This window comes from Gossypium raimondii, chromosome 13, assembly GCF_025698545.1.
Source record: "Gossypium raimondii isolate GPD5lz chromosome 13, ASM2569854v1, whole genome shotgun sequence".
NCBI lineage: Eukaryota > Viridiplantae > Streptophyta > Magnoliopsida > Malvales > Malvaceae > Gossypium > Gossypium raimondii.
The window spans coordinates 50,402,490-50,461,113 of record NC_068577.1 but is presented as its reverse complement, the minus strand read 5'-3'; the positions used below and the strand labels follow the sequence as shown (position 1 = coordinate 50,461,113).

Genomic DNA, 58,624 nt, shown 5'->3' with positions numbered 1-58,624 from the left:
CTTTTTCTTTTTGTTATTTTTGTGTGTTTATTTACTTTCAAGACTCCTTTGTAAGTTTTATGTTGTTTTAAGTTTGATTGTCCACGTTTGTTATTTTTAATGTTATGATTTTAGTGGAATATGATTTTTAGAATGTGATTATCGAGAAAGTTACTTTACAACGCCGATATATATGTATTGATTAAAATCTCAAGAAAGTTATTTTACAACGTTTGGTATATATATATTGATTAAAATCCTAGGAAAATTATATTGTCGCGTTTAGTTCACTAAGAATTTTCCTAAGAATGTAATGATAATTTACAAATTTAACCTATTAAATAAAAGATAACATTCATTTTTATAATAAATTTTATTCTTAACAAATATTTGGATTAAATATTTAATAATAAATATGTTGGACAAAACACGTTAGCGAACAAAATATATAAATATAAATAAACAAATATTTATATATAATAAAATAAATTGAATAATTTGTATTGAAATTATCGGATATGAAAAACTAATAAATAACATAACAAAAACCAAAAATCAAAAAGAACAAACGAGTTTTACTAGATGTTGAGACCTGTTTTACACAGTTTCCTTAAAACAGATTCAGCTGCTCTTACGATATTTGGAGAAACGTTGGTCGAATGTCTCTTAGGATACAACAACACGATGATCAAAGCAGTAGCACCTCTGCAGTGATCAACGAACAAACGTTGCTTTTTTCTATCACTGAAACATTGGAAAATATGGAGAGGAAAAGAGAAGAATTTTGGAGAGAAAAATAATCTCGGTGTGAGAGAGTGAGATTGATCTAATTTTTTTTGAAGAAGTCTTAGCCTTTTATAGGCATTGAAAGCGGAGGAATTTTGAAGATATTCATGTATATGAAGATAAAATCTGCATTAAAGGGGCAATTAAATCAATTTGATTAGAATCAAATAAAATCAAGATATATGTCCTTTTAAATTAGATTTTGTATTTGCTGAGAAAAAAATAAATTTCACAATTTTGACATTTTGCATCACCCATGTCATGCGGATGCGCCCCAACCCCAATGGGTTTGGACCTACACTCTCACTACACACAAGACAATGTTCCAAGCTTAGTCATTCAATCATTTTTCAAGTGGGTTCTCATATATATATACACATCTCACACTTGGTCTTTAACCAATGTGGGATCTAAGTTTTTCTTTTCCTCAACAAATATTCATAAGTAGCTTACCTTAAACATCAATTTCTCATTTATTACTCAACCATTTTGAGCATATGATATACCGTTGTAAAGGTCTTATGGAGTAGAATATGAAACCATAATTCTATGATTCAGCTCTCTACCTTTACCAATTGAGAATATGCCTCAAATTTCCCATAAATTATAATTTTTCCAACAAAATATTAATTGATAATTTTTAGATTATTTTTTAAATTTATAATTTTAATTGAAAGTAAAATTGTTTTAATTTCTTTGCATATATTTTTAAATATAATAACACATATATAAAATTAAGTGTATATAAAATTTTGTTTGGAATAAATTAAAAATACTTGAAATCACGATTTGTTTTAGTTAAATGCTAACTTATAGGAATATAAAAAAGTTGATTCTAAGTATTGCTCGAGTAAAACTACAAATAATTAAATCATATGAATGAAAAACAATAGGTGATCTAAGTCCCAATTCCTACATAGCTTAAATTGAACAAGTTCGACCATATTATATGAAAATAATAAGTACATCATGCAAAATGTTATGATCAAACAAGTTTGAGGTAAACCTAAACCTTAATTTTTTTCTTATTGCTCGTAAATATTCATAAATACTATAATAAAATTAAATTTTAATTAATATATGGAAAAGAGAGAAAACAATAGAAAATAAAAATAATATGTAAACGGTATATTATGTAGATGATTAAATATGCATATACAAATAAAATCATGGAAAAAAAAACTTTCTCGCTGAAGAATCCATTGAATTAATAGAGAAAAACAAGTAGTAGGAATGAGGCAATAGCTTCTTTTTTTTTTACGTTTATTAATAGACTAATACCCTAAACCAATATAAAATAGGGTTAATTTTGTCTTAATATTTTTTTAACTTTCCAATCTATATGGGAAAGTAACTTTTCCACCTTTTATCATAGGAATCACATTGCCATGTTCATGAGAAAGTGTTGCTACATTAAGTTGCTTGTTTGCTAAAATACAAAATTGTAATGGAAGTGCTTGACTACAGTTGTCACTATAGCTTGGGACTGCAAAAAAAATTGTGCAAACAAAACTAAATAATATCAAGGATTTGTTTATGTACCTTTGAACCTAAATACTTGAACACCCACTTCCAAATCCCCCCCCCCTTGAGAACTTGGGCAGTAAACACCCAACAATGTTTACAATATAGTTTGCACCTTAATAAACAAATTAAAGTGATCTCGTACAAAACAAGCCTTGAAGCATCTATCAATTACGGCTTGCTAACATAGAATCTAAGTTAATACTAAATAACTCCTTGAAAATAGCTATTACATCATAAACATTCAAAACAAAATCAATCAAAGATATGCTCTCTAAAAAGCAACAACACAATCTCGATCGAATCTCCACATTATAAGGATTGAACTGATTCACTCGAACTCGATCCAATCTTCGAAAGCCAATGATTAGTTTCCATAAATGGACCATAGTATCTTCAATATAACAACACATTAATAGGTGTAAAGATTTTCTTCATTAAATTATCAATCCTGATAAGGCAAGTAATTAAACTGCTTCAGTGGTAACCTGTAGTGGGCACTGCCAAGTGCCTTTTAGCTAAAATTTTCACATCTTGCCTCAACAAAAAGTAATTCCCAAGTGAAAGTTAGATTCCAAGGAATGTAAATAAAATTTGGCACACCAAACGTTGGAATCACTTTCCAATTGATTAATTCCCAAGAAAGTGATCACTTTCCGTCATATGAATCGCTGCCTTAATGCATTGGTAAGGGATATTAAATTTTCGCATATGTTTAAATACTAGTGTATCTTTCTCATATTTATGGTATATTAATAGCCTAATGCATAAATTAGATAACACTAGTTTGCTTTTATTTGTACGATGTATAGATTGATCGTGCACATTATTTATTAAAGGGTTAAATATGAAATTTGTACTTGAATTTGTCTACTTTTCCGAGATTGGTACTTATAGTTTTTATTTTTGTCTTAAATTGATACCCAAACTTTTTTTCTGTCCACTATATTGGTACCTGAGACTAACGATGTTAATTTTTTGCTGATGTGGCATCGCTGGCCAATTGTACACTGCCACGTGACATCCTCTTATACCTAATTTTTCTTTTATTTTTTTATTTTCCTTCATCTTCCTTTTTCTTTTCTTTTCTTTTCTTATTTTCCTTCTTTTTCTGGGCTACTTCTACATTTCTTCATCTGTCAGCGAGTGGGTACATGACTGACTTTCCACTTTCAACTAAGCTTCTACAAAGTTCATAAAGTGTTAATATTATTATCAAATCAGGATGCTTACATACATCAAGTTCATAATGTTCCAACTCATATGGGAGACTTTCTTTCTCTTGTTGAGAAAAATCTTCTGGATAGAACTTGTTTACAAGAATGGAAATTTTATCAATATCAAATAACTTGAAAAACTCCTTAGGATTTAAAGTTGTAGTAAGAGTGAGAAGTTCGACAACATGTTCGTTAAATCTGCTCTTCAATTCTTGCAACTGAGTATTTATTGTAGCAAAAAATAAATTCACTCGATAATGATGCTCCACTATAACATCTTCCTTCTTGTTGTGACTACGACCCAAAATGTATTGAGCATTCATATCTAGAAAATCCAACTCCCAAGTTTCAAAAAAAGATATCACATTTTTCAACAATTCATTCCATCCACCATCTCTCAACTTTTGAATTAAATCTTTCATTGTCAAAACTAAACTCATGGCATTTAATATATCTTGAGAACAACGTTGCAAAGCTTGACAAAGATTATCAGTAACCCTTAAACCTTCCTTCATCATATGGAAAATAAAAATAAACTCAAAAGATCTCAATCTATTATATGCACTATGAGCATCTCCTCGCTGAGAATAGTTAAAAGCGGTATTTTTTAGATTTTCAAGAACCGTGCTAGTAGCATTGTACATCTTCAATAAACTAGTAACTTAATTTAAATGGGAACTCCATTGAGTCTCACCAGGACATTGTAAAGTGCCAATCTAATTCATTCCTCTTCCAGTTGCTAACTCATTGATGGATACCAAACGAGTTATTTTAGCTACTTGGGCTTTTTATAATTCATTGTGCCATTTGGAAGAAGAAGAAGCAATATTAACAATATCATACAAGTCTTTAAAAAATTGATGCACTTCAACCACTTCTCTAATTGCTGCAACCAATGCTAACTAAAGACGATGAGCAAAACAGTAAACATAATAAACATATCGGCAATCATTCAAAATCAAAGCTTGTAAGCCGTTAAATTCCCCACGCATATTGCTTGCTCCATCATAGCCTTGACCTCAAATATTCTTTATGTCAAAACTATTTTGCAGGAGAACATTAAAAATCACATTCTTCAAAGTCAATGATACAATATCTTTAACATGGACTATATAAAAAAACCGTTCTTTTACCTGTCCTTGTTTATCAATAAATCTCAAAATAATTGCCATTTGCTTCTTCTTTTTTACTCGTCTCTCGCTTCATCTACAATAATGTTGAACTTTTTGCTACCAATTTCTTCACGAATTACATTACGAACTCTACTGGCATAAATTTGTAATATCTCTTTTTATATTGTCGAAGAAGTATAATTAGCATTTTGTGGAGCACTTTTCAAAACATCTTCAACTTTTTCATCATAATATGCTAATAGTGATAACAATTCAAGAAAGTTCCCACGATTTTTTGATCTCGAGCTTTCATCATGACCTTTAAAAGCACACCCTTGAAATGACAACCATTGAACAACATCTATACTAGTTTTCATACGTAGACGATTAGTTGCAATTTGTTGTGTTGTTTGTCTATCAAGTGATATTTCAATATGTTGAATGTGATTTGTCGAAACCATTTTTTTTGAAAAGAACAAAAATTTAGTTATCGACTTATTAAAAATGAAAATTGGAGTCGCCACCGATCCTTTATTGAGGTGTGATATGTACACCTTAAAACGATTTTGGTCTATGAGATTTGAGAAAATAAGTTTGGGAGTCGGTTACGCACGAGCAAGGGTTAGCACCCTCGTAACGCCCAAAATTGGTACCGAATCGATTGTTAATGTCTTAATGTCGAAATTTTGTAAAGATTTTAAAATACGATCCTTTGAAAAGAAAATTTGAGTAAAATGAATAGGACGATGAGACTCACTTATTTCAAAGAAATAAATCGTCACACTCAGTATGTTAGAGTGCACGTTTTAAATCCTCAAAATTAAATTTATCTCTTGGCTTTTAGAACCTATTCATTTTGAGAAGGATTTCCAATTATTTGGGTCAAATGAGAAAATCAAAACCCAGTAAGTTAGGGTTCAATTTCACAAGATTCCTAAATATCGAATATTGCCTTTATTTTTATTCATTATTTAGAAAAATTCTCGTCTCGAGAAAACAACATGTCATATTCAATGCGTTAGGGCACCAAGTATCGAATTATTGAGATTGAGCTTTTTATTTTGGATTTTCTATATTCAAATTGAAAAGGGGTATTCGGTTATTTAAATTCAACAACGAGAATTGAAGCCCAGTAAGTTAGGGCACAATTCTCTCGAGAATTTTGGATATCGAGTATTTTGAAGGCTTATGTGCAAAACGATTTCGATGTTTTTCCAAACAAATGTAATGCGATTGAATGGTAGTGCATAATTCAAAATGACAATTCGTAAATTACGATACATGCTAGTGAACGATAAATCATCAAATAATATGAACAAGCAATGGATAAATTTAAACAAGAATGGCAACAATAATCTCGGTCATACAACATTCAAAAATTAAATGAATTATCAATCTATTTTAAGAGATAAACAAATAACAAGGAAGAAAGAATAATACATATTGATTTTAAAATATATATGTGAAATGAAAGGTTTAATATAAAGAATAATATACATATAATGATGCATATAGAGGTGAAATACATAAAATATAATAAAATAGGGTTTCAAAATATAAATTATATATACGTATATATACGATAAAAATGGTCTAATATAAATTGTATATCTATATATATATATAATAGTATTGCACAAAATATTATAAATCTTTAAAACACAAAGGCATATAAATGGGTTAAAAAGTATTATAAAATAAGATCACAAAATACATACATATATATATATCATATTAGATTAACATAGAAAATATATAAAATGATACATGATAAAAGCATTACAAAATAATACATAATAAAATAAAATAATATAAAATAAAAGTAAATAAATAGATATAAACTAATATGATAATAATACCTATACTAATAATAGTAATAATAACAATAATAATAATAATAATAGTATTATAAATTAAAAGAAGACAAGGACAATTTCAAAAATAAAACAAAATCTCAGGGACGACTTTGAAATAAGTGCGAAGACAACCAAATCGAGAACCATTGCACATCAGAGGGAGCATTACTGCAATTTAGACGCACAAAACCAGGCCTTCAAACCCAATCAATGAAAACGACACCGTTCAAACATATATCTAATTGGAATTGGAACCAAATATGAGGTAATAATTAAAAAATCAAAGAAAAACTGAATTGAAACGAAAAGGAATGCGAAAGGGGTCATTGCGCAAATAGACCATCGAGTAAAAATGCGCGGATCATTCCTTCGAGTCGGGTCACCACGCAAATCTAAGCTTATTACGATGCCGTTTTGAGGCCATCAAATCGGCATCAAACGATGTCATTCATTACCCTGCTTATAATCCAAAAATAACCCTAACAGTAGCTATAGTTTTTTAGCAAAACCTAACCCAGCAAAAGCTCTCTGCGCCGCTATGTGAATCGTCCGTTCAAGGACTCTCCGAACCTAGCCCACACTCTGATGACGACGGAGAGAGAAAGGATCCGGCCGCAAGGTAACTTCTCTGCCTTCTAATCTCTGTTTTTATTCTTTTATTCAAAATGAATCAAACAAACACAGAAAAGAAAACGAAAAAAGAAAAGGGAAAAAGAAAACAGAAGAAGCAAAAGAACGATCCAAAATCACCTTTAGAATTCTCTTTCTCTGAATCTTTTTTTTTCTTAAACTGTGTATGCGTAACCTTTACAAATTCTGAAAAAATGGCTTTATAGCCGAAAGTAAAAAATGAAAAATTACAAAAGATGTATTTTTTTCTTCTTTTCTTTTTTCTTTTTTGCTGCCGATTTTTGCCCCCTTTTTGTTTGTTTGTCCTCTGTTGCTTTGTGTGTTGCAGGTGTACGGCCGTACGGTGAAGTGGCGCGGTGCAACGCGTGAAGGCGTGGTACGTGGAGGTGGCGCACGTGCAAGGGCAGAGGCTGGGTCCTGGTTGCTGCGGCGCTGGGAGTCGAATGTTGCTAGGGTTTCAGTTTCGGTTAGGCTAGGTATTGGGCCTCCGTAGTTGGGCTAGGGTTAGGTTAGTGGGTCTTAGTGGGTTTGTGTTTAGCTATTTTGGGCTGTAGTTGGGTTAATAATTGGGTTGTGATATTGGGGCTTAGTAGGTCTGATGTATTTTGAGTTAGTAATATGGACTGATGGACTTTTAATAATTTTGTTTTTATTAATGTTTTTTTATTTATTTATTTCTGATTTGGGTCGGGCAAATTTGGGTTATTACATGATTCATTAAATCTACATAAGCTCGTTGTGCATTGTTATGCAGTGAATTTAGATCTTTTCCCATATGTGTCAAAAAAGCACAATTGCATCCATCGTATACCTTTTTCCAATTACTAAAGCTATTATGAGTAAATGCAGTTGATCCAAAATGACTAGTTGGATTACTATTAAAAAGAAAACAAGACAAACAAAATACTGCATCTTTTGAAGGTGAATATTCTAACAAGGAAAATTGTTTAAACCATGATGGTTGAAAATAATGAGGATGCTTTTTTGAATTGGAAGCAGGATATTTTGAAAGAATAGGTTGATATGGTCCAGTCTTAATATAAGCTCTTTGAATTTCATCACGCATATTAACCGGATACTCATATATTTGCTTACGTAACTCAGCTTCACGTTCTAAGTTAGACAAATCAAGTGCCTCATCTTCAACTCTAGGAATTTTAGAAGGATGAGCATCAGAGTTTAAAGGAGCAAACAATGAAGGTGGTACCTCAATTTTTTACACTTCTGAAGGTGATTGTGTTGTCTCTATATTTTTCTTTTTTAAAAATGAATCAATTATTTTCGACTTCATAACTACAATATCTTAAAAGATAAAATAAAATTAATAATTATAAAATAAAATTAAACTATAAACTTTAAAACATAATAAAAACAATAGTAAAACGTAAAAGATTAAAGAAAACTTAGAATATGAACTTGATGCGCGTTTAAAGACAAACATGTCAAGAGTTGTTAATAGCAATAGGAAAGAGACTTCTTTTTACTAGTTAACAAATTGAATTTTAACCTAAATTCACATTTAATGTTATATTAAAAAGTGAACAACTATTATCTAAAAAAGAAAGTTGTAATATATTATATAAATATTTAAAGTTAAAAAGTTAAAATATATGATATGGAAAAAAAATTAAAAAAAAAGATAAAGATTCTTTTTAATGTTCAAAGTTGGAAGGGGAGCCAAACAACAATTTAAAAGGGGGGCAAACTTTTCAAAATTTAATAGGTTAAATAAGAAATAATCATTTTTATAATTTTAAGGGGGGGTCTTGCCAGCCCCCTCCAAATTTCCTAATGTTCATACATCTTTCTTAGATACAAAAGTTCAACTTCATACATCTTTTAATCTCATGCAATACATACACCCTTCATAAAAATTAAGGAAACCATGCTGATAATTAACAACAAGAAGATCGAAGGAAGAGAGGAAATCATTAATGTAACATCTCGATTTTGGGCCTAGTCGAAATAGTGGTTTCGGGACCACAAATTTTATGTGATAAAATTTATTTTTATTATATTTTTATTTTTTATGATTTCACAAAATGATTTAGTGAAAATTTCGTTCGAAAATTTCGACGTTTGGGCCTCAATTTAGTAAAAAGGACTAAATTGTAAAAAGTGCAAAAGTTGAGTTCTACATGTTAGAGGTGTCCAGTTGTTATGAAAATTTAAATTGGAGGTATTTCTATGGTAATTAGACCATTGGTTAAGTTGGTAGACAAAAATGGACATGAGATAAGTGAAATAGGAAATTTTTAAGTTAGGCGCAATTTGGTAATTTAGTAATAAAAAGAATTAAAAAGGGAAAAAGATGGCAAAATGTGCTCATCTTCTCCATGGTGAACGAAAATAGCAAGGGGGAAGCCATAGTTAGGGTTTTCAAGCTTTCAATCTCCATAGTAAGTGATTTCAAGCCCCGTTTTTAATGTTCTTTACGTTTTTAAAGTCCCGGTAACTTGATTTAGCTTATTCTAACAATAATTTAAGCTAGGATTCATATTTGGAAAAATACCCATAGGTGAAATGTGTTTATTTTGATGTTTTATGATAGAATATGAAGCTAGAAATTATGTTAAACAACTTTTGCTAGTCGATTTTAAGTGAAAACGAGTAAATTGACATAATTGGTAAAATACCTAATGTTCATAAGTTAATGTTAGAGTAAGAATTTGATGTGGTCATAGAAGGGAAAAATGTTCAGCATGTTATAAAACATAATAATAAGAGATGAAGTTTAATTTCCGAGCTTTGGGGTAAAAGTGTAATTATGTAAAAGTTTAGGGGCAAAAACGTACTTTTTCAAAGTTCGAGTCAAGGACTGTTTTGATGAATGTGAGTATTAAATAAACTAAATTTGCTATTATAGATCAAGAAGAAAGAAATTCAGAGTTAAACCGAGGAAAGAAAAATATTGAAGACTAAATTGCTAGATTTGATCGTATTTTATACTGAGGTAAGTTTACGGTAAATAAATGCAATATTTCAATAATTATTATTAATGATTCTATTTTCCAGCAATTATGTATTTATTTCATGAAATTATTTAATATTGACTCAAGTATGAGATGACAGAGAATCAGTGCTAAAAAGTCCCGTTGAAACATTAGGAATGTATTGGATACAAATGTCATGACATTTGGGTAAAGAGATCCCATGTAAGACCATGTCTAGGACATGGCATTGGTATTATTAAGATTATGAGAGGTCCCATATAAGACCATGTTTGGGACATGGCGTTGGCACTGAGATGAGAGGTCCCCCGTAAGACCATATCTTGGACATGGCATGGGCACCGATATGAGAACTCCCATGTAAGACCATATCTGGGATATGGCATTGGCAGTAAAGGAAACATCTCATGTAAGACTATGTCTGGGACATAGATTTGGCATGTTATTATTAGATAGGAGACCCGAGTATCCTTAGTATTCCAAGTGGTTCAACGGGCTAGTAAATAGACTATGTTACATAAAAGTTCAGGTAAAAGCATAATAGAGAAGTTAATGTGAGTTAGAAAGATTAAGAGTATCTCAGTTTTCAGATGAGAAAAGAAATTTCAGCGAGGAAGAAGTAAGTTATAATCATGAGTTGTTTAAGCAAGCAAGTAAGCAAGTAAGGGAGTAAGTAAAGAAGAAAGTAAAGATCATGAGACTTGATGATAATTTATGAATACAATTATTTGTGACAAATGTTGTCATTTATTTACCTGTAAACTTACTAAGCTTTATGCTTACTTCCTTTATTTTCCTTCTTTCTTTTATAGTATCGCCAAATCAGTTCAGGGATCACAAGGACGTCGGAGTTCGTCTCACACTATCTACAGATATCTCGGTATTATGTGATTTTGAAATGTGTAAAGTTATGGCATGTATATGGACTTAGTCATTTTGAATGTGTTCATATGATATGGCTAATGATTTGCTATTGAAATGGCTAATTAAAAAACAAGTTTGGTATTATGGATGTTTAAATGTTGGTTAATACCAAGAAATTATAAAAGAGTAAAAATTTGCAATGATACTGTTTTTGGACAGTAATAGTGATGTGATTTTGAAAAATCACCAAAATTAATAGGAGAGGAATTAGAGAGTTAATGAGATATATAATTAAAGCTTATTGAGTCTATTTTCATATGAAAGAAACATTGCATGCAAAGGAATTTTATATTGTGATATATTTGAATTTAGTGAGACAGGGTCAGAATGGTTTCTGAAGTCCCCTGTTTTGACTTTAGAAAATCATTAAAAATTGTACAGAAAGAATTAGGAGTTATAATTTATATTTCTTGATTTCTTAGTGAGTCTATTTTCAGTAGAAACAAGTGGAAGTACCATATGAAGTCTGTATAATGAGATATTTAATTTTTAGTGACAAGAGGTCAGGACAGTCAAACAGTAAAACAGGGGATAATTTAACTAATAAACTGTACTAATTGACCAAGCCAAAAATTCTGAAAATTTTATGGTATGAAGATATATGAGTCTAGTTTTGGGGAAAATTTACAGATCTAAATTTTTAGTTTTTTAACTCGATTTATAATTAATTTAGTGACTACTGCGCAAGTGGACAGTTTTATTGTGAATAGTGAAATAAATTATTTTGATTTGTTTAAGTAATCGAAAAATTTTTAATGTTCCCGATTTGGACCCGAACCGTTTCATTGCATGTTTTAGGGTCTCGAGGATCTTTTTTAGGGACATATTGAATGAACGTGAGAGAATTAATTTTAAAGGTGAAATTTTTTATGCTTCGAAATAGTAAGTTAAGTCAGGTAACACCTCGTGCTCGATTCTGGCAACGGTCTTAGGTAAGGGGTGTTACAATTAAACTATTGATTTTGTTTGAGGCCCAATGTCGAAATATGAGTACTCTTTAATTGAGGTGCAATGAATAAGACATCGTAGCAGCCGCTCAACAAATGATGCTACTCAACAATAAAGATAGCAACAGTAGCACCAACATTAGCAATGGCCAGTGAAATTTAAGAACCAAATAAAAGCATTCATTAAACCAACCCAAAGAAGTTTCAAATTCGAAGATCCAAGAAACAACGTCGTTAAAAGATCCAAGAAACAGAAGCAATACCAAAGCAAGAATGAGGTAGGGTATTCTTCTATGCCATGGATTTCGCCGACTTGGAGTCTAATGGAGGCTTAAGAATTCGGGGAAATGATGGAGCACATTGACGAAGTTAATTTCGCACTTGATGGGTTAAAAAAAGGCTAACCAGTGAGGATTAGAAGAGCGAGTCTCTTGTCTCTACTTTCGGTTTGCGCCACTACCCAACAAAGGAGACTGTTGAGAACTCATGGGTATGTTGAACTTCTTGATGGGATTTTGGTTTTTAGGTTCTTTTGTTGAAATCCCAACTTGTTAATCAAAATCCCCACGTCCAGTCCTTCAATAGTTTCTTTTATTTTTCTTCACGCCTTCATCAAGATCGCCAGTGAAGTCCACAACAACTGTCTTGATTTGAATCTTGACATACTTGACATATTTTTTGAGATTTTTACTGGTTCTAAGAAAATTGATTTAGACCCATTTCAGAAAAGCAAATGAAAAGGGGGATTTTTGTGGTGATTGGATGGTAAGAAAATGAGGGAAAATTTAAGGGCGCTTTGAAGGAAAAAAATGAAAAGGTCAGGTAGAGATGGCGAAATGAAAAAGAAAAAAGAAAAAACGTTGCAACATGTAGATGAAGACAATGGGGAAAGGAATTTTCAAAAGAAAAAAATAAAGAAAAATAAATGAAAGGATTTTTAAAAATATAAAATGAAATGGAAAATAATTAAAGGGGGACAACTTTTTAGGTCAAAGAGAGTGACACGTGGCAATGCACGAGTGGTTAGCATTATTACGTCAGTAAAAATTTAACACTGTTAGGCTCAAATACCAAACTAGTGGACTGAAAAAAGTTTGGGTACTAATCTGAAACAAAAAACTTATAAGTACCAATCTGGGAGAAATGAAAAAGTTTGGGTACCAATTTTATATTTAACATTTTATTTAATTATAATAAATTTGTGATTGTCTGGAAAACAATTACTGCTTGTATTATAAGGAGAAAAAAATTAAAATAAATTAAATTTGTGATCATATTTAAATATAAAAATATTGATTTGAAATGTCATAATCTATTGTAATTAGACTTATCCATGGGTCAGGCCATTCGGCTCGGTTTGAAGGCCTGGTCGAAAAGTATGAGGGTTTAGGCAAAAATATAGACCAGAAAAATGTGCTTGGGGAAAAAAAAGGCTCAGGCCTTAGATAGGGTTTTTTGGGCTCGGGCTCGACTTTGCAAAAAAAAAGGTGATGTTTTGCTGCTATTTCACTATTATGTTGCTATTATTTTATTTTTATTGTTTAAATATTGTATAACTCTTGTTTTATTGTTAATTTTGTCACTATTTTGGAGGTATTTGCTTATTAAGTTGCCCCTATCGTAGTGTTATTTAAGTATAAAGATTTTTTAAAAATTTATTTTCAAATTGTTGAGAAATATTTATTTTAATATTTTTTAGTATTTTTTATATATTATATATTATAAAAATAAAATAAAATAATTTTTTGAATAAGGACGGGCTGGACCCAAATTTTAGCATTTTTATCTGGGTTGGGCTTGGACAAAAAATTAAGCCCATTTTCTCGCGTTGGACCGCACTCAGACCTAGAATTTTGGTAGGGTCTGTCCCGACCTGACTTATGAACAACTCTAACAGTGATGAACAGGTTGTCAAACTATAAAATTAATATTTAAATTAGAAGAAGAACATATAATTTGTTATTGGAAAGAATAATATTAAAGTAAAACAGACAAAATTCATCAAACAATAAAAATAATATTTAAATTAATGTATAGATGTAAAAGTGAATTAAATTTTCCTTTCTTTTTACAAAACGTATTAATATTTAGGATAAAAGTAAAACATTTGTTGGCTATCATTTGTTTTTGTGAAAAAGAAAAACATTTTGTAACTAATGAGAAAGAAAATGGTTTAAATTAGTAAAAATAATAATTGAAATTCTCAACGTTAAGGACTTATATTGTAGATAAAGAAAGCAGAACACTACAAAATGCAAATTTTCTATCCGCACATGCTATAATAAAGGAAAGATCTCGCCTTGTACTTCACTTAGTTATGTGAAATTCTTGGGTAGACAAAATTGAAAAATAGTAAAATATTTATGTTTCATTCATTGTTGCTTATTTTCTATTTTTGGAAAATTTTAATAATAATAATAATAATAAGATATTCTGTCTTCTAAACTGGAAATATTAAAATAGACACTATATTTAAAAATTAAATTTAAGGCCCTAAATAAAAAAAACTTTAATTCACTCCAACATTATATCTTATATGTTGTATTTTGGAATATGGATTTAAATTTTAGTTATGTCCCGTATTATTTTTATTACTTGTCAATGCCTTCCCAAATATTTTCTCTTCATTTGTTATGTAAATAGTGGGTTCGTATTAATAAATTTTGAAACTTAAATCTAAATTTTAAAAATCTTAATTGGAGTATAATATAGGAATATTTAAATGTTAATTAAAACCAGAATACGTAACAGAGGCGAATGAGAAAATTTTGTTGAAGGTAGTGCTGATTCCTGAGTCGCCCCCGTTATGCTTTTCAAGGCATGTGACGTTTTGAAGTTTCAACTTTTGGGTGCACTCTTCATTTCATTTTTTCAATCTACATTTATTTATCATTTGTTTCCATTAAAAATAGTTTTAATTAGCAGTGTTTTTGACAAAAAAGTGTTTTTTAAAAATAAAATGTCTATTTTAGACATATGCATTTAAATTATATTTTAGTATGTACTTTATTATTATATTAATATATGGAATATAAATTTTTAATACTAATTATTTATAAAATTTATTAGAATAAAAAAACAACTTCTCCTATCTAACGTTTCCTCCAAAAATACTTTTTCTTTTTTAAGTGCTACTAAACCAGCCATGTGAGCTTCTTTGTTGTGGCTAACGGTTTTGTAATTTACTAATTTTGTCAGACAAAAGAGTAGGATTGTTGCTCATGGAGTTTTAAATTTTTGGGTACACAAAGTTAAAAAATAGTAAAATATGTAAGAATTTGATACCCTTTCATCCATTGTTGCTTATGCAGTTTTTATTTTAAGATTGTTGTGTTAATTTCCTATTTTTAGAATTTTTTTAATAATAATAAGATATTATGTTTGAATAATTAAATTTAAGGCCTTAAATAAAAAAAAACATAATATCTTATATGTTGTATTTTGGAACATCAATTTGAATTTCATTTATGTATTAATATTTGGTAATTATTAATTATGTATATCTTTTATTTAAATATTTATTTTTCAATATTTTACTATACACACTTGTCAATGCCTTCACTTTGCTTGTGAATTTTAAAAACTTTAGGTACCTTACCAAATATTTGTTCTTTATTTATTATGTAAATAGTAATATATTACGAGCAAATTAGTTGAATTTAATATAGTACATATTAAAATGTCTACAAATATGAATTTGTCAAATCCAAAAAATTCAAATTCATTATTAAATATGTATCTAAAAATCTATAAATTTAATAAATTATTATGTATGTTACTTATTACTCAATTCATACCATTTTTAAAATTTAAATCTAAATTCTAAAATTCTAATTTTTAAATGTTATCTTACGAAAAATTAAATATTTAAATGTTAATTAAAACCCTAAACATTATGAAATGAATCAACAATGTGTAACTGAAAAACTATGCCATCTCAAATTTTCCATACCAACCTAGAATATACTTTTATTTCATTTCAAAAAAAATTTGAATTAATGTTTTGAGCGGAATATTGTTGATAAATGTACTGATTCAACCTTTGTTAAATAATTAAATTAAATTATTATGGAAAAACAAAACAAAAAATTGAAGAAAGACCCGAATACGTAGCAGACATGAAACATGACCAAATAAAAAATTGTTCAAGCATTTTGATTTGTACTGCTGATCGCTGAGTTTCACCAGCATTTGAAGTCAAAGGTACCCACACCGCCCGCCCGCCCTGCCCCCTTAATGTTTTTTCATTATGCACCCTGCATGTGATCCTACTCCACTTCATTTCACTTTCTACATTTATTTATTATTTAGTTTTAAAAAAATGTGTTTAGGGTAAGCTAGGATTTGATACTCAATGCGTGTCCTCGACTGCGCCTTGCGTCACCAAAGGTCGGCTTAATTTACTCATATGGTCACCGCTCTAGGTGCAGGATACCATTTGGCACTGACCAACCAATGCAATTTAGTTGGCTTTTTTCAGTACAGGTCCCACCTCCAGCTCTTCTATTTATATGCAGGCATTCAGCATCAAATCATTACTCATACTTCCCACCATACTCTACCTTTCTTGCAGGCTGCTTCCCCAATCTTTTGCCTATTTATCTATGGTTTGATTTTCTGTTTCCTGATATTTTATACATTTATGAAGAATAATAACAATCTTGAATACTGTTCATGAGGCCTTATATATGCGGTTAATGAATATATGTTTATTTTATTTGTTCTATTTTTTTTTTGCTTTAATTACATCAAACAGGATCCAGGAGATGAAGGTATGGCTATGGCTGAGGCAGTTCTGGAAACGGAGAGAGAGTCGCTAAGAGCTTGTCAACTTGCACTTGAAGCGAAGATTAGCGAGCGTGCAGTGCTATTGAGAAGGAAGCAAGTGATGGGTGCAAAGGAGGCCGCCAAGCAAAAAGTGGTTGCTGATTTCATGCTCTTCATTGAAGCAATTGAGAAAAATGATATGGAGACTACCAACAGATTCGATGAAAAAGCAATGAAGAACACCATTCTTACAATGATGAATGATGATACTGGAGGATTTGGAAAGAAGAAATAGTAATGCTTTCAGAGCTTCACCCATCTGCCTGTTTGGATTGGAAACTGGGTATATGACTTGTTCTGTCCGTACAAGCATTAAAAACTCCGAGTTGTCATGGCTGTTGTTATGATGTTTTCAAGAGTCGTTGTGTGGTTTTTTTTTTGTTCATTTTCCTAGTTAATATGGTTGGGACATGATGGGTTATGCTGTTCAAGTTACAGAGTTTGATGTTTCCTCGCTTATGTTGTACTGAGCCGTGACTCTCTCATAGTAATGTAAGGATGTCATTATTTTAGGGAAAAAAGTTTATTTTTTTTATTACAAAATCTTGGAGTACTCATGAATCCCTGTAAGTATCACCGTTGGAATTCCAGTTTTCAGGGTTAATCACACCACAATAGAACATAAAAGAAAGCAAAGCAATTAATTAGGTTATTTTTCTTTCCCATATTTCTATCTTTGTCTTCCTATGTTAATTTTTTCTTCTTTAAATAGATAGGCAAGGGGAAGAAGACCAATAAGTGTGGGAAAGGGGAACAGGGGAAAATCTGACTGTTATATTTAGGATGCTACGTGTGAGTTGATCTTGATCCAAATAATGAATGCTTTTATAATGCTTCTAATGAATGGGGAAATCCACTTTAATTCTATGCAAGAGAATTTCGGTGTTGGAATCACTCCTACAATACCCCATTACTATGTTTATTACATTAAATAAAACAATACATTGATTACTGATTTAATATGCTCCTTGATAACAATTACAAAATCTAATTAATTATAGCAAAATGCTAAAAAATTGTATCATCTGATCATGATCAAATCATTCGTCCAGCTTTGAAGTTGTTATATTTTGATCATGCTCAGATCTTTCAATATGTCTTGGTAAGAGTTTTTTTTCTAGACTCGGTTTAACTCATTTTTTTTCCCTTTGTTATTGTTAGATGTCATTTTGCTATTATATTGCTACTATTTTATTGTTATTGATTGGATACTATATAACTCTTGTTTTATTGTTAATTTTTCTACAATTTTAGAGACATTTGCTTGCTAAGTTGTAACTATTTTAGTGTTATTTACATATAAAGACTTTTTTAAATGTATTTTTAATTTATTAGGAAACATTTATTTTAATGTTTTTAGTGTATGTTATGTATTATATTTTTTAAATTTTATTTTTATATAAAAATAATATTAAAAAATTTTAATACAGGCAAGCCGGATTAGGGTTTAGCATTTTATTATCTGGGCCAAACTTAGACAAAATTTTAAATTCATTTTTGAATCGAACCCGAACTTAAAAAGTAGACCTAAAATTTTATATCAGCCCGACTTGACCCGACTACGATCAATTCTACTTTTCAATTAATTGTTCTAACCTCAGTGGAATGGACAAAACCAACATGTTGGCCTTAGCGGAGTGGACAAAATTACCAACATATTGGCCTTAAACATATTGGCCTTAGAGGAATGGACAAAACCAACATGTTGGCCTTAGCGGAATGAACAAAATCGACATATTGACCTCAGTGGAATGGACAAAACCAACATATTGGCCTTAGAGGAATGGACAAAACCAACATATTGGCCTTAGAGGAATGGAGAAAATCAACATATTGACCTTAGCGGAATGAACAAAATCAACATATTGGCCTCAACTAACTCATTGAAAAGTGAAAAAACCAAGATATCCGTAAGAAGATTCATCTACTTATACAGAACAAGCAACACTTACAAATGTGTTACAAGGCACATGAACCTAACTTTTCCTAGATGAATCTCTTGCAAAAAAAATCCGATGCTTAGATAAGTAAAATTTAAATCTTTTTATAATACTAATTATTTACTTTTATCCTGTACAGGGAGAAGCAAAAAGCTGATGAATAACAGCAATCTCTAACTCAGAACAAAATTGATGAGTAGGGTTCAAGAGTTACAGAAAGATAAACAAAAGCAGTGCAATGTGAGCATCATAATAAAGTTTTATGGACAACAACTTTACTTTTTATATTTGGTATAAATATGCAAGCAGCTACTAAAGTCATTTTAGAGTTGTTTTCATTCTTCATGCTATTTACTCATTGTGCTTCAATTTCAAATCTTTGATACGCATTTTCTGGCAGTATGTCTGTTGTTGCTTTTTCTTAAAACTTGAGCATACAGTTTAACATAAATATAAGATTTGATGCATCTGTCTTTGGGTGTTTTGATTCAAAATTACATTGGGGCTTATAAATGAAATGATGGCACAAGAAAAGGCCTATCGATATGTAGATTAAGCTATATGTAACGGACAGTCACTTTTTTTATTATTTTGAAGACTCTGTTATCAACACATTTTATTCTCTCTTGTTTTGAATTAATCTTTTTGTATAAATGGATGCTACTAAGAAGTTATTTCTCAACTGCTGATTTCATAATGGAAAATACCTGCTGTACACATTGTGACTGCACCGACCAAATTTCTATATTTTATTCAAATTCTAAAATCCTAATTTTAAACGTTAATTATAACCCTAAGTATTCAACCAACCATGTGTAACTTCAAAGATTATGCCATCTTTGAAATTTTAAACACTAATAATAAAATATCACATCATCAATTTTAAAAATGTAATCCATATTTAATATTTTTTAACTTAATTTAACTTTATTTTATTTACTTAACAAATTAAAATTTTAATAAATAAAAAACTTGCTTTCTTCTTTTATAATTTTTAAATTATTTTAGTTTTTTTAATTTAATCGCTTTCAAATCATGTTTATTTTTATGCAGTATTTTTTTTAATTCTTTTAATTTTTAGGCAAATGATTTTTTTAAAATTTTAAAAAGCGAACCTGAAACCTGAAACCTAAAACATATACCTGAAACATGACCATAAAAGCGAATGAGACAATTTTGTTAAAGCACTTTGATTTGTACCGTTGATTGTTGAGTTCACCGACACCGGCTTTTGAAGTCAAGGGCCCCCACACCGCCCGCCCCCGTTATGCTTTTTCATTTCTTTTAGTTTTGGTTAACCTCTAATGGACATGTTGGAGTCTCAATTTTTGGATACAATCCCACTGAACTTCACTCCACTCCACTTCATTCCATTTCATTTTTTAATTACTTTTCAATGTACATTTATTTATTATTTGTTTCCATTAAAACTAGTTCAAAAAATATGTTTAGGATAAGCACGACCCTCATACTCAATGCCTTTGTCCGTGGGCACCTTACATCACCAAAGGCTGACGTTTGGCGCAGACGAACAAAAGCCGATTTCGTTGACTTTTATCAGTACCGGCCCCCACCTCCGACTCTCCTATATATTGAGTCTTTCAGCGCAATCATGTCTCATACTTCCCACCATTCTCCACTTTTCTTTCAGGTAGCTTCCTCAATCTTTTGTCTACTTATCTATGGTTAGATTTTCTGTTTCTACAATTTCAGTTTCCTTGTATTTCATTCATTTATGAAGAATAACAACATTGTTGAATATTGTTCATGAGGCCTTATATTATGCGGTTAATTAATGAATATAGGCTTATTTTGTTTTGTTTTTGGCTTTAATTACATCAAACAGGATCCAGGAGGTGAAGTTATAGCTATGGCTGAGGCAGCGCTGGAAACGGAGAGAGAATCGCTAAGAGCTCGTCAACTTGCACTTGAAGCGAAGATTAGTGAGCGTGCAGTGCTATTGAAAAGGAAGGGAATGATGGCTGCAAAGGAGGCCGCTAAGCAAAAAGTGGTTGCTGATTTCATGCTCTTCATTGAAGCAACTGAGAAAAATGATATGGAGACTGCCAACAAGTTCGATGAAAAAGCAATGAAGAACACTATTTTCACTATGATGAACGATGCTGGAGGATTTGGAAAGAAGAAATAGTAATGTTTTCAGAGCTTCACCCATCTGCATGTTTGGATTTGAAACTGGTTATATGACTTGTTCTGTCCATACAGGCGTTAATAAACTCCGAATTATCATGACTGTCGTTTGATGTTTTCAATAATGAATCGTTGTGTGGTTTTGTTTTTTGTTCATTTGGGTTTGTAGGACTGTAATATTTCCAAGTTAATATGATTGGGACATGGTGGGTTATGTTGTTCAAGTTACAGAGTCTGATGTTTCCTCGCTTATGTTGTAGTGAACCGTGACTCTCTCGGATAGAAATGGAAGGATATCATTAATTTAGAGAAAAAGTTGTGTTTTTATTTTTATTATTACACGATCTCTCCGTAAATGGTCTGATGATGGCATGGGACAACACAGAGGAGGTATTGTCTTGGGAATCTGTTGTTTCACTCGACTAGTCTGAGGTAAGGGCAATCAAGTCGGCCCCAAAAATTTATGTTTGGTATACATACTCTATTGATAGGCGTCTGATCTCGGAAACTGGAAGCTAATTCGGAAAATGCAATTGATTGATGGTCTGGAAGGGAGACGAGACCATTGTAACCGCAGAGGGTACAATCAAACATGGTTGATGTGGTTCATGCCTTGTAGGGAATCAGATGGATGAAAGGTATAAAGATTTGGATAACCTAGACTGATGTTTCCATTTGATGGTGTCTGTTTGTAGTTCTTAACTTGGGTTTGAACTCCGATTGTACTTTGGTTTCATCTAATAAAATCAACTTAGCAAATGAATAAATAAATAGGTAAGGGTGTGGGATCCAAGGCCAGGTGGGATGCAATCCAAAGACAGGGAAGTTCACGTTTGTGGCTTGGTCGGCATCAAAGCCATACCTTACTCAAGACATTGCTAATAGTGATGAACTAGTAACTAGTTTTTGACATTTCCCCATTCCGTCCACTTTAAATCTTAAAATCAGAAATCACTCCCATTCTAGACAGGTGTTTTTTTTTAAGGAAAAATCTAGACAAAGTTAAAGTAGAGTTTTATATTTGATAGTCGGAATTAAATATTGTGTTGTAGGAAAAAAAAATTTTAAATTATAGTAAGAAACTTGGAAAGAAAGGAGGGTCATATGAGGGTGAGCATTCAATCAAATCAAGTGAAAAAATTTTGACATGATCGAGTTCATAAGCCTTATTTTATCATCTTAATTCGATTTGAATTTTTTTCAAAACGAGTCGAGTGAAATAAAATTCGAGTCAAGTCGAATAAAATGAAATTATTTTGAGTTAAATTAAAAAATTAAACATGTCAAATTAAAATCTTGTTACAATATAACTAATTTCATGTAGAACATATAAATTTGAAATCATATGTATTTGAAAACTTTTTCAAAGTAAAATAATAAAAAAATAATATATTTTAGTATCATAAACTTGAATAATTTATTAATTTGTTTAGATCCCAAAACTATTATTTTAAAAATTTAAACTTTTTATATATTCTTTAGAATTTTAAATTTTAAAATTTTAAAAAATTAGCATTTTATAAATAATTTGAATTTTTTATAAAATTTAATAAGGATCAAAGGAGTATTTACACCAATTTAATATTTTAATTATTTAAATTATAAAATTTAACTAGACTCAAACTCAAATTACTTATTGAATTGACTCAAATAACTCAATTTGATCAACTTAAAATTCGATTTTAAAAAATCAAATTTTATTCGCCCAAACCAAAACTACTATAAGGTGATCATCAGAATGAATATTCTGTATCAGTCTCTCAACTCAATTCTGATATTTTTAGAACAAAATTGTGCAAGGTGACCATCATAAACAGTCCCTCAACATTGGTCACCTTCAGTTTTGATATTTTGTATGAATCTTTTTGTGTAATTGCTTCTGTAAATTACAATCACTTCAGGACTGTTGTTTTTGTAAAAACTCTGAAATAAATGAAATGATGATATCTAATGGACAGTTACTTTTTTTAATTTTGAAGTCTCTACACTCTACGCTCTTTTATCTATAAATTTCATTGGTTATGTTTCTTTTTCCGTTGTTTAAGGGTGAACAAAGCTACTGAGAAGTTATTTCTGAGTTGTTGATTTCAGTAAGATACTTTGCATTTAGCCATAGTGAGTGCATATTGTGAAGATTTGAAGTTTGATTTGTTTACATAAATGACATGATGTATGAACAAATCCACATAGAATTGCTCCAGTTAATTCTGCTTTTAATACTTTTTCTAATTTTAACCATAGTCATACCTTCACCTCTCCCAAATATTGCTCATTTTCTAAATAATTTAATGACTTTCTGTGTAGCTATATTTGAATATTCCTCTTTGTTAACACCACAAAGAAAGAAAGGTAAGGGTGTCGGATCCCACGTGGGATGGAATCCAAATGCACGCTAAGCTCACGTTTCGCCTACTCCTCAGATTTAAATAAAATGGAGTTCAAGGTTAAACCCGGATGTCTGTGTTCTTTCCATGCTTCCTTGACTTTTACTTGGATTATGTATTTTTTAAAATGAATATTTTATCTATATCTCGCATGATCTTTGTCTAATTTTTATCTGCACCTTCTTCTCAAGATCAGTAATATTATGTATGCCCTTCTTCAGTGTTTTATTCTCTCTCTCTCTCTCTCTCTCTCTCTATATATATATAGCATCAAATTATATCCCTCATAGCTCACACCACATTTCTTGCAGTTTAACGAATCGTTGTCTCATATCCTATGGTTAGATTTCGGTTTCTGTTATTTCAGTTTCCTTACAGTAACAACACCAACATCATTTATTGTGTGTGAGGACTTATATTTTTTGTTAACGAATAAAGTTATGTTTTTTGTCTTTAATAAAACAGGACCCGCAAGATGTCATTAGGTTTACTGCTATGGCTGTGGAAGCTGCAAGGATGAGAGAGGAGACAAGGCGGATGACTGAGTTGCTAAGGTCTCTTCAAGCTGCGCTTCTTGAGAAAGCCAAGGAATACGAAATGCTTAAGAAGAAGAGGCAGAGGATGGTTGCTAAGGAAGCCGTCAAGCTGAAAATGGTTGATGATTTCATGCTCTTCCTTGATGCAATTGACGAGAGCGATGGGACGAATGCCCTGAATTTTGATGAAAAAGCAATGATGAATTCTATTCTCAATCTGATGAAAGGTGGCGATAACGGCGGATTTGCAGCTGATGACGGTAAAAAAGAAGCATGAATGAAAACAAATATAAAACTGGTTTCCTTGCATGAAAAGCCTGCAGTTTATGTTTAATGTTTTTAGGGTTTGATGTGTTTCTTTTTTCTCTTTTTGTCGCTTCTATGTTGTAGTTTCCTAAAGGGGGAAAAAACTAACATATAAAATATCATTATGAAAACGTGCCCTTTAACTTTTTATTATCTTAGTTAATAGACAAAGGAGATCAGGTAAAGGTATATATACACAATAAATATCATTATTCTAGACATTGACCAAGAAAAGCCAAAGAGATGGATGTTGAAGACTGATTCAACATCAGTTGGTCGTGTACTGTTAGTTTGTTGCTAAGAAGCCTCCTGTTATTTCTCATTTTCTGTTGAGTCAAGGCACGTTGAGTTAGTGCCATATTTTTCTGTATTTTCTGGTTATCATGTGGCTATAAATGAGCCACTGTTTTTTTCTTGTTTTTTCAATCAATTCAATAAGAGTGCTTCTTCTTCACATCTACTGTTGGTTTCTTTTATCTTTCTGTTTTTAGTCTACTTGATACAGAGCTATAGTAATCAAGTTTTTTTTGTTTTTTGCACCCAACATTGTGGTATCGAGCTTGATGCGGTTCTTGTGCAGGTTAGTGTGAGTTAAAATAGAAGTACGAGAGAAACACGTGAGGAGTGAAACACGAGGAAATTGAGTTATGGCTATGCATGGTGTTTCAGCATCTTTGCAGCCACTCATACCCATATTTAATGGAGAGAAGTATGAGTTCTGGAGCATCAAAATGAAGACACTCTTTAGATCTCAAGATTTATGGGATTTAGTTGAAAAGGGTTTTGCAGATACTGATATTGATGAAGCAAGACTGAATGAGAACAAGAAAAAGGATAATAAGGCCTTGTACAGCATTCAACAAGCTGTTAGTGATGCAATATTCGGTCGAATTACAGCAGCTACCACTGCCAAAGAAGCATGGGAGACTCTCCAGAAAGAATATCAGGGCACAAGTAAAGCAGTCACGGTTAAGCTTCAATCATTACGCCGTGAATTTGAGAATTTGATGATGAAAGACGATGAGATGATACAAGTTTTTATGTCCAGAATGTCCACAATTGTGAATCAATTGAGGTCATATGCTGAAAAAATTACTGATCAAGTTGTGGTAGAAAAATTTCTAAGGAGTTTAACTCCTAGATTTGATCACATTGCTGTTGCTATAGAAGAATCAAAAGATTTGACCACTCTATCTTTTGATGATCTGAAAGGTTCTTTGCAATCTCATGAAGCAAGAATGAACAGTAGATCAGTTGATAAAGCTGATGAAAAAGCACTTCAGGTCAAAGCATCTTCATCATTTGGTAGAGGAAAGGAGACCAATAGAGGAGGTCGCGGTGGTGAGCCAACGGCAGAGGAAGGGGAAAGGGAAGATCCTACGCGCAAGCTGATTCTAAACAGACAGATGATTACAAAGGTAATATTCAGTGCTACTACTGTAAAGGTTATGGCCATGTGAAAGCAGATTGTTGGAAGCAGATTGTTGGAAGCTCAAAAAAAAGGAGAAAGCAAACTACGCAGAAGCTAAGGTTGAAGAGAAGCTATTCATGGCTAAAGAGCATGAGGTGAATGTGGCGACAGAGGTTTGGTACATCGACAGCGGCAGCTCACACCACATGTCTAGAGAAAAATCTGCATTCAAGGAACTTGATGAAAGTTTCAAAACAGAAGTAAAGCTTGGGAATAATACTGAAATCAAAGTGGAAGGAAGAGGTACTATTGCCATTCGAAACCAAAATGGTAATGTAAAATTTCTTGATGATGTTTACTTTGCTCCAAAATTGGCAAATAATTTGTTATGTGTTGGTCAATTAATGGCTGGAGGGTATTTAGTCTTATTTGATAATGATTGTTGTGAGATTACAGAAAAGAAATCAGGTCACATCATGATTCCAGTTCCCATGGCACGAAATAATTTGTTCCCACTTGATGTTGTTGGCGTCGAAAGGTGTGGATTAGCTGCTGGCAGTGAACCAAATGACTCCACCTTATGGCATTTAAGGTATGGACATCTCAATGAAAAAGATTAAAATTGTTGAGTAGGAAGGAAATGGTTTATGGGTGCCAAGAATTGAGTCAATGGGGTTATGTGAAGGTGTATTTTGGGAAGCGAGCAAAAGTCATTTCAATTGGGAAGTCTTGGAGGCATCGAATGTCTTGAACTCGTACATGCTGATCTATGTGGACCGATGCAGACAAAATCCATTGGTGGAAGTCAATATTTTTTGTTATTTACTGATGATTTTAGTCGTTTCAGCTGGGTATATTTTCAGGTTACCAAGGCTGAAACATTTCAAAATTTCCAGAAGTTCAAGGCAATGGTTGAGAAACAAAGTGGCCATCTCCTCAAAACTCTTCGCACAGATCGGGGAGGAGAATTTCTGTCCGGTGAATTTAATGTTTTTTGTGAAAAAAATAGCATTCACAGGAGTTGACAACTCCATATACACCAGAGCAAAATGGCATAGCAGAGCGGAAAAATCGCACCACTGTGGAAATGGCTAGAAGTTTGTTGCAAGCAAAAAATCTTCCACATAACCTATGGGGAGAAGCAGTAGCAACTTCAGTTTATCTGTTGAATATCTCTCCTACAAGAGCTGTTTGGAACAAGACTCCTTTTGAAGTTTGGTCTGGTAAGAAGCCTTCTGTAAGCCACTTGAAAATTTTTGGTTGTATTGCTTATACCTTAATTAACCAACAAAATCGTCAAAAGCTTGATAGCAAATCTGAAAAATGCATTTTTATTGGTTATTCATCTCAATCTAAAGGCTATAAGCTGTACAACCCATCTAGTGGCAATATAACTGTTAGCAGGAATGTTGTATTTGATGAACTTGCAAGCTGGGACTGGAATGAAAATCAAGCAACATCAATTGTTGGAATTCAAGTTGGAGATAACGATTCCGTTCAGTCAACAGAAACAAAAGGGCCCATTGATTCTCACGCAACAACGAATGTTCAAAGTTCCTTACAATTGGAGACCAGGCCAAGACGTCAAACTCGACCATCATCTCGTTTGAGAGATTTTGAGGTGATACAAGATGATGTTGTTGATGATGAAGGAGACAAGATTCAGTTTGCAATGTTTGCAAATGTTGACCCATCATCGTATGAAGAAGCAGCAGAAGAAGAAGTGTGGTGTAATGCAATGAAAGAAGAAATGTTGGCTATTGAAAGAAATGGTACATGGGACTTGGTCGACTTACCTGCTGAAAAAGAAGCAATCGGTTTGAAGTGGGTTTTCAAAACAAAGTACCAAGCAGATGGAAAAATACAAAAATATAAGGCACGGCTTGTAGCGAAAGAGTACCGCCAACAACAAGGAATTGATTATGAAGAAACGTTTTCTCCTGTGGTACGTTTTGAAACAGTCAGAATTGCTCTAGCATTGGCCGCTCAATTAAAATGGCCTGTTTTTCAATTTGATGTGAAGTCAGCGTTTTTAAACGGTGAGTTGAAGGAAGAGGTTTTCGTGTCACAACCAGATGGGTTTGTAATCAAAGGCAAGGAGAGTAAGGTATACAAGCTGAAAAAGGCTCTTTACGGCTTGAAGCAAGCGCCGCGAGCCTGGTACAATAAGATTGATGCTTATTTTCAAAATTCAGGTTTTGTTAGAAGTGAAAATGAACCTACTCTTTATCTTAAAAAACAAGCGAATGATTTGTTACTAGTTTGTCTCTATGTAGATGATATGATTTACATAGGGTCATCTTCTTCACTTGTTTTTGATTTTAAAGAAAATATGATGAAGTCTTTTGAGATGACAGATTTGGGAAAGCTTCATTTTTTTCTTGGTGTGGAGATTATTCAGACAGGAGATGGGATTTTTATATCCCAAAAGAAGTATGCAGCTGATCTTCTTCGAAGGTTTAACATGCTAAATTGCAACTCCACAGCAACTCCCATGAATGTTAGTGAAAAATTACAAGCCAATGATGGTTTAGAACCTGCAGAAGGGAAGTTTTATAGAAGGATGGCCGGTGGTTTGTTTTATTTATGTCACACAAGGCCAGATATAGCCTTCTCTGTTGGTGTTATTTCAAGATTTATGCATAGTCCTTCAAAGATACATCTTGGAGCAGCAAAGAGAATTCTGAGATATGTTGCAGGAACTCAGAATTTTGGATTATGGTATACTGCAAGTTCAGATTTCAAGTTAAAAGGTTTTACAGACAGCGGTTGGGCCAATTCTCTTGAAGATAGAAGAAGTATTTCAGGACAGATATTTTTTCTTGGCTCATGTGCAGTGTCTTGGAGCTCGAAGAAACAACCAACAGCAGCTTTGTCATCATCAGAAGCAGAGTACATGGCTGCAACCGCTTCAGCTTGTCAAGCTATTTGGCTTCGTAGGTTATTGAAAGATCTTGATCAAGAATAAAAGGGTGCAATTGAGATTTTTTCAGATAACAAGTCCACAATTTCAATGTCAAAGAATCCAGCTTTTCATGGGAGGACAAAGCACATCAACACCCGTCATCACTTCATTCGGGAATTAGTTGCAAGTGAGCAAATCGCTCTAACTTACTGCCACACTGAACAACAACTTGCAGATGTTTTAACTAAAGCACTCTCACTCAAAAAGCATGCGTTCTTCTGTTCATGTTTTGGATTGAGTGATTTTGAATCAAGGGGGAGTGTTGAAGACTGATTCAACATCAGGTGGTCGTGTACTGTTAGTTTGTTGCTAAGAAGCCTCCTGTTATTTCTCATTTTCTGTTGAGTCAAGGCACGTTGAGTTAGTGCCATATTTTTCTGTATTTTCTGGTTATCATGTGGCTATAAATGAGCCACTGTTTTTTTCTTATTTTTTCAATCAATTCAATAAGAGTGCTTCTTCTTCACATCTACTGATGGTTTCTTTTACCTTTCTGTTTTTAGTCTACTTGATACAGAGCTATAGTAATCAAGTTTTTTTTGTTTTTTGCACCCAACAATGGATAATGGTGGAAAAAGAAAAGAGAGAGGGAGAGGCAGAAGGTTGATGGAGATGGAAGCAAAATAGAAGGTTTGTTGGTCTATATTTTGAGCAAAAGGAAATCAGGTAAAGCCATATACAATAAATGGGTGTCGGTAGATTTGCGTATAGGGATTGCAATTGATTACTTCAATTAAAAATAATTAAATATTTAATTTGTTTTTATTATAAAATAATTGATAATTACAGCTCATTCTGTGAGTTTAAACCATAGGAGCAACTCTCGTTTGATTTGCTTTTATAGGAATCGATTGTAAATATAAAAATATATATTATATATAGTTAATTTTAGGGTTTTATTAAAATAATATAAAATAATTAAGAAAATAGTATAAGATATATATTAATTACAAAAATAAATTATTTTCTATAATATTTTCGAATGTCGTCATTATATCAAAGGACACCACCTTAAAATTTTCTCTCACCTTCTCTCAATGAGTCAATTGAAATAAAGAAAAATTTACGAAAAATATTTTTAAGATTACTATATCAATTTAAATTTAAATATATATTATTAAAAGAAAAGGGCTGAGATGGCCTTGCACAAAAATCTGTAATTAAAGTCTGCAAATAAGATGCTGACAAGATGGGACATTAGAACTTTGTATCTAAGTTTTTAAATCATTAAGTTGAAGCAATGTAGTATTCATAAGACCCACAATAAAAGTCCACAAAAAATCTGGAATTGAATCAAAAGCCACACTCACAACCAATGTGATAATGGAGAAATTCATCGCCATCAACATTTCAGTTTTGCCCTAACCTGTCGCCTCAAATATCCACAACCTAATACCTCATTTTGTTTTTGAATAAGTAAATTTAAAAAAAAAAAAAACTTTGTTGCTTGATACTTTCACAGTACCACTTTAAAAAAAATGTTTTTTTATTAATATCATATTTAATTTGTATTTAGGGATATTTTTTGATGGAACTCATTGATAGAAAATGAGGAAAATTTTAGAATGGTGTGGCTTGACACATTGACGATATCCAAAAACATTATATAAAAAAACGATACATTTTTGTAATTTATTTTTATTATTATTTTAATAAAAACCCTTAATCCTATATAACTAAAATATTTATATAAATAAGTTGGTCGAATGGACTTTAAAAAAAGTAAAACCAATCAAATAGATATATTATTTGACTTTTACGGAAATCAAATGAATTCAACCATTTAAATTCGATTTTGACTGGTTTAATCCATTGAAGCTCAACCAATTCATGATCAAAGCCCAAACTTTATGGGCATTTTACCTGTACTCCTATCTACTTTATCTTAATGTCATTAAATTGTACTACTATCCACTATCTTACATAATATAATTCAATACCTAAAAGGTACAATAACATATTTAACCTTTAATATTTATATTTAATGATAAATTTAATCCTTGATAAATATTTTTTGTCAGTTTGATTCTTATTCTTTTAGTTAAAATTGACCTCAACCTATTAAAAATATTGGATTTTACCAAGAACCTTTCAAAATAAAAATGTTGTTTTACAACGAAGGTACTAGCTAAAACATTAAATTGTTTTAACGAAATAGCTACATGGCAATCCACATATACCTCATGGGGTTTTTTAAATTTTTTAAATTTTATGAACTTTTATTTTTAATTTTAGATTATTTGTTGATGAGATATATAAAACAAGTAATGCAATGTCAGTATGAAGTACACATAGGCTGTCACGTAAGTTGTCATGCAAACATCATTAGAAAATTATGTTTTAATCATCATTTTCGTTTAAAATTTTGACTTTTTTTGAAATGTTAATGACCAAATTGTGCTAAAAAAAGAATAATGATCAAATTGACAAATGATATAGCAGCTCGATTTTCAGTGGTGACAGAATAGTAATTTTGGGACCACAAATTTTCGTAGTTTCGACTTCTAAATATTATTTTTAGAATATTTATAGAGTCATTAGAGTATTATTAAAATTTGATTTAGAAATATTAATGTTTAGATAGTTAATTAAAGAAAAAGGACTAAATTGAAAAATATGTAAAAGTTAATAATTAGTTTAATTAAATGACTAATTAGCCTATTAACCACATGAGGAGCGTCCAATATAGAAATTAGACCCTAGTAGCTATGGTTGGACGGCTAAGTAAATAAAAATAATAAATATTTGTATAACGGATGGCAAATTTGTAAATAAATTGAAATTAAAACAAAATTTAGTAAAAGCAAAATGTTTTCTTCCTCGTTTCACACTTTCCATAGCCGAATAGCTCTCAAGCTAGGAGAATTAGCCAAGCAATTTCTTTGCATGTGAATTCAATTCTTAACCGTTTCTTGTAATTTTTATGTTTTTGATATTGTTGTAACTAGGTCAGCTAGCCCGTACCTTCGTTTTTTATTTTGTTAAAAATTTTGGAAGTTTTCATTGATGAATATTGATTTTTTTTATGAATACCAAGTATTTGGAGCCTTTATTATGCTGTTTGATGAATTTGTAAAGAAGTTTTTGTTAAAATGTGATTTTAGGATTAAATTATGATAATGTCAAAATATTAGGATTTGATAGTGAATTTGATGTTTATTAGGGCTGTTTGAGTGCCTAGAATATTTCGATAAATTATTTATTTGAGAAAATTAGTTAATTTGATGAATTTCGAGTCAATGGACTAAATTGTAAAAATTATAAAAGTTTGAGGTAATTGTGTAAATTTAAAAATAAAAGAGTATTTATTGTAAAATGGATTTGAAATGAAATATATGCTAATAATTAAAGAGGTTTACATTATAGATCAAGAATCCGTAGATATTCGAAGAAAAGACAAAATAGCATAATAATATTTGAACTTCTACAATTTCTAAGATTCATACTATTTCTGTAACACCCCTTACCCATATTTGTCACCGAATTAGGGTTACGAGGCATTACTGAACAAACACAACCATCTCAAATTCAATACATATATATTAAATATATATATATATATATTTAAATATAATAAGCTTGGTCTATTATAAAACAAAATGCAAAATTTTAAACTTCTCTTCCAACCATTTTAAGAAAAAAAACAAAGACATTAAAATCTAACTAATAAAGATATTGCAAACTAGAAAATCCATAAGATGATAAACCATTTTAGTATGGCTATTATAATCATATACAATACAACAAAATACGACCTTCAAAACATTTATCTAGTCTATACATGCCATAGTTAGAATTTAAATATTTTAAATACTGAGATAATAGATAGGGTAATGAACTTGTTGACGATCCCCGAGCTTGAAGCTTGATCTTTAAGTCTATAAAATAGGAAGACATAAGTAAACAAAGTAAGCTTTTATAGCTTAGTAAGTCTATAGCATAACCATAAATATATATATATATATATAAATTATAAAATTTCTGGTACACTTAATGAATTCACAAACACCATTTCATTAACAAATGTCTTTAGACAAGTATACATACGCATAATTGTCAACAATTTAAAATAAAAATCGAATGTATAAACATTTTAACATAAATATCCAATTTCATATATATAAACATATGTTTAACAATTTTATAACCGAATGTGTATTCATCTTTATTACTGCATACATCCAAATGCACATATGTACTTATCATATGCATATAATTACTCATACACATATATACCAATCACATTGTATAATCGTTTGTGTATATATATATATATATACTCATTATAAATTTATACCTGAATGCATAGCTAATACCTACATTCGAATATATATACATATTCTTCATATATATATAAATGAGCACATTTATATATATACCTCAAATGCATACATAAATAATTATCAAACACATAGGCTCAATATATATATATTTAACAACCGCATATCACCATACGTAATTATAAATTCAACAATCGCATATACTTAATATACATATGCTTTTATTAATTATATATATACCAAAGCATACAATTATATTTAACCAATGCAAAACCGAATGTAGGTGAATACTCACCAAGCATGTAAAATCAAATGTTTATGTATTCATCAATTTCATATAATCAAAATCATAAATATATCAATTGCATATTCTCACATAACTTAAATAGATTCACCGCACTTAGCACTGCTAGGTTTTAAAACTCGATTCGATACAAGCTTTTAGCCTACTAGACCTATAGTCTGAAATGTATCACCTAGCATTAAGCACCTAGGCACATAGCCCGAATAACTCAAATACAAAGTTAATCTTTCATATAATTCCTTATAATTCACATAAATCTTTCTCAATAACTATATCTCGATAAGAATTGTTTTATATTCAACTCTTCATAGCAACCTCACATTCGAACCACATATACATGATTCATAACATTAAATTCAACTCAAGAAACTCAAATCCTATCTTCAATCCACATGTATAATTATATATAATTATTAACATTAAGTTCAGCTCAAGAAACTTGTATCTTATATTCAAACCTCTTATATATATATATATATTTCATAACATTACATTCAATTCAAAAACATTACATCATTTATTCGAACCACATATATATATATAATTTATAACATTAAGTTCAACTCAAAGAATTTGTATTATAAATTGAACATCATTCTATATTTATATAATTTATGCTATTAATTTCATCTTATTAAACTCAAACATACATGATATAACATATACAATATTTGTACAATAAAATTTCAACCTACCAATTTCAACTTATATATTCGGCTAACAATATGAAATTAACAAAGTTAATTCAACTTATTAAATAAATGATAGATTTCCATATATATATATATATATATATATATATATATATATATTCTAGTTTAATAACATTATTTTGCTAATAGACTTACCTCGGACGGTGTAAATTCGAAACCAGACGATTACTCGACAACTTTAGTTTTTCCCCGATCCAACTCTGATTTCTTCGATTCTTGATCTAATTATATTCAAAGTAAGCTAGTTTAAATATAATTACATTCAATTTAATCCAAAAACACATAAATGGGTAAATTACCATTTTGCCCCTAACATTTACACTTTTTACAATTTAATCCCTATTGGATAAAACACAAAATACACAAAAATTTGACTACACTCCTTAAGAGCCGAATATTCCTAGTGTCTATACAACTCCATATTTTTCATTTATTTAGCATTTTAGTCCCTTAAAAATTTATTTTCACAATTTAACCCTAATTACTCAATTTCACCAAAAATTCAAAAATAAAACATGTTAATCTAACAAATATATTTCATATTTCACCTACTAACATCATAAAACTCAAACATTCATCAAAGGCACATTTCAAAATCATCCACAATTCACAAAATTAAGACATGGGTTTTGAAGTATTCAAAGCAACGATCTCAAAAACGTAAAAATTATCAAAAACCGAAACAATTTCATACCTTAATCAAGCTAGTAAAGTGCCGAATCCCTAATAAGCTTTAATGGTTTTCTTCTTTGCTCATTTCGGCTAAGAAAGATGATGAAATGGCCATTTTTTTATGTTTTAACATAACATATATTATTTATTTATTATTTTACTTATTTAACCTTTATTAATTAATTTAATAAACATATAATATAAGGGTAATGTTGACTATTGCCACCCACTATCTTATTTTTGGTCTTATTACACTTTTAAACCTTCCATTTAAAAAGACAACAACAATTAGGTACTTTCATATTTAACCACTAAATTTTTATTTTACGCGATTAAGCCATTTTTTATCAAATTGAGCCTTCAAACTATCAAATTTTCACATGAAATTTTCACACATATAACTTAAACTGCGATACACATTAAAAACATTATAAAAATATTTTTTTGACTCGTATCATGGTCCCGAAACCACTCTGTCCGATTAGGGTCAAAATTAGGCTGTTACAACTCTCCTCCCTTTAGGGATTTTCGTCCCTGAAAATCTTACCGGTGAATAGGTGTGGATAACGTTCTTTCATTTATCCTCTGGCTCCCAGGTTGCTTCCTCAACTCCGTGTTTATGCCACAGTACTTTGACTAACGGAATTTTCTTATTTCGTAACTCTTTAACCTCACGAGCTAGAATGTAAATCAGTTCTTCTCCATATGACAAATCAGATCTCATCTCAATCTCTGACGGACCAATCACATGTGTAGGATCGGATCGGTATCTATGAAACATCGAAACATGAAATTCATTGTGAATCTTTTCTAGTTCAGGTGGTAACATCAATCTATAAGCAATAGGTCCGACACGCTCTATAATCTCATACGGTCTAATGAATCTCGGACTAAATTTGCCTTTACGACCGAATCTGAGTATTTTCTTCCACGGTGAAACTTTCAGAAACACTTTGTCCCCGATCTAAAATTCTATATCCTTTCTTTTCAAGTCCGCATAAGATTTCTGACGATCCGATGCTGATTTCAGACTATCTCAAATCACTTTTACTTTTTGTTCAGTCTCTTTAATCAAATCGACTCCGTGTATCTTATTTTCACTGAGTTCGGTCCAATACAATGGTGTACGACATTTACGACCATACAAAACCTCGTAAGGTGCCATTTTGATACTAGATTGAAAGCTATTATTATAAGCAAATTCAATCAAAGGTAAGTATCGTTGTATTTTCAAACTCGAGAATGCAACATCTCAACATATCCTCAAGTATCTGAATGATTCGTTCGGATTGACCATCTGTTTGCGGATGAAAAATTGTGCTAAAATGTAGTTTCGTACCTAAAGCATCTTGTAGTTTTTTCCAAAATCGCGATGTGAATCTCGGGTCTCTGTCCGAAACAATAGAAATTGGTACTCAGTGAATCTCATAATCTGAGAAATATATAATTCAGCAAGTTTATCAAGTGAATAATCAATACGAACCAGAACAAAGTGAGCCGATTTTGTCAATCTATCAACAATAACCCAGATTACATCTTTCTTGCTCGGTGTCAACAGTAAACCAAATACAAAATCCATCGGACTCGGTCCCATTTCCATTTAGGTATCATGATTGGCTGAAGCAATCCAGAAGGTACCTAATGTTCGGCTTTTACTTGCTGACATATTAAACATTTCGAAACAAAGTCAGAAATGTCTCGTTTCATACCATGCCACCAATAGTGCTGTTTCAGATCGTTATACATTTTTGTACTACCCGAGTGAACAGATAATCGACTGTTATGAGCTTAGTTCAAAATCCTCTGAATCAACTCTGAATTCCTCTGAACACATATTCGGTTTTTGAAACTCAAACAATCGTTGGTATCAACTAGAAATTCTGAATCAACATTTAAGTCACACTGAGCTTGTTTTGCAATTAAGTCATCATCGACTTTCTGAGCTTCACAAATCTATTGAACAAATAACGGTTTTGCTTTCAACTCAGCTATTATCGTACCATCATCAGACATAGTCATATGCGCGTTCATTGCAAGCAAAGCAAATAGTGATTTTCGAATTAGGGCATCAGCAACAACATTAGCCTTTCCCGGATGATAGTTAATCACAAGCTCGTAATCTTTTAGCAATTCTAACCATTGACGCTGTCTCAAATTCAGATCTTTCTAAGTAATCAAATACTTCAAGCTTTTATGATCGGAATAAACATGACATTTTTCGCCAAACAGATAGTGGCGCCATATTTTCAACGCAAATACAATAGCGGCCAATTCCAGATCGTGCGTCGGATAGTTCTTTTCATGCAGCTTTAACTGTCTCGAGGCATAAGCTACAACTTTGCCTTCCTGCATCAAAACACAGCCCAAACCATTTAAAGATGCATCACTATAAATAACAAACTTTTTACCCAATTCTGGCTGAACTAAGACTGGAGCTTCAGTCAAAAGAACTTTCAACTGATCGAAACTTTTCTGGCACTTTTCTGACCACTCAAACTTAACATCTTTTTGTAGTAACCTTGTCATTGGGGTAGCGATCATAGAGAACCCTTTCACGAACCGTCTATAATAACTAGCGAGCCCTAAAAAGCTTCGAACTTCAGAGACATTTTTCGGAGGTCTCTAATCAATTATAGTTGAAATTTTACTCGAATCAACCCAAATACCCGATGTTGATACAACATGGCCCAGAAAACTGACTTCGCGTAGCCAAAACTCATATTTACTGAACTTTGCATACAACTGTTTATCTCGCAAAGTTTGTAACACAAGTCTCAGATGTTTGGCATGCTTGGTTTCGTCACGAGAGTAGATCAAAATATCATCTATAAATACTGCCACAAACTGGTCCAAATACTGTCTAAAGATCCCATTCATCAAATCCATGAAAATAGCAGGTGCATTAGTAAGTCCGAAAGGCATAACCAAAAACTCATAATGTCTGACCTCGTTCGGAAAGTAGTCTTTGGTACATCAGAGTCTTTAACCCGCAACTGATAGTAGCCTGATCTCAAATCTATCTTCGAAAACACTAAAGCCCCTTTTAATTGATCGAACAAGTCGTCAATACGTGGCAACGAATATTTATTCTTTATAGTCACCTTATTGAGCTACCGGTAATCAATGCACATTATCATCGTTCTATCTTTCTTTTTCACAAATAGAACTGGTGCACCCTAGGGAGAAAAACTCGGTCGTGTGAAACCTCTATCTGTCAACTCTTGCAACTGTGCTTTCAACTCTTTTAATTCAGTCGGTGCCATACGGTACAGAGCTATTGAAATCAAAGTTGTCCCTGGTACTAACTCAATTCCAAATTCTACCTCCCGAATATGTGGCAAACCCGACAATTCTTCGGGAAACACATCTGAATACTCACACACAACTGGCAGAGATTCAATCTTCTTTTCAGTCACTTTACTATCAAGAACATACGCAAGATAAGTTTCACACCCTTTCCTCACATACTTTTGAGCCAACATAGAGGATACCACTGATGGTAAACCATTCAGATCATTAGATTCAATCCGAATAATCTCGTCATTCTAGCACCTTAAATTTATAGTCTTTCTTTTGCAGTTAACGACAGCACCGTGTAAAGTCAACCAGTCTATACCCAGAATTATATCGAACTCGTCAAATGGTAACAACATCAAATCAGCTGGAAAACACAAATCTCGAATTATCAACGGACAATTCTTACAAAGTTTGTCAACCATAACACACCGGCCTAACGGGTTCGATACTCTAATCACAAACTCAGTAGACTCAATAGGTAGAGTCTTACTGAATACTAAAGTTTCACACACATAAGAATGAGTTGAACCAAGATCAATCAATGCAATAACATTATTATCATAAAGAGTGAGAGTACCAGTAATAACATCTGAAGAAGAAGCCTCCTCTCGAGCATGGATGGCATATGCTCTGGCAGGTGCACGAGTCTCAGATCGAACTGCCGTGTCCTTTGTCCCTCTCTGACTACCACTTACATTACCCAAATACCTGAGTGATCTACCTCGTACTGACACATTACTCGGTCTAGTACTCTGTACAGTATTTTGCTCAGCTACCATCGGACATTCTCGAATAAAATGATCCTTTGATCTACACTTAAAGCAAGACCGATCATGTAATCTGCAATCTCCTAAATGCCATTTACCACAATGCTTGCACTCTGATCTATTTTGTCGAACATTACCCACACTAGCAACTGAAGTAGCTCGTGAACTCATAGAGGTTCGATCTCGATCATGTTTAGGAAACCCTGCAGTAGCTTTAGATCAGTTATGATCCTCTCTGAATTTCCTTGAGGTCGACTGGAACGATTTACTAAATGATCTTTTACAGGAATCTTGAGCTTTATAGTCAGCTTTTCTCTTCTCTTTCCCAAGCTCTTCGGCTTTACAAGCTCGTTCAACAAGTACTATGAACTCTTTTATCTCAAGTATGCCAACTAACAGTTTAATATCTTCATTCAGCCCATCTTCAAATCTTTTACACATAATAGCTTCAGTAGAAACACACTCTCGAGCATATCTACTGAGTCTCACAAATTTTTGCTCATATTCTGTCACTGTCATCCGACCCTGTTTCAATTCAAGAAATTCCTTGTGTTTCTGATCAATGAATCTCTGCCTGATGTATTTTTTTACGAAACTCAATCTGAAAGAATTCCCAGATCACTCGCTCTTTCGGAACCACCGATACTAGTGTATTCCACCAGTTATATGTAGTGTCCCGTAACAAAGATATGGTACATTTCAAGCACTCATCAGGGGTGCAAGATAATTCATCAAACACTCGAATAGTATTATCGAGCCAGAATTCAGCTGGCTCAGCATCATCATCATCAGTGGCTCTGAACTCTTCGGCCCCGTGTTTTTGAATTTTATCAACAGAAGGCTTAAGTAATCTCATCGGATCACTCACTTGAGGTATAACAGGAACCGAAGATGGATTAATCGGGGGTGGAGGTTGTTGTGCAGCCGGATTAGTCCAGATATATTGAGTAAACAAGTCGTTCATCATTTGGTAGAAGGCTTGTTTAGCCTCTCCCTCCTGGTTGCTCGAGGTCGGTCTAGAATCTACCGGCTCTGTCCCTTGCACGGGAACAGGCACTATACTCTCAACATCATCAACTACAGCTCGATTGGGATCCATTACTATACGAAAACACATTTTTAGATGTCAAAAATCATCACACTATCTCGGTATAAATTATGGCATGTATAGCTAAACTTATACGCGTTACGTTAGTCCTAGAATCGACTAAACCGTAGCTCTGATTCCAATCAAATGTAACACCCCTTACCCATATTTGTCACCGAATTAGGGTTACGAGGCATTACTGAACAAACACAACCATCTCAAATTCAATACATATATATTAAATATATATATTTAAATATAATAAGCTTGGTCTATTATAAAACAAAATGCAAAATTTTAAACTTCTCCCTTCCAACCATTTTTAAGAAAAAAAAAAAGACATTAAAATCTAACTAATAAAGATATTGCAAACTAGCAAATCCATAAGATGATAAACCATTTTAGTATGGCTATTATAATCATATACAATACAACAAAATACGACCTTCAAAACATTTATCTAGTCTATACATGCCATAGTTAGAATTTAAATATTTTAAATACCAAGATAATAGATAGGGTAATGAACTTGCTTGACGATCCCGAGCTTGAAGCTTGATCTTTAAGTCTATAAAATAGGAAGACATAAGTAAACAAAGTAAGCTTTTATAGCTTAGTAAGTCTATAGCATAACCATAAATATATATATATATAAATTATAAAATTTCTGGTACACTTAATGAATTCACAAACACCATTTACATTAACAAATGTCTTTAGACAAGTATACATACGCATAATTGTCAACAATTTAAAATAAAAACCGAATGTATAAACATTTTAACATAAATATCTGATTTCATATATATAAACATATGTTTAACAATTTTATAACCGAATGTGTATGCATCTTTATTACTGCATTCATCCAAATGCACATATGTACTTATCATATGCATATAATTACTCATACACATATATACCAATCACATTGTATAATCGTTTGTGTATATATATATATATACTCAATATAAATTTATACCTGAATGCATAGCTAATACCTACATTCGAATATATATACATATTCTTCATATATATATAAATGAGCACATTGATATATATACCTCAAATGCATACATAAATAATTATCAAACACATAGGCTCAATATATATATATATATATTTAACAACCGCATATCACCATACGTAATTATAAATTCAACAATCGCATATACTTAATATACATATGCTTTTATTAATTATATATATACCGAAAGCATACAATTATATTTAACCAATGCAAAACCGAATGTAGGTGAATACTCACCAAGCATGTAAAATCGAATGTTTATGTATTCATCAAATTCATATAATCAAAATCATAAATATATCAATTGCATATTCTCACATAACTTAAATAGATTCACGGCACTTAGCACGCTAGGTTTTAAAACACGATTCGATACAAAGCTTTTAGCCCGCTAGACCTATATTCAAATGTATCACCAAGCATTAAGCACGCTAGACGTAAAGTCTGAATTATTTCACCGGCATTAAGCCTGCTAGGCACATAGCCTGAATAACTCAAATACAAAGTTAATCTTTCATATAATTCCTTATAATTCACATAAATCTTTCTCAATAACTATATCTCGATAAGAATTGTTTTATATTCAACTCTTCATAGCAACCTCACATTCGAACCACATATACATGATTCATAACATTAAATTCAACTCAAGAAACTCAAATCCTATCTTCAATCCACATGTATAATTATATATAATTATTAACATTTAAGTTCAGCTCGAGAAACTTGTATCTTATATTCAAACCTCTTATATATATATATATATTTCATAACATTACATTCAATTCAAAAACATTACATCATTTATTCGAACCACATATATATATATAATTTATAACATTAAGTTCAACTCAAAGAATTTGTATTATAAATTGAACATCATTCTATATTTATATAATTTATGCTATTAATTTCATCTTATTAAACTCAAACATACATGATATAACATATACAATATTTGTACAATAAAATTTCAACCTACCAATTTCAACTTGTATATTCTATTAACAATATGAAATTAACAAAGTTAATTCAACTTATTAAATAAATGATAGATTTCCATATATATATATATATATATATATATATATATATATTCTAGTTTAATAACATTATTTTGCTAATAGACTTACCTCGGACGGTGTAAATTCGAAACCAGACGATTACTCGACAACTTTAGTTTTTCCCCGATCCAACTCTGATTTCTTCGATTCTTGATCTAATTATATTCAAAGTAAGCTAGTTTAAATATAATTACATTCAATTTAATCCAAAAACACATAAATGGGTAAATTACCATTTTGCCCCTAACATTTACACTTTTACAATTTAATCCTATTGGATAAAACACAAAATACACAAAATTTGACTACACTCCTTAAGAGCGAATATTCCTAGTGTCTATACAACTCCATATTTTTCATTTATTTAGCATTTTAGTCCCTTAAAATTTATTTTCACAATTTAACCCTAATTACTCAATTTCACCAAAATTCAAAAATAAAACATGTTAATCTAACAAATATGTTTCATATTTCACCTACTAACATCATAAAACTCAAACATTCATCAATGGCACATTTCAAAATCATCCACAATTTACAAAATTAAGACATGGGTTTTGAAGTATTCAAAGCAACGATCTCAAAAACGTAAAAATTATCAAAACCAAAACAATTTCATACCTTAATCAAGCTAGTAAAGTGCGAATCCTAATAAGCTTTAATGGTTTTCTTCTTTGTTCATTTCGCTAAGAAAGATGATGAAATGGCCATTTTTTATGTTTTAACATAACATATATTATTTATTTATTATTTTACTTATTTAACCTTTATTAATTAATTTAATAAACATATAATATAAGGGTAATGTTGACTATTGCCACCCACTATCTTATTTTTGGTCTTATTACACTTTTAAACCTTCCATTTAAAAAGACAACAACAATTAGGTACTTTCATATTTAACCACTAAATTTTTATTTTACGCGATTAAGCCATTTTTTATCAAATTGAGCCTTCAAACTATCAAATTTTCACATGAAATTTTCACACATATAACTTAAACTACGATACACATTAAAAACATTATAAAAATATTTTTCTGACTCGTATCATGGTCCCGAAACCACTCTGTCCGATTAGGGTCAAAATTAGGCTGTTACAATTTCATTGTTGGTTGAATTATGGATTTTATTTAGTTATGTTTAACGAAATAGAAATCCGATGATTATTCGGGCTATGTACCTAGTAGGCTTTGTGCCGATGATTATTCGGGCTATGTGCCTAGTAGGCTTTTTACCGGTGATTATTCGGGTTATGTGCCTAGCAGGCTTTGTACCGGTGATTATTCTGGTTATGTGTCTAGCAGGCTGTGTGTCGATGATTATTTGAGCTATGTGTCTAGTAGGCTTTGTGCCAGTAATTATTCGAGCTATGTGCCTAACAAGCTTTGTGCCGATGATTATTTGGGCTATGTGCCTAGCAGACTGTGTGCCAGTGATTATTCGGGCTTTGTGCTTACCAGGTTGTGTGCTGGTGTATTGAAAATTTTCATTAATTTGATAGTTTTTGGTTAATTAATAAATGGAAATAATATCGAACTTACTAAGCTTTTTTATGCTTATTAGTTTGATTTATTCTTGTAGGACCTTTGGAATTGTTGCTTTGATTGGATCGATTCAGAAGCTCGCACACTATCATCAACATCTTAGTAGTCATTTTAGTTCTTGTTTGTTGGTTTAAGTGGCATGTATTAGGAAATGGTCTATAGTACTTGAATATTTTGTATGGATGTAAATATTGGAAGTGACTTGTTATGCTTATTTCTAGTAAAGATGGTAGAACTTGTGCGCTTACTTAGGTAAACCTTTTGGAACATATATATGTAGAAGTTGTATAAATCTTTTAGTGTCAAATGATGGTGATTGAATACTTCAAGTGTGCTATGTGAATGATCTTGGTTTTAAGTAGTTATGATGCTTAATTTTTTATAAGTGTTTGGCATGTTTGGATATGATGAATTGGTATAATTGTTAAAGATGACATGTATGGCTATAAGTGCTAGATGTTAAATGGCATATTTGGAACTTTTTTGTGTGAATTTTGCAGGTAAACATAATGGTATGAATTGGCATAACTTAGTTATAAATGAGTTGACTTTTTGGCCAAATTTTTCATATGGTTAGGTACGTTTAATTGTTTTGATTGAGGTGCATTTTAGGCATATTGGCTGTTTGTTTATTTAGCTTATAGGTGTAGCTTGTTGATGCATATTTTTGCGCATTTTGAATGCTTGTTTACATGTAGAAAATTGCTTGTAGGTGTGTGCATGTTTAGGTGAGAAAAAGGGCTTGAAAATGACCTATTTTTTGTCCACATGACTAGAGACACAGGCGTGTGTCTCAATCGTGTGTAACACACGACAAGGCGACACGGTTGTGTGTCCCCTGTAGGTTCAAAAGGTAGCAAGTCAGGCAATTACATGGCCTAGCACACGAGCGTGTGAGGCCATTTCAAAGGGTACATGGCCTGGCACACAAGCGTGTGGCTTGGCCGTGTGACCCAAGTTAAAAAGTTACACGGGCTGGGACACGACTGTGTGTCCTTAGTTTTAATGTCTACATGGCCTAGCACACGAGCGTTTGTCTTATTCGTATAACCCCTGTAGTATGAAAATTTTTAACTTTTTCCCAAAAAATTCTATATGTTGTCAATTTAATCCCGATTCATTTTTAATGTGTTTTTAAGGCCTCGAGGGATCATATAAGGGACAATATATATGAGTGTGAATAATATTGCTATGAATTGTGATATGTTTGATTCTTTTGATTAATTGACCGTGTGAGATGTAAACTTTTGGTAATGCTCCATAGCCCTATTTTGGCAATAAATACGGGCTAGGGTGTTATAAATGAGGTAAACGTTAATGTTATACCCTTACTTTGGTAAGGATAGGTGACAAAATGAGAGCTGGTCTGTCGCTTGGATGTCACATACGGCACATGAGAGTGACCTTTCACTAAGCATACCTTGTAGTGACCCTCTGACTAAAACCATCACTGGTTGAACCTCCACAAATCCTACTTCAACTACTTTAAGAGATGATCCACTACAAACCCTTCACAAGCACCACTAAGACACAACAACCTCAAAAAGAAGAATGCCAGAATAGGACCACAAAATACCACATATGGCAACAACGGACCTAAAATGGCCTTACCACCTGGCCGACCACATAAGCATGCCTACCCTCCGTATTGTCAACTACGTAGCACTACCAAACAAGAAGACACCCTCCTATATATTCCTCAAAGTTGAGAGACAATGAGTCTTCCTCTCTTTCATCCCTAAGAAAAACCTCAAAAAGGAGGTTGGTTGACGGAGATGTGGGTAAACTAAAATCTTTGGACAAATGACTAAATTGTAATAAATTAGAATAAATTGAATAGAACTAAGAACTTAGGTACTGACACCCTTAAGGGAACATTTAGGCTAGTGAGACTGGAAAGTAATCTTGTCACGCACTCGTTCATTGATCCCAGATTAACTGATGAGATTAGAAAAAAAATCGGACCTAATTCATCTAAGTCGGTAAAATTGAGATTGAAAAATAAAATGGAGCTACTTGGTAATTTACGCGATTTATGTCCCTTGTCTAAGGTTTGGTGAACCACATCGAAGTTAACCAACCCTCGTTATTTATTTATTGAATAGTCTATTAGTTTTACATTCTTTACAATTTAGTCCTTAGAGTAGCATATTTAATTTTCTTACAATTTCTTCTTATTATGAATTGTCGTACTATAAAATCATGTTAGTAGTCGCTTAGACTTTATTGTGTATGCTAGTTATTGCTCAACCGCCTCTTCCTTTGGGTTCGACCCCTTGGAATACTTCATGTTTCATCGGAACTATAAATATTACAACTAACACTGAACGTTTGTAGTAAAATTAGGATTTTAAAATTATTGTATAAATTCGTTATGTTAACGTGCACGCACAGTTGGGGAATACGGTGTAAGATCGAGTAATTTTTAGTGTTCACTTTTAGGCAGAGAGTAGTAGCCAAAGTAGGATTTATAGATACAACCTTATTTTCTGTTTGTTTTTATCATGTTCACCAGATGACATGCATTCTTGGTTAATGCTAGAGGAACATCCTGGCACTGAGATGCAACTTTAAATAATAAGGGGATTGCGGCTCTAAGTGATTCACCGTTTAAATTATCCACATCATAGGCTTAAAGAAATACACATTTCCAAACTTCAATAGCCAACTTCAATTGATACATGGCCTCAAAAACAAGCAGTCGCATTGAAGAGTCTGCATCTATCATGTTTAGCTAACATAAAATAGTATAACTAACAACATTATGGTCAAACTAACATGTTAACTTTAGCAATGAAGAAATGAGATTTGGCAGCAGATGCTTGGGAGCTTATTGTAGTATTACTAAAATCTTCTACATAAAGTGGCACTCTTGGCTTGGCTTTAAGGTAAGTTGTGTAACTTCATCATCTAGAACCTTCAATGACTTTGCAATAAGCCTTAAGGTCTCATCAGATAACTCAGAAGTAGAATCATGCTGTCCAAGAATAGCTTCCCTTAAAGTATTACTACAATTGTCCATACTCTTTCCAATACCAAAGAATGTCTCACGTATCAATGATCGAAGAAAATTTACTAAACTACTTTACCTATTTAGTTTAGTTTGAGAGCTAACTTCATTGGTATCTTGGCAGGGTTCTACATTTATATCAGGTGGATCCTCACTAGATGTTCCTTATAATAGGCCCAAAAATTGTAGGAATGGTTCTGCTCAATTGATTCCTACAAAAATTAATAACCCTCAATGAAGTGCACTTCTCTAAGGTGGCTAGTATAGGATAATGAAAAGCACTAAAACCTAAATAAAAAACTCTCAAAAGTTTAATCTTTCTTATTTCTAAAGGCAGCTAACTAAAAAATTCATTAAACCTAATTAATAAAACTCTAGGCTTTATAAGGTTGCCATTAGCAAAAGATAACCTACCCCTCAATCCAACAAATGAAATATTGTCATCAACACCAACATGCAAACAAGGATATAACAAAGTAAAATTTCCTCTAACTTGATCACTTTTCACTATTATTATTTATATAGAAATTTAAAGTATAGAACATGAAGAATTGAGGTTAGAAGAATGATTAAGGGTCGAACTAAACAAAGCAAACCATTGCATGCATTGATATAAAAAATATCCCAAGTGGGTGCATTAGATTTTAGTGTAAAGTTGAGTTTAGAGACCTGGAAACTTGCACGATCAACATAAATGTGAGATAAGTGGAGCCTCTTTCAAGATTGTTGGAGTGGCATTAAAATGTAGAGGGTGATACTGAAAGGTAAAGGCCTGCAAATTTAGGATGAAAAATGAAATAGATGAATCTTTTGCAAACACTTGTTGTTTGATGATTCCATTGTTGCTTTCTTTTGGTTCTTTGTTTTTGAAAGTGATTTGGTCCTTTTAAAGTTCACGAGTTCCTTAACTTTCTTCGCGAGTTTGGTCTACGCTCACCGCACCATTATTGATGCCAAATTTAGTTGGTCGCGCTGTTGGTCAGTTCATGTTCTTCGTGACACAAATGGTTAGAGTAGGGAGGAAGAAGAAAATAAAAATTGGAGTTTCTGGAGAGCCGAGACCCCTCAAAGAGGGTATTTAGAAATGTATATAATGGGTGTTTTCTGGGTTGGATTCCAGGTTACCAAAGTGGGTCAAACTTCGGGTCGAATTATGATATATTTTATTATAATTCTATAACAAAATGCTATGAATAATATTTTATATATTTTTTATAATTGAATGAAATAAAACACTCAAGCATTCGAAACCTGTTAGAAAAAGAAAATATTTTAAAGTTTGTGCATGTGGCATAGTTAATTAGATTTCCTTTATGCATTATCTTTACTGTCCTAATTTCATGTCAGTACTTAAGTTCGATGGTCTTTGTTTAAATCATAAGAGCTTTACATTTTTATTTCTTAAAAAAAGACAATTTATGGAAGCTAAAATGGTCACCTTAGCTGCAAAATATGGTATGACTCTATCAATCATAATTTACAAAGCTACTACTCTTTTTCAATTTGAATACATTAAAAAAATAATCTTTTAAAAATATTTTTATATATAAATAAAAACTCTCATGTTGATTCTGATAAATTAATTTTCATTTTATAAAATCAATTCACTCAAATAGTGAAATCATCTGTTGTTGGATTTTACGAGATCGTAATTAAATATCAGAACTTGAAATTCTAACTTCAACTCTGTCTAACAAGCTATAAATTTTTAGTGTTATATATATTTTCTCTTGTGTAACCTTTTCCCAAATGAGTGTGCATTTAACGCACTTCATTCAACTCTTATAATTATTATTTATCTAAGGAACAGCAGCAGTTTAGGTTTTTTGTTTTATTTGTTTACTGATAGTTGTAGTTGTAGGGTTTGACCCAATCTTCTTAATTTTTTCTAAGGTTTCACAATAAGAAATAGCATATTAGCGGCGGTGATATATCTTTAGCCAAATATTATAGGCGATTATCTATTAAGATTCCATATAGAAGGAAGTTGAGCGTTTCAAGTAATCTTGTCATTGGTTTCAGATCTGTGATACCAAAAGAACAAATAATAAGCATCAATAATCGCATATATAAGCTATGGAAGAAGAGATAGCAAATTTAAGCATAACGAAAAAGGAGAACTAATTAGAGATCATGCAGAAGAAGTAGAAGATGAAGATGAATTTAATTTATGTTTAGTAGGTAAAGTCTTCACGAATAGTGCAATCTACTTTCCTTCAATTGTGGAACTATGACACCCGATCGAAGGAGTTTCTATAATATAGATTGAAGACAAGAGGATCCTCTTTCGTTTTTATAATGATATTAATTTATGGAGGGTTACAAATGGCACATCATGGATTTTCAACAGATAATTCTCTTTCATCGACTAGAGAAAGGGAAGGATCCAATTCAGGTCCCCCTAATTTATTCAAATTTTTGGATTCAAATTCACAATCTCCTTTTGGGCTCAATGTCAGAAGGTATGGTACAACAAAGAGGCAATTTTATTGACGTTTTGTTGAATATGATACAACAATTATAGCAAAAGAAGTGAAGAAATTTATGCAGATTAATATTTGCTTGGATGTCAGGAAGCCATTAAAGCGAAAAAAAATTATAATCTATAGGAATGATAAATCCACTTATGCCACTTTTCAATATCAAAATTTATTCCTATTTTGCTTTTTATGCAGAAGATTAGGGCATGGGGAAAATTTCTATCCATTATGCTTAAACATGGAGATACAATAGATTGAGATGGGATGGGATCTCTCTTTAAGAGCGCAACCAAAAAGGAACATGAAATTGAAAGTTAGTGGCTAAGAGAAAAGCCGAGATTCATGGTTAAAAGTAACATTAATGTTGAAGAACTAAAGGAAGGACTAATGCAGATTTTTCATCAACAATACAAACTAATAGGACGAGGGGTAATGGGATTATAACAAGGCGTAATGGTAAAGGTCTTATGGCTTATTATAGAAGTAACACAGAGGATTATGGTTTTGAAAATATGGCAAAGCAGAACCATTTAAGGAGTGTAGAAAATGAAAACGAAGAAGATTCTTTTGGTGTTTTTGAAGGAAAGAAAAGACAAAGAATGTATCAACTAAAGGAGACAGAAGCCACAAAAATGGAAACTGACATGTAAATCAATTTATCGAAGGCTGCTACCAAGCTAGCCGATCGGTCATAATAAAAATCCTTTGCTGGAATGTTCGTGAATTGGGGCAATTACAAACAGTAAGACGTCTCAAAAATCTGTTGAGACAGCACCAACCCCCAACTTTTTTTTATTATAGAATCAAAATTTAGTTAAAAAAAGATGGAGCAAATAAGGAAAGATGGGGTTATGACAAAGGGATAGATGTGGGTGCGGAGGGTTCTAGAGGAGGTATCTTTTTGGGTTAGAAGGACAATACTGTTATAGATCTCAAGAGCTTTTCCAATTCGCATATCAATGTGAGGGTTAAAGAAGAAATAAAGAGAGTGGAATGGAGATTCACAACATTTTACGGTTCCCCTATTGAGCATATAAGACAAAGGCATATGATAAATTGTGATGTTTGCATGACGGTTGAAGCCTCCATTGGGTTGTTATTGGAGATTTTAATCAGATATGTACTCTTTTGAGAAAAGATGGAGAAAATTAAAAGATGAACGACAAATGGAAGCTTTTAAAGAAGTACTGGACGATTGTGAATTAAGTGACTTAGGTTTTTCAGGATAAGGATTTACATAGGAAAGAGGACGTCTTGCGAAAAATAATATACGAGAAAAATTAGACAGAGGAATGGCTAATCCGGAAGGGTAGAGTTGTTTTTCATTTTATTCTATTCGTCATATACGACATAGCTTCTCGAACCTTTGTCCGTTGCTTATGGATACTTTAGGGCATAGAGATGGTTTTGTAGGCAGAAGAAAATTTACCTTTCGTTTTAACGCAGATTGGATCCTTGAAGGAACATTTGAGGCACAATTGAAAAGAATTTGAGAATCAAGCAATGATGATCTATTGAGGAAGCTTGCGAGATTAGGCTAACAAAGAGACTAGCATAAATTATTGATGTTAAGTTCACTTTAAATATAGTGGCTAACAAAGAGGAAATTTTTTGGGAACAACGAGCAAGGGCAAATTGGCTTCAGCTGGGCGATCGAAATACATCTTTTTTTCATAACTATGCTTTGTATCATAAGAAAAGAAATACAATAAAAAGGCTGGAAGATGAACATAGCAATTGGATCGAGGGTGATAAAGAATTTATTGCTTTAGCGATAAATTGTTTTAAATATCTTTTCTCCTAAAAACTATTGCAAGGCTGTGAATATTTATGGATAGAAATTCACCCATGCATTCCTCATCACATTAATGAAGAGATGTCCGCAAGTTTTCATGAATAAGATATTTGGGAAGCACTTAAATTAAGGACGTATCTTAAACCCTCAGGTAATGATGGATTCCCTGCTATGTTATTCCAGAAATTCTGGCATATTATAGGAAAAGAGGTGTCGAGATTCTGTTTAGAGATTTTGAACAATCGGAAAGATATTGGTGCTATTAGTGGTACTACCATTGTTCTAATCCCTAAAGTACAAACACCAAAAAAGATAGGACAATTTAGACCAACTAGCCTTTGTAATGTACTTTACAAAATAATCTCAAAAGCAATAGTTAACAGATTTAGGAAGGTTATTTGTTTTTTGTATTAATGATGCATAAGGCGTCTTTGTTCCCGAAAGACCGATTGTAAACAACATATTAGTGGCTTATGAAATTTTCCATGCTTTTAAAAAGAAAAGATCTGGATTGGGAAATTTTACTCTAAAGCTTAACATGAACCAAGCTTATGACAGAGTTGATTGGGATTTCATTGAAAGAATGGTAAGAAAGCTAGGTTTTTGTGAGAAGTGGATAAATTTAATCATGCATTGTATCCAGAGTGTATCATACTCTATTGTGCTTAATGGAGAAAGAAGGGTGGAGTTCAATCCTACTAGAGGATTACGACAAGGAGATCCCTTAAGCCTTAATCTCTTTATTATTTGTGCTGAGGGTTTTTCAAGATTGCTAAAGATTGCTAAAAGGGAAGGAAGAATTGATGGAGCAAAAGTGGGAAGAGGGGGCTTAGCAATTAATCATCTTTTTTTCATTGATGACAGTATTTTATTTGGTAGAGCAACGATGAATGGTGTTTTAGCCATCAAAACCATCATTAATGCCTACGAACAAATTTCGGTACAATTGGTAAACTTTGAAATATCTTTAATTTATTTTAGTAATAATGTCCATGATAGGATTAAATTACAGATAATAAGAGCACTAGAGAATTCGAATATAGATTATGACGATGGTAGGAAGGAGAAAGAAAAACGCTTTTGTGGATATTAAAAAAAACTTCTTTGAAGAATATTATCTGCAAATTCTAGTGGTGAAATTCTAAAACAGATAAGGGTATTCATTGGTGCAAGTGGGAGAAATTGTGTATTCCCAAGACGTAATGGGGGGATTGGATTTAGGGATTTATCAAATTTTAATAATGCCTTATTGGCAAAGTAAGGATGGAAACTAATTAACAATCCCACAGGTTTACTCGCATAAGTTATGAAGGCTAAATACTACCCACGTTGCGATTTTTTAAACTTTGAATTAGGGGATTACCCTTCATTTACTTGAAGGAGCATATGGACCACATGAAAGATGCTGGAATCAGGAATGGGCTTAAGGATCGGGGATGGCAAGTCAGTAAATATTTGGAATGATGAATGGTTTCCTGGGGAAGAAAAATTATAGTTTCAAAATATTGATTACTAGTGCACTCTTGTCGCTGATCTAATAAATCATAAAACTATTACCTGGAATGAGGAGATTATGAGAGAACTTTTCCTTAATGACCAAGCTAAAAAGATTGAAGCAATCCCATTATGGAACGTTTTACAGTCTGATATCCAGGTATGAAGAGGTGACAGATCGGGAGAATATACAATGAAAAATGGTTACAAAAGATGTATCATAGAGGAACTTAACTTGCTGGGTAATGAATTTACAACAAATCGAAACCTACCTGGAAATTACTTCACAAAATTTTGGAGCTTAAAAATACCCAACAAAGTTAGAATCAATATATAGAGAATTACAAACAATTATTTGCCTACATTTAGTCATTTAAAATTTTGAAAACTGAGATATGATGCCTTATTCCCATTTTACGGAGAAGACGAAGAGACTATTAACCATGTATTCCATGACTGTAGCGTTGCAAAATAAGTTTTCCAGCAAATGCAAGAAACATTGGTGGCCTTTCATGAAATTCAAAAGTGGAAACAATGGTTACCAGAGACATTCAATCTCAATAATACACACAAAGGTTCATGCTTAGCAGTATCGTTATGGGCAATTTGGCATAACAAGAATATTTACTTTCATGAAGGAATTCGACAAACAATATACCAGATCTTGACTTTTTTCAAAACTTATTTTTCAGAACTGGACTATCTTGAGGAACCATTGAAAGGTAAAAAAGATCACAATGATTACCCAGTGGGAACCTTCTTTTGAGGATCAAGTTAAAGTTAATTATGATGTTACGTTCCATCATCATAACAATACAGTGACCTTGGGAGTTATTATCAGAAATAATATGGGATTTGTATTGGGTTTGTGTTCTTACCCGATCAATAATGCTCAAGATTCGACAACAGTTGAAGTGCTTGCATGCCTCTAATGGAGCGGCAATTTCATCATCGAATGGGACTTAAGGAATGTTATAAAAAAAAAGCAAAAACAAGAAAACGATCTATAAATCATTAGGGGTATCGTAAAAGAAATATTAACCAAATCAAGGAATTTTGAAAAGATTTAGTTCCAGTAAAAGCCAATGGAGCGGCGCATGCGCTAGCTGCTTGGGGGAAGAGGAAGAGCTGCACCTGTTTTTGGGTTGAAGAAACACCATTAGAGAATGAGGCCATTATAACCAGAGAATAAAGGAAAACTTATTAAAAAAATGTTTATTGTGTGAGAAGGCTGAGTTTGGAGAAGGGAAAGAGACACCAGAAATCCGAGGAACTCAAAAATGGATGGATTGAAGAGGTAAAGATATTATGCATGTAGCGGCCCAATTTTGTCAGGCCCAGACAAAACAAAACAAAAACTAAAAACAAATAAAAGTCTAGTCCATATACAATCCCAAAGCCGACTATCCTAAACCTAAATTGAAATAAGAAACCCCCCATCCGTTTAGCCACCGCCTCTACCTAGTCAGCAGGCACAACCCTCAAAATTATCTGTGCCCCTAGGATTGCCCTTTACCAATTTCACCGAAATGGCAAAGGGTGTATCTCCCTATCGCTTCTGACCGAAAGCTTCCTCACCGCCACAATACAAAAACCTAAAACAGAAACAGGAATAGAAGTAGAAAATCAAAAAAGAAAAGAAAAGAAAAGATATTGTGTAATATATTTGGCTATAAATGTCGAATCCTATGTTGTAATTTGGACATACAAGAAATCAAATACAAAAAAAAAGTGAAAAGAAACGATAGCCTGTTTTATTTTTATTTTAATTTTATTTTTCAAAGAAAACATAAAAAAAGGAAAAAGGTTTAATCTTTTACCTGCGACGCCTTACCTTCCGCCGTTGTGGGAGGCTTTCTTCGACCTGAAATTCCTCTGAACCCACTAGGGTTCCATTGAGAGCCTCGTCGGAAAGGTAGAAACCAACAGGTTTTCACCCTTTTTTTTGAGTTTTGGCTTGATATTTTAGGGTTTTAACCCCAGATCGGCATTCTATGTGAAAAAATGGATCAATGGGAATACTTTTTGAACTTTCGGCTACCGAAGGCGATAGTCGCGATTGCCAATGATCGGTGGCAATGATGGAGCTACAATAGCCCGAGGCCAGATGAGAGGAAACTTTAGAGAAAAGAATAAATTTTAAAAAAACTAATGCAAATAAATTTTTTAACATTCTTTTTACTTATATAACCCCTTCAAAACTGCATCGTTTTGGGCTTGGCTTCAAACGCCTAAAATGATGTCGTTTCAAAGCCGACCTAAATAATCTGACCCGAATTCCCTAGGATCCTCGTGTTTTCACATAGAGAGGCTAATTTCCATTTTGGTCCTTCCTCTTTTTTCGTTCTTTTTAAATTTGTCATATTCTTTTTTCATTTGTTTTAATTTTCACTCCATAATTTTAATTTCTTTGCAAATCAGTTTCTTGACACACTATTGACCATCAAGAGAATGTCACGTATACTGGGTTGGGGAAAGTAACACCCTGAGTCCCTGTATTTTTATTTTGTTTTGATTAAATCCTTTGTTTGCCTTTTTTTTGTTTCTTTAATTTTTCCTTAGAATTTCTTTTAGCTTTCAATTTAGTCCTTTGCCTACTTTTTATTATTTTTTATTTTATTATTTTATTTTATTATTTCAAGCACTTTTATTTTATGATTATTTATATTTTGCCCTCTCTAAATTATGCAATTTTATTTACATCCTTGAGTAGTTATTTTTTATTTTGTCATTAGATATGACTATTATTGCTATTATTATTATCATGTTATGGTCTTTAATATTTTACCCACATTACATTTACTACAATCATTTTATTCTTTTATTATTATTTTATTATAATGTTATTTCATTTGTACTTATGTAGCTATTTTATTTTTTTGCCATTATTTTATTGTATATTATGCTTACATACACTTGTTCATTTGGTACCAAACTTAAACAAACTAATCACACATCACATTAAATGTTATATTCGCTTTTACCCGATGAATCGAAAATAATTAGAATCGAGATGATGTTCTTTAATTAGGGGATTCAAAAAATTGTGCCCTAAATTATGGGGTGAGGCTTTCTCCTTGAACCAAAATAATCGAACATCCTTTTAAAATTTAAGACACATAGGGCTTAGGTAATAATTAAATGGTTATTATTATTGTTTTTAAGAATTCAATACTTCATGCCTTAACTTATGGGACATGATCTTTTCTTCTCGATTAACTTGAAATAAGAAGGCATTTTCCATAAAATTTAATTTAGTTAGTGATATTTTAATCAAATAACATCATGCAAAAAAATGGGATAGTACTTTAAATATTCTTTGAATTCTCAATTCTCGACACTAAGGCATCAAGTAATCAACTAGATACCAATTTTGGGTGTTATGAGGGTGCTAATCCTTCCTCGTATGTAACCGACTCCCGAACCTATTTCCTGGATTTTGTAGACCAAAAATCATCATTTTAGCAAATCTAACATTTTATTAAAGTGACCAAGTTTTAAGGTGATCTAATCAAACCTAATTAAATAAGATTGGTGGTGACTCCATTTTCACATTTTCAAATAAAAAGTTGAGCAAAAAAAAGGTTTCGATAGCTTGGCGACTCTACCGGGGACAAAATAAGAGAGTCAAGTTGCGAGTTGATTAATTTTTGGTCTTTTTATCGAAAATTGATAATTCAGTTTAAGTTGATGATCCCCTCCTTGTGTTTCATCCTTCATGTTTTATTTTAGTATTAATAATCTCTTTGTTATCTCAGGTTACATAATGATTTAACATGTCCGCTTTATTGGTTCGAGTTTGTCTTAGTATATTTTCACATATATTGCATGGCATAATAGTTCCATTCTACCCTTCTTAAGTGGGAGTGAGAAGCTATTCCTTCGGGAGGTCTTCACCTTCGCATAGGATAGTTGACTGCTTTCGGGATACATCTATACCTATGTCTTCGTGAAGTTTTCACCTATGCACAGACATAGGGAAATGTATTCCTCTGAACTGAACTTAATCCGTATGAGCCTATAATGGGTGAGGATTGAGGAATCTGCAAGTTCGGGTACCTTTACTTTAGAACCCAACCGTATGTAATGAACCCTAAGAGCCAGCCTTAGGAAGGATCATGTCAAACCTTTAGCGGCCATCCGAATAGATGCTCTATTTATTATTTTTTTGCTTTGTATTCTAGTTTTATATAAAATGTACTAACTTGTTTCATTTTGTTTTGTTTGTAATTGCATTGCATTTTCATCTTACAAAAAGGGTGTTGATTCATGTTCAGTTGCTAAATAGAGAGCTTGTCATGGAAAAAGGGTTTCTTGATACAGTAGTAGACAACGTGGCCGTGCAAATATGGTCTGAGAAAAGGTAACAAGAGAAAGGTGACAGTTTGTGAGAGTGGCAGGTTAAAGATATGGACAACGTTATGAGCAAAGCTTTGGCCTAAGTACGAGAAGTGGTTGACCACTTGCAGAACCAATCGTTCTAAGCTTGAAATATGAATCTGAGTCAGATCGAGGCCGAGAATTAGCTTGACCTTTTGGGAAAGTTAAGGTTTTGAGTGTTAAAGTAAGGCTGTATACGTATCCATTTTATGTAAAGAAACTTGTTTTCTAGTAAAGTTGTTCTAATGGAGTTGAACTAGAATCAACGCCTTTTTGCATGCATCTTTGCCATTCATTAACAATACATTTCATTACATGTAATAAATTTCATGAAATCCAAAAGTGCGTCGAGTTTAGAACTCTAGTACAGAGCCTGATGGACAACGAAGAAACTAAATTTTGACATCGCTTCAAATGCCATGGGTAACTAAATTGGGATAGTCCTGGTATTCCCAAATGGAGATAATTATCCTTTCACCTGTAAACTCGATTTTAATTGTACAAATAACATGGCAAAATATGAAACATGTATCATGCGCATCCGCACGACTATAGAACGCAAGATGAAAATACTAGAAGTATATAGTGACTCTGCACTAGTAATCTATCAACTCAGAGGTGAATGGGAAATGAAAGGTTCCAAGCTAATTGATTATCGAAAGTTGGTCTTCGAGTTAATTAAGGAGTTGGATGACACACATTCTGTTACCTCCCGCGAGATAAAAATTAGATGGCTGATACCTTGGCTACCTTAGCCTCCATTGTCAAAGTGAACAAACAAGACGACGTAAAACCTATCTAGATGAAATTTATGAAATCCCAGCCCATTATTAAAACATTGAAGAAGAAGAAAAGGATGGTCACCCTTAGTATAATAACATATAACAATATGTAAAGAACCATGAATATCTTGAATAGGTAACCGAGAATGATAAAAGGACTTTAAGAAGATTGGCTAATGAATACGTCCTAGAGAGGGAGATCCTATACAAAAGAAGAAATGCCCAAGTGTTACTAAGGTGTGTAGATACTACTGAGGCCAAGAAAATCCTAGAAGAAGTCCATAAGGGTGCTTGTGAATATTATTGGTCCACTATGGAAGGAGATTGTATCAATTATACTACGAGATGTCATAAGTGTCAAATTTATGGAGACAAAATTCATGTCCCACATTCACCTCTTTATGTTATGACTTCTTTATGGATTTTCTTTATGTAGGGCATGGATGTCATTGGTCGATTTCTCCAAAAGCTTTCAATGGGCATCGATTCATCTTTTTTTCATCGATTACTTCACCAAATGGGTAGAAGTCGTTTCTTATGCCAATGTCACAAAATCAGCAATTAACAAATTCTTAAAGAATGAGATCATATATCAATATGGAATACCAAAAAGGACAATATCTGACAATACATTAAATTTGAACAACACCATGATAGCAAAGGTCTGTATTCAATTCAAGATGAAACATCGCAACTTATCACTATATTGCCAAAAATGAATGGTGTAGTGGAGGTAGCCAATAAGAACATTAAAAAGATCGTAGGGAAAATGATAAAGACTTATTAAGATTGACATGAGAAGTTACCATTTGTCCTCTATACTTATCGATCTTCTGTTGGTACCTCTACCAGGACAACACTTTTCTCATTGGTTTATGAAATGGAGGCTGTCTTGCCCATTGAAATCAAAATTCCTTCTTTTCAGGTTTTATCAGGGTTGAAGTTAGATGCAGCAGTATAGATCCAACCTCAATATGATCAATTGAACTTGATAGAAAAGAAAAGGCTAAAAGTGATCTGTCATGATCACATGTACCAAAAATGAATGATGCGAGGTTATGACAAAAGGTCCGCCCTAGAGAATTCCATTAGGGGATCTTGGTGTTGAAAAAGATCCTTCCCATGTAAAAGGATTTTAGAGGAAAATAGATGTCGAATTGGGAAGGACCTTATGTGGTAAAAAAGGTCTTTTCTAGAGAAGAATTGATTTTGACCGAGATGGATGGCAGATATTTGCCCAACCCTGTAAATTCAGATTCAGTCAAGCGGTATTTTACCTAAAAAAAAGAGAGAGGCCAAGACGAAAACCTGAAAAGAGTGTCTTAAGACTAAAAGAGTTTTGAGTTGAAACCTCAAAAAGGGCGGCTCAAATTTTAACCAAAGAATGGGCATGTAATAATCACTTCCCTTCAAGGTAACAAGGAAGAGAAACTTCACATCTTGGGACGTCAAAAAAATACTCTAGATCTTCTTAACACAT

General features: G+C 32.2%; 2 protein-coding genes and 1 long non-coding RNA gene across 3 annotated transcripts; 2 read left to right on the top strand and 1 right to left on the bottom strand.

The window, feature by feature from the left end:
* Positions 1-16,452: 16,452 nt before the first annotated feature.
* On the top strand, positions 16,453-17,296 carry LOC105781788 (hypothetical protein). Its single transcript, XM_012606315.2, has 2 exons — positions 16,453-16,533; positions 16,683-17,296. Exons 1-2 carry the CDS (start codon positions 16,531-16,533, stop codon positions 16,986-16,988), a joined length of 309 nt encoding a protein of 102 aa, XP_012461769.2. The 5' UTR covers positions 16,453-16,530; the 3' UTR covers positions 16,989-17,296.
* A 2,826-nt stretch (positions 17,297-20,122) lies between these two features.
* Positions 20,123-21,156, top strand: LOC105781666 (uncharacterized). Its single transcript, XM_012606184.2, has 2 exons — positions 20,123-20,344; positions 20,540-21,156. Exons 1-2 carry the CDS (start codon positions 20,138-20,140, stop codon positions 20,840-20,842), a joined length of 510 nt encoding a protein of 169 aa, XP_012461638.1. The 5' UTR covers positions 20,123-20,137; the 3' UTR covers positions 20,843-21,156.
* A 31,042-nt stretch (positions 21,157-52,198) lies between these two features.
* Positions 52,199-53,563, bottom strand: LOC128036084 (uncharacterized). Its single transcript, XR_008192948.1, has 2 exons — positions 52,861-53,563; positions 52,199-52,489 (listed from the first exon to the last, which is right to left on the bottom strand). It is a non-coding gene; the product is annotated as an uncharacterized LOC128036084 (long non-coding RNA).
* Between the last annotated feature and the right edge of the window lie 5,061 nt (positions 53,564-58,624).

What these genes read in the sequence shown, in the direction of transcription:
- LOC105781666 (XM_012606184.2), top strand. Translation starts at nt 20,138, where the DNA reads ATGTTTAGGATAAGCACGACCCTCATACTCAATGCCTTTGTCCGTGGG. An exon ending in ATTCTCCACTTTTCTTTCAG is followed by an intron (nt 20,345 to 20,539) that starts GTAGCTTCCTCA and finishes TACATCAAACAG; the next exon opens with GATCCAGGAGGTGAAGTTAT.